This window comes from Mesoplodon densirostris, chromosome 1 (assembly GCF_025265405.1).
Source record: "Mesoplodon densirostris isolate mMesDen1 chromosome 1, mMesDen1 primary haplotype, whole genome shotgun sequence".
NCBI lineage: Eukaryota > Metazoa > Chordata > Mammalia > Artiodactyla > Ziphiidae > Mesoplodon > Mesoplodon densirostris.
Window position 1 is genome coordinate 63,711,094 of NC_082661.1, and position 72,089 is coordinate 63,783,182.

Genomic DNA, 72,089 nt, shown 5'->3' on the forward strand with positions numbered 1-72,089 from the left:
TGGGAGGTTATCAGGAATAACATGGTGAACAAGGGCAAGGTTTGTTGTGCAGATTTAAGTGAGTGCCTTCTCCACTGATAAGATTCTCTTGTGATTTTGTTTTCAGCTATATTGAGGTATAATTGACAAATTGTAAGGTATGTAAAGTGTACAACCTGATAATTTGATATACCTATACATTGTAAAGGGATTCCCCCTATCCAGTTAATTAACACACAATTACCTCACAAATTTACCTTTTTTTTCCCAGTGAGAACATTTAAGATCCATTCTCTTAGCAAATTTTAATTATTCAATACAGTGTTATCAGCTATAGTCACCTCAGATCATAGTCATCCTAAAACTGAAAATTTGTAATCCTTTACCAACCTCTTCCTGTTTTCCCCTCCCCCCAGCCCCTGGCAACCACTTTTCTGCTTTCTGTTTCTTTTTACAGAGGTACGATTTACCAAGTTAATGTAAGTTATAGATAGCTTAAGGGAAAAGAGAAAAATGCTTCCTTAAATCTGTAAAACAAAACATTAAAGAACCAGCAACATCACCTAGAGGTAGAAAAACACCACGCGTCTATAACATACATATAAAGACAGACACAGAGATATTACAGCTTTCGTTCTAAAATTTTGGTCATGAGACAGGTAGAATGATACAAAAGTCACTGATTTATAAAAGAACAGTTAGATCCAAACTGTGATTCTGGCAGATGGACTATATTAAGTTTACCCACTCAGATGGCCAAAACTTTTAACTAATATTTGTGGCAAAGACCTTGTCAAATAACAAAAATAATACACTTTAGTAAGGAGTTTGATGTCTTTTTATCAAGGGAAGACAATCCATGGATTGGGAGACTGCTGTGCCTCACAAGCTGTGGAGCAATCTTCTCTAAAAATCTTGGGCAAGAGGAAGTTTTATACAATATTAGAAGAGGCAACATGGAAACAGGGCATGATTGCCTAGGAGGTCAGGGATTTCCTTAGACGACTCCAGGTCCCATTTTCTTGGGCAAGGTGACCTAGCTAAGCCAAGCTGGTGGGTTCAACTTTTAAGGTGTTTCATTTGCTTTGTTTCCAAATAGCTCAGGTAGCTGCTTTTGAGGTTGCTTGAGTCCCTGGAGAGCCCCCAATGGAGAAGGGGGGCCAAAGTTCAAGTGACTGTAGGAATTGAGGGGCCGGAGAAGGAAAAGTCTGGGAGGCATGGACAGAAGGATGGAGGAGGCTGTGATTTTTGGTGACCTTGGCCTGTAGCGGCTTGAAGCAGGATCTCAGTTCCCTGACCAGAGAATGAAGCCAGGCCAAAGCAGTGAGGGCACCTAATCCTAACCACTAGACCAAGGGCCAGTGGCCAGCAACAAGGCCCTGGCTCGTCGGCTTTGGAGAAAGGAGTTTCAACAAAGAGACGGAAAGTAGTGAAACAAGTAAAATGTTTATTAGGGGGAAAAAAGTATGTGTGGATAGACACACACGGTCAGGCTCAGAGAGAGAGTTGTTTAAATCACTTATGCGGGGGCAGTTCTTCTGGGTTTCCTCTGGCCAATCATCTTGCTTTGTCTGGCTCTGAGTCCAGTTTTGGTCTGACTCGGGTCCTCCCCCATGGGCACGCACATCTCTTAGCCAAGATGGATTCCAGTGCAAGGGTTTCTGGGAAGTTGACAGAACATATTATGGTCTGACACCCCCCCCCCACTTCTCTGACCTCTGAACCTTTCTGTGCATGCGTAGTTTGGGAGGTCTCCTTGACCTCAAGAGTGAGAAGTATTTGGACTCTTTATCTCTTATCTGGGGAGGACTCAGCTCCTCCTTGCTCCTGCCGTTATCTTCATCTTGGAGTATCTGTCCACAGGGGACAGACTCCAGCTGCTCAGCCGGGGCTCATCTATCTCCTGCCTCACTTGAACAGACCTGTATCAAAGGACTCAAGGGAGCTGGATGGAAGACAGAAGGTGACATGAGGAGGAAGGATGTTTAGAGGAGCCACTCTGGGGAGCACTTACGTTACCCAAAGAGGCCAAGGAAGTTCCAAATTATCCTCAGCAAAATCATACTAACAATGAGATGGGCAAAGTTGACAGAGCATAGAGTCAGCAGGAGTTTGAGAAGGGGTTTCCGACTGAGCAGTTCCAGTGGGAGGAGCAGCATCAAATAAAACAGACAGAACAGAGACCTTTTAAAAATAGCTCCTGTCTTACCCCTAGGTTCTTCATGACATTTGTTTTTTTCTTAAATTCCATATATATGTGTTAGCATACGGTATTTGTCTTTCTCTTTCTGACTTACTTCACTCTGTATGACAGACTCTAGGTCTATCCACCTCATTACAAATAGCTCAATTTCGTTTCTTTTTATTTGAGAATGGACTTGAGGATATGGGGAGGGGAAAGGGTAATCTGTGACAAAGCAAGAGAGAAGCATGGACGTATATACACTACCAAACGTAAGGTAGATAGCTAGGGGGAAGCAGCCGCATAGCACAGGGAGATCAGCTCGGTGCTTTGTGACGACCGTCTGGAGGGGTGGGATAGGGAAGGTGGGAGGGAGGGAGATGCAAGAGGGAAGGGATATGGGAACAGATGTATATGTATAACTGATTCACTTTGTTATAAAGCAGAAACTAATACACCATTGTGAAGCAATTATACTCCAATGAAGTTGTAAAAAAAAAAGACAATAATTGGCAATAAATAAATGTACATTAAAAATTAAAAAAGAAATAGCTCCTATCAGCCTCTGAATGTCAACTTCCAATGTGGCTAACTTCTGACCATAGAGCTATTCTAAAAAATTCTTTCAAATATCTTATTATCAGATTTCAGCTGGAACAAATAGTAAATATTCCTGGTGATATTAAACTCTTCTTTTTTTTTTTAATCCTTTTTCTCTTAAACCAAAGATATAGCTTTTCTCTTCCTGGTACAGAGTGGGAGACACCCTTACAAATGGAGATTTCCTTTATAAATGTAAATTTCCCTTACAAAAGGGTAATTAATCCTCAGTTTTCGAGCTTCTCAAGTGTCTGCGGTTTCTTAATCAGCTCAAAATAATCCTTTGGCCCAAGAGACACAGTTTGGGGTGACATTCTACTCCCCTTCACAGGGTAGGGTGATAAGATTTTGAGGGTGGGGGACAATGAACTTGACCATCCATCAAAGGTGGGGGACTTTGGCTAAACTGACCCAGCGGCATTCTGCTTTAGCAAGATTCTTTGCTAAAACTGGACTGAACAGAGTTCAAGATCAGAGCCCAAGGTCAGGGTCTTGAGAGTTTAGAGGAGCCTGACTAGAATGAGGTCAAGGAGAATCTTTGTCACTGGTCAGATACTTCTCCCAGAGTCTCTGGGCAGGGTCAGCAGGAAGAAATAAGCCATGTGGTTTCACAGGCAAGTTATTCACCATGTGAAGTCAGTCTCACTGCTTGGAGGAAGCTCCTGAAATCGGGGACCTAAAGCTGAGGACATGGGGCTGCTTGGTCTCCTGGAGCCCTGGGAGGGGCTGTGGGGGATGCTGGGACTGTTCTCCCTGGACCCCAGCCTGTCCCTGAGAGTCCACACCAAGAGGGAGCAGACCAGGGCTTCAGGGCAGCACTTGAGCCGCAGTACAGGTTTCTGGAATCTTGCAGCCAGGGTTCACACTAACTGGTCAGTAACAAAAGTCTCAGAACTTCGCCCCTGAAATCAACATGTATGTGGGGATTAATGAGTTAATACGTGTAAAGCAGTTAGAACTCTGTCTGGCACTGAGCCAGCACTCAAATATAAGCTATGTGTAAATAGGAAAAATTTGGAAAAATATCCACTACACTCAGACCAGTTATCTCTAGTGAATGAAATGTGGCAAAGGTACTTTCACTTAATACATTTCTTAATTTTTTGGCAATTAAAGAAATACATTAATTAGAGCCTGCAGATAGAAGTTGATAATGATGAGGATGATACTGGCAAATAGTAACTACATGGGTGATCCAACATAGTTGTTAAGAGTACAAGTTCTAGAGTTACCTCGCTGGGTTTGAGTCCTGGCTCTGTAATTTCCTAGATGTGGTATCTCGCTGACTTATTTTCCTGCTCTACACTCCTGAGTTTTCTCACCTTAAAAAGGGGTAGGGGGGATATTATTAACTATAAATTGCAGTGAGAAGCTCAAATGAGGTACTGCATGGAAAACACTTAGAACTGCTCCAGACACACAGCAAATATGTCATCATTGTTAGCTAATATTGTCCAGTCATTTCTGGTCTTCTAGCTTATTCACAAAACCTTTAGGATATAGGGCTGGGATTTTTATAGCAATATAACTAGAGCTCTTAGGATGGTAATTAATACCCTGCTGGGGTTTTATGTTGTTGTTTCATTTTGTTTTGGTGTGTTGTTTTGTTTGTTTGCTTCTTTTTAGATTTTACTTAGCTTTTCAAACACACAAAAGTAGAGAGACCAGGAATGAACCCCCCTACACCTTTCATCTGACTTAAACAGTTATCAACATGTCACCAATCTATAATACTGGATTTTGTTCCCTTTCAATTAGGACACAGATTTGGTGAGATTACATGACTTGCCCTAATTGGTGAATCAAATAATTTGCTGTGACAGGTAAATTGGTGAGAAGTGCACAATGGTTTCATTTTTTAATTAATTGTTCCCTCTTCAAGAATTCAGAAAGAGCTTAACTGTCCTGAGGGCTCAAATTTGTGGACTTTTGACTCACGTTGTAGTTCATGGCAGGCCATGTGATAATTCTTTCTAGATCAGCACTGTCCAGTAGAAATATAACGTGAGCCATAGATGTAATTTTAATTTTCCAGTAGCCATATTTTTTTAAAAAGCAAAAAGAAACAGGCATAATTAATTTTAATAATATATTTTATTTAACCCAACCAATCCAAAACATCATTTCAACATACAGTGAATATAAGAATTATTAATGTGATTGCTTACATTCTTTTTTCTCTGTACTAAGTTTCTGACATATGGTGTTTATTTTATATTTATAACACATCTCAGTTGGGATGCTCAGTAGACATAAGGGGCTAGTGGCTACCATATTGGACAGCACAGTTCTGAATAGTAGCTCCTTGAGGTTTAAGATCTGTATCTTCTTCATCCTGCTGTCTTTTACAAATAATTAATGAACTTCTCTCTAGTTTTGAGCAGAGATACATATTAAAATTCTTCCACCTGAAGGGGTAGGAATGGATTGCTAACTATTCCTCACTGTCATTTGCTAGAGAAAGCCACATCTGCTACATTTTGGGTTTGTTATAGTTTTAAACAAGGAATCTCCATCATTTTAATGAAATAACTACCTTTATTTTCAAAGGTATCCTTTGCTTTGAAAAATACGAAAGTGACCAGGAAAGGGATGGAGTAGGAAGTCTGCCATGAATTAGGCAGTACTGTAGCAAGAAGGGATTTCGAGGCAGAGGCAAAATTGAAAGGATCCCAGAAAGAATCCCTAAATAAAATCCCTTACCTCAACTGGGAAGTATTTAAATCAAGTGAGAAAGAAACCAACCATAGCAGATAATGCTGGTGCGTGATGCTTACCCCCTTGGACAGTTTCTGGGCACTTGTCCAACTGCGCAGAGGAGGCACCTGCAACTCTTTTGTCTGGGAGCTTTCTCTGACTTCCAATACCTGCTCTATCCACATACAGGGTAGCCTGAAAGTGCCCAGGAATTCACACCCTCCCTGGGAGCAGCCCTCAACCAATGACTGACTGGAATGAAGAATAAAGACCTCAGCTCACATGTGCCTCTGAAGTGTTGCTTCCATGTCTATCACTGTGACTTTTCATGAAGGTTATCGAGGGGGCAGACAGAATGTTTCAGCACTTCTCCCTACTTAATCTACCTAGCTTCACCTCCTTCCACCCCCAATGCCCTGTCACCCCCTTTCAGGAAGGAGCAGATCCTGATGTGATTGCTGGGAGCAAGGAATTCTTGAGGCACTTTTACTCGTGAGCGTGAGCGAGGTGACCATATCGTGAGAGTGAGGTGCTCTGGGGCACATTCACTCAGCTTAGCCAGGGTTGGCCCTAATCAGCAGCCTGACAATCTAGTGGTTAAATAATAATTGCCAGTTTCCAATCTGTGCTTGGGCTTGCCTGTAGCATGTGTGGCAAGTCCACTAGAGGAGAGGGGAGAAGTTCAAACAGTCCTGGGTTCTTGGATATGACACCTCCAACAGTCACTACCTCTCCCAGGACTCCTAATCAAGATAACCAGTAACTATTGCCTGAGGAGTATAAAGGTGTTAAATAAACAAAGTGCAAACATTTAAGACAGACTCAATAAGCTGAGGACATAAACCTTTGTACATATTAGTCTCTATGCCTGGAAATACTTTCAACCCACCTCCTCATGCCCCCACCTCTCATCTGGCTGAATAGCCCTTATCTTTCCCATCTCAACTTAGAGGTCACTTCCTCTAGGAAGCCTTCCTTCCCTGATATTACATCGAGTTAGGTCTCGACTCTGCCATCCCAAAGCACCCTGTGTCTCCATCACACACATAAAAATAGAGAGCAATTCCTAGTTTAATTATCAGGGTCAGGAGAGTCTCCCTCCCTCCCCACCTCTCTCTAACCCTCCTAAATGTTATTAACAGCAGCAGTGGTAAACAAGAACTCCATTCTGATTATAATTCTGTGCAGATCACTGTGTCACACAGAATCCAGTCCAAGCAAGCTTAATGTGTTCTTCCAAGAGATTTTAACTATGTGCCAGCTATTCCCAAATAGCAAGATTTTACAAGCCGCATCTTAGAATTATCACGTCACATTTCTATCACAAACTCATGCAGGTGCAGCTGATACAAGTCAAATTAAACCCTTTCTATTTCTGCACAGGGCAGAAACACACACACTTGGACTGGCTTTTCTACATGCATTTTTCTCAAGTAAATAAATCTTTTGAGTGAAGACTTTGGGTAATTTTGACAGCTACCCTTTAACAGATACATGACAATGGGAATTTGAAAGGATGAAAATAACGTAACAATGAAAATATGATTTTGGGAATCTGCTTCAATCCACATCTTTTGGGGAGAAAAAGAACTATATTCTTAAAATTCTAAGTAAAGCGATTTCATACATACACATTTCTTATTATTGGGACTTAATTTGGGATAGACTCTACCAAGGAAACACAGAAACATAAGGCTATAAGTAATGAATAGTTGTGTTGAAATTAGCATAGTGCAGATCCTGCCACCTGCTTCACTGGTTATTAATGTGGATGTTCAGAACCCTGGCCAGGTCTTAAAAAGACAGCTTCCCAGTCTCAACAATAGTTGAGCCCTGCTCGCCAGTAAAGTGTCTGAGTTTACCCTTTTCTTTGGTGCCACAAGTCTCCTCGTGTAAAGTGTAAAGCTGAGCTCTGTGTTTCAAAAGCCTATAAATGAAGTTCTAGCAATTGCAAAGTCTTCAGTGAAGTTTCGTTTTCATGAGTTCCACTTTCGGGCACTGAGGAATTTTGGAAAGACTAAATAAATGGAAGAATGCCATTCAGGGCTGGTTCAGCTCTGCTTTGGACTGTCCCACATGGAGTGAGACTATGAATTCTTCTCTAAGTGACGCTCTTTATTCACCATATCTATTTAGCACTCTTGCAAACCTCAATTTTCATTATCTCACAGAAGAAGGAGTTGAGAAAGCTGGTTTTCACTTCAGCACAGGTCTGCCTCTACATCTTACTTTTGAAATATTCACTGTTGTATTAGTTTGCTGGGGCTGCCATAACAAAACATGAACTGGGGAGGAACCCAATTTAGTCCGCAACATTTGTGTTCAAGGGGAATTTCAGACATGTAACCGATCAGCCAGCCAAGATGTGATCACTCCCACTTCACATCTCTGAAGATCACCAGAAGAGGGTCACCACATTTTTTGATCAAAGTCCTGTGCCTTCCAAAATATTTGTTAAATCAACCAATATTCAGGAATGTTTTTAGGATTTTTTCTCATTCTTTTTCTTTTTAATTTGCCTCAGGTGCCTCAGAATCCAGGTCCTCCCTCTTTAACATTTCATCTTCGCATCTTTGTGCACGTCCCTCCACTACATTAATACATGCACCATACAGAGTGAGTATCTTAGCAAGGAAATGCTCATAAACATTACACTTTATCTCAAAGGTCTGAAATTCCTTTTCAAATTGGGCTTCTCTTTTGTCCTGTTGCTTCTGAAGTTTTTGAGGGACGTTGACATGGACCAACCTTAGCCAGGGTCGCTGGAGATTTTGGCTTCCTTTCTGTGGGAATCAAAGGTATTTCTGCCTTGAGACTTGCTGAGCTGTCAGTATCATGTCAAAATTAATACAGGGAAACCTCACTAAAATGGAGTCAGGAGGGCTGAAGGGGAATTCTCATGCAGGTACCACTCTAAGTAAATACAGATCCCAAAAGGAAGAGATGTATCTTGCATCTCCCACAGGAAATGACACTACTTTACTACTGTCAGCAGGAGGGAGAAAATTTTTCTCCTTGCCTGGCAACAACTCAGCCAATGAGAGACTGTCACAACTCAGCCAATGAAAAGCCACCATACTTCAAACTCCCAGTTTCCTCCAGTGGACTTTTTGTTTATAACAGCCCGTCTTAACTTCCCCTATTCCTCTATAAAAGAGTTCCCTCTACTTTGCTCTACTGGACTTGCATATGGTTGCCATAGTTGCCTGTCCTGAATTGCAGTTCTTTGCTGCTCCCAGATAAACCCATTTTGCTGGTAAAGTAACTGCATCTTTTATCATTTTAAGTTAACCATCTTCACCATGATAGTTTCTACCATTCCTCTTCAGGTTCTGAAAGTCACTTGTTATCAAGTATGTCGTGCTAGAGGGAAAATGACCAATTTTTAGGGTGGCTACCAAGGAGACCCAGAACAGAACAGAATAGACTAGTACTCAGTTCCTCAACATGCCTGCCCAGTTCTCTCTCTTGTGCTCTGGGGCCTTTCATGTGCATTTCGTTTGTGGTCAAATGCCAATCATTATTCACTCACTCAAGATATGCATTAAGTACCTACTAAGTGCCAGGCTTGGTGCTGGCACTGGATGTCAGTTCATGAAGAAGCAGAGCTGGTATATCACTACTTCTGCTAAGGCTGGCTGCCACCATCCCTGCCCAGGGCAGGAGGAACTCTCAGAGATGCTGGAGTTGTGTGATCTTAGCCATGTAATGAAACTCTCTACTTCTACACTTTCTCCTCACAAAACAGGATACAATAGAACTGATCTCATGGGGCGGTGAGGACTAAAAAGGGCACCTATGAAAGTAGTTGGCACAGTGCCTGCTGCACAGTAATCTCTGGACTTCACTAGAAAGTACTGTATTGGCAGATAGTGTTTAGATAAGTATCAAACATCTCTAGTAGTAATAATGAAAGCACACACCTCAGACTGGCACTCGAAACCAGCCAAAACTCAGATTAGAACTTGAACCCACGGGCTGGGGCTCGAACCCTCTGTCTTTTTTTTTTTTTTTTTTTGTGGTATGCGGGCCTCTCACTGCTGTGGCCTCTCCCGCTGCGGAGCACAGGCTCCGGACGCGCCCGCTCAGCAGCCATGGCTCACGGGCCCAGCCGCTCCGCGGCATGTGGGATCCTCCCAGACCGGGGCACGAACCCGTGTCCCCTGCATCGGCAGGCAGACTCTCAACCACTGCGCCACCAGGGAAGCCCGAACCCTCTGTCTTTTAATTAAAATCACTCACCTGGTATCAGGACTTACTGAAGCTCAGGTTCTTTATGTCTCAACGCAGAAGGAATTCAGCGAGAGACAGAGGGATAGGCAAGAAGTAGATTTATTAATACAGGACCCTTGTGAGAGATACAAGAGGGCAGGCAGGGGGATTCTGCCCCAAGAATTAAGTGGGAAAGCGGGTTTATTTAGGGAGATGCACACTCCATAGACAGAGTGTTGGCCATCTTAGAAGGCGAGAAGCCCTGAAATATGGGGTGGTTAGTTTCTATGGGATGGGCAATTCTATAAGCTAATAAGTGGGAGGCTTATTCCAACTATTTGGGGAAGGGGCAGAGATTTCCAGGAATTGGGCCACAGCCCCCTTTTTGGCCTTTCATGGTTGGCCTCGAAACTGTCATGGCGCTTGTGGGTGTATCATTTAGCATGCTACTGCATTACAATGAGCGTATAATGAGGCTCAAGTTCTACTGGAAGTCGAATCTCCCACCGTCGTGGGCAAAATTGGTTCTAAACAGTTTATGTCATAGCCTCAATGGCTATGTCATTCTTTTAAAAGGTTGTGCCCTGCCCCCTTCCCTCCTGTCTTAATAACAATATTAGCAACTAACACTTACACAGTGCTCACTTATCACGGGCCTGGCACTGTCCTGGGTTCTTTATGCACATGGACCTATTTCATTCTGAGTATTTGTAATCCCTATTTACAACAAGGTGATGCAACTTGGAGACATACAAGATCTGCCCAGAGCCACACAGCTAGCAAGTGATAAAGGCAGAACTGGCCAGACCTATGTCGACTGAAAAAAATGCACAACCTAAAAGTTGAGAATTATGTTTCATTCGCCAGACAAAACTGAGGACTTAAGTCCAGAATACAGCGTCTCAAATAGCTCTGAGGGACTGCTCCAAAGAGGTAAGGGAGGAGCCAGGATACAGAGGAGTTTCTGCAACAAAGACCAGGTAGTGGAACATCAAAAGATGACTGTTAATTTAAAAAATCCAGATATCTTGAGTTAAAGAATTTAACGCTTTTCTGTATATGGGAAGATGCAAGAGTCTGGGTTCACTGAAATCATTCTTTTGATATGCACCTCAGCTATCTGTGGCCAGTATATTGTGCTATCTGGTCCTGAGCCTCCTCAAGGTGCATCATTAGAAGGTGACTGCAGTGGCTGATGGCTTGATGGCTGCAACATCCTTTGTTTACTGATATGGCAGACAATATTTTTCATTCACACCTAACAGAATCTGCTCTTAGCCACAATGTTGGGCTGCAACCCCACTAGGTTTCCTGTAATATTGTTATTTATAATAAGAAATATAGGTTTGGTCTTCATCCCTGCTCCTGGCACAGAGCTCCTAAAAACCTTGGAATTTCCTGAGGAGGGCAGTAAATATTTCTTTGTTATCTTAATGAGTGAAATTTTGGAAAGCCCACAGGTAAGAATGGAGGCTGCTTGTCAGGGGAACCAACCACATGACTAGAGGATTGGAACTTTCAATTTCACCCCCTTGACCTCAGGGGAGGGAAGAAGGGCTGGAGTTTGAGTCCAATCACCAATGGCCAATGATTTAATCAATCATGCCTGTGTAAGGAAGGCTTCATAGAAACCCCAAAGGAGAGCTTCCAGGTTTGTGAATCCACGGAGATGTGGCAGAACTGGGGCTTGCAGAGGGCGTGGAAGCTCTGTGCCCTTTCCCCGTACCTTGTCCTCTGCATCTCTTCCATCTGGCTGTTCCTAAGTTACATACTTTGTATTAAATGGTAATCTAGTGAGTAAACACTAGAGTTATGTGACCTGAGTCATGTGACCCACTTCAGCAAATGAATCAAACACAAAGAGGAGGTCGTAGGAACCTCTGATCTATAGCTGGTCAGTCAGAAGCACAAGTGGCAACCTGTAACGGAGCAGGACACTATGGGGCTTTCCCAGGACAGACCCCACCGCCATATCCTCTGCTGTAGCTCCTCTCTGAAGTAAGTTAACAGTATCTGATGCACATTTCTTGAGTTGTTTTTGCAGATACTAAAACCCCCAGCAAATGGAAGATGTTGACTACTTGATGACTGTAGCCCCCAGACTTCCTGGAGCCTGAGGATTGATAATGTTAGTTATCATTATGACACTGCTCTGTTACCTCACCATCAACCAATCAGAGAATTGTGCACGAGCTGACCATATACCCTGAAACTTCCTTCCCTTACCGGGCCTTTAACACTGCTTTGCTGAACCACATCAGGGAGTTGGGGCTTTTTTGAGCACTAGTTGTTCTGGACTCCTTGTACGGCATCTTACAATACATGCTGCACTTTCCTTTACCACGACCCAGTGTCAGTAGATTGGCTTTACTGTGCATGGACCAGCAGACCCAAGTTTGGTTCAGTAACAAACATGGGCTGACAACTGGCTTGGTGGAGGGGGGAGGGACAGTCTTGTGGGACTGAGCCCTTAACCCGTGGAATCTAACGCTGTCTCCAGGTAGATAGCATCTGAATCAAGCTGAAATGTAGGACACGCGGCTGGTGTCAGAGAATTGCTTGATGTGGGAAAAAACCCACATATCTGGCAACCAGAAGTGTCAGAAGTGAGGTGTTCTGTGTGGCTAGTAAAGGGGAAACCCAGGAGGAGTAGTGAAATGGAGCAGGACACTGTGGGGCCCTCCTGGGTACAAAATCCTTTCTGTGTCCCCGTTTCTTATTTGCAGGAAAAAGGCTTCAGCCTCCTAGACCTTCCCTGAACCAAAGGGCAGATTCCAACAGTTGCTAATCAGGGAAGTGAGAGAATGTATTATAGAAACAAAGGAAAGTCAGTTAAGAAACAATAGTTTGGCAATACAGCAGAGACCTAGTTCCTCCCCAAGGGACATACATGACAATACATCTTTGAGTTCTTCTACAGGAACCCTCCACTTGGGTGGTAACTACACACTGAGACCGAAGACTGGTTGGAACCAGAAGGCTGATGACTGAGATTCTTGGAACACCATCCTGTTATCTCATCACCAACCAATCAGAGGAAGGTCACACACCCAGCATCCCTCACCCCAAATTTTGCCTATAAAACCTATTCCCCCAAACCCATTGAGGAGTCTGGGGTATTTGAGCATGAGTCACCCATTCTCCTTGCTCGGTCCTGCAATAAACCTTTCCCTGCTCCAAACTCCGATGTTTCCTTTCATTTGGCCTCACTGTGCTTCGGACACATGAACTTGCGGTTAACAAGAGTAGTGTAGGATTTTTCTTCATATTCCCCAAACCTGATCATCTTGCTCAATCTTAAATGCAAATGCAGTATTGATTCCTTCACATATCAAATGCTCACTGGGTCATCGTAGTTCAGGGTGAAGCCTTGTGACAGACACAAAGACAATGGATGAAGTCACTGTCCTTCAGAGATACATTAAAAACAAATGCATCTGAAACTGGAACAAAGTGAGGCTTCAAGGAGGAGGTGAGTGAAGGGACCGGATATGAGGGTTTTGTTGAGAATGGGGAACTGAGAATAGGCGGCTGCAGAGCATGGAGGGTCTCTGGGGACACAAGGTGAGGAAGGCAGTTTGGGGGCAAATGGAAAGACCTTGAATGCTCGATTTAAAACTATGGATTTTATTTTGCACTGATGAGTTTGTGACACAGGAGGGAAGGGGGCATGGCACAACCTTTAGAAGAAGGACACAGCCGCTGAGGACACGACATAAACGGGTTAGAACCAACTAGGCCCAAGATGGCAGGAGATTCCAGTGGACCTTGAGCCTCATCATATGCTCATTGTAATGCATTAGCGTCTAAATGACACACCCACAGGTGCCACAACAGTTCTGAGGCTGACCATAAAAGGCCAAAAGTGAGCAGTGGCCCAATTCCTTGAAATCCCTGCCCCTTCTCCAAAATAGTTGGAATAATCCTCCCACTTGTTAGCCTATGAAAATACCCAGCCCATAAACACTAACAGCCCCATATTTCAGGGCCTCTCATCTTCTGAGATGGCCCACACTCTGTCTGTAGAGTGTGTATTTCTGCTTAAAATCTGCTTTGACTCTACTTCAGCTCGCTCTGGAATTCTTTCCTGCATGAAGCCAAGTATCCTCATTTGGCGGCCAGTCCCAGGACTCACTGGAGACCCGGGATGTGACCATCCTCTCGCACCCCATTTTCCTACGACATCTTAAGTAGGGGATCAGATCATTCGGTCAGGACCCTCACTTAGGGTGCTTGCTCTGGCAGCACTGTAGAAGTTAGGTTGGAGAGGAAACAGATCAGGAAATGTTTGAAATTAGCCTGTTAATGTGTAAAAAGCCTAGAACTTGCAGTTGAATGATTCTGCTCTCAGTTGTATTCCTGATATCAAACATAGCTTCATGTGTTCAAAAAACACGAGTATGTGTTTGAATGTATATAGAGAAAAATCTGCTACGTTGCATATAGGATGACAGAGGATATTTATCACCTTCTTCCTTAATTTTTCTGTATCGTTTAAAGTTTTACAAGTGATCAGCTGTCATCAAAAATGTAAAGTTATTTTTATTTTTTAAAAAATAAAACACTTTCTTTTCCACGGAGCTCAAAATGACAGCATCTAATTAACTCACAGGCTGGTGTGCTGTGAGTGACTGTGTAAATCCACCGGTAACCCAGGCAACCCAAAGGCAGTGGACACTGTGTTCTCCAAGCCTGGCCTGAGAGATGCCCTTGGCTGGGGCTTCCATGGGATTAGCCTGAGGAGCCAGCTGACCCTGAGACAAGCTGAATTGGAAGTCAGTAGGGGCCTTTCTCTTCCTTTCTAGGAATCCCAAGTTCTTATGCCACTTGTCATCCTCCCTTCTACTCCCCTCACCCACACTAGAATATATCACATATTTCACATGTTTTATTGAAGTATAGCATAAATACAGAAAAGTATGACATGTGATGCTTTTTTTTTTTTTTTTTTTTTTTTGCAGTATGCAGGCCTCTCACCGCTGTGGCCTCTCCCGTTGCAGAGCACAGGCTCCGGACGCACAGTCTCAGCGGCCATGGCTCACGGGCCCAGCCACTCCGCGGCATGTGGGGTCTTCCCAGACCGGGACACGAACCCATGTCCCCTGCATCGGCAGGCAGACGCTCAACCACTGTGCCACCAGGGAAGCCCGACATGTGATGCTTTTAATCTTCCCTTGTACCATCCCTGACCTCCTTCAACAAAACTTACATTAAAAGAAAATTAAAGAATCACCCACCCTGTGTTTTCTTCTCTGAAACCCAGTTCATTCACATATTCATTCTCTCATTAAAGCCACATGTGGAATGTCCACTTTATCCAGGCAAGGTCAGGCCAGGGAGGAAATGATGAGTAAGTCTTCAAAAAACCACAGTCCCAACGATGACAAGACAGTGAAGATGGACCACCTTAGGGGAATGCACAGGGGCTGAGGCAGCAAAGGAGCAAAGAACAGCTAAGGCTCTGTTGGTAGAGGTACCAGAGGACTCAGGAGGCTGTCGGGGAGGAAGAAATTTTCCTCTATCCTTCTAGGTGCTTCTGGCCTAAGAATTGAATTGACATGAGATGGATAAGCAGGAGAAATAAAAAAGGAGTTTAATAACGTATACATGGGAGAGACCCAGATAAACTGAGTAACTCACCAAAATGACTGAAGCCTTCACCTTAAATACTATCTTCAGCTGAAGATGAAAGAGGACATTGAGGGTAGTGGTTGGGGACTTCAAAGGGTAAAAATGCAATTCACATGAAGATAGTAAAGCAAATGTCTGGTAAATAAATGTTTGCTGGGTCATGCAGAGACAATGGGTCACAGAGTGGACCCATTATCTGATCTCTAAGCCCTGCTGAGTTTCCCCCTCCACACTGAGCCCATATCTTTGCAGGTATCTCTGGTGATAGCTCTATTCTAGGGAACTGGCCCTCTTTCTTAATTCTTTTAGGCAGTTAGGGGGAATTTCAAAGTTTCTTCCTGAGTCTTTTGGGCCTTGGTTATTTTCAGCTCAAGATAATCCACATGCCAAAGAGATATTCTGGGGTGGAAAATTTTGCTCCCCTACAAGGTAATGCTTAAGATGGGCCATAAAATCTGAAAAATGGATGGCAGAGCAGGAAGGGAAATCAGTGCAGAGAGACCAGCACATTCAAGACCCCAAGGAGTGAGAAAGCAGGACACATCTGGGTTATGGAAAGCTAGTTGGTTTGACAGTGCTCAGCTGGGTACAGCCTCTCTAAGATGCTGACACCACTCACAATTCATAGCAGTAGCCACACCAATGAACATTCTACATCATGCCAGTTCTTCTTGGATTTCATTCCTCTACCATCTTTCTTCCCATACTCTGTTTACTTAGCCCATTCTGAGCTTGACCTGGTTCCCAGCCCCATCCACTCCCAGTGTAGCCAGTGTCCTACCACACTGTGGTCCCCAGAGTGTCCTGGCTTGGAGGGAGGAATCCACTCTTCTACCAGGTACCTAAGTGTCTGCTCTATATGGAAGCTGGAAAGCATGACCAGTAGCTTCAGGGAGCAGGGCTAACTGGTGTCCACATCCTGAGTAAGGGCAGGCTAGGAAGTCACAAAAGGTCCAACACATTAGGTCCGAGAATTGCTTCGGAGCAAATCTAGGATCAACAACAGAGAACAATCATTTATTCACAGGGATATTTATTGAGCATTTTTTTATGTGCCATGCACTGGGCCAGGGGCTGAAGATACAATGAAGAGAGTTAATCCCATCCCTGCTGTGGCTGCTACTGGTACCCTCACCATGGCTGGCCAGTTGTTAAAGCTAGTGGCCTTCCTGATTAGGACATTTAGTGTCTGCTCTGATTGGTCAGGCCTGTGCCACAGGGATGGTTATTTTTAATGCTACGTCTGGTCCCTGGCCTTGTTGTTAGTGGGCAGGTACAGATGTTAATCAATATTCATATTAACAAATGTACAATTACAAACTGAAATAAGGAAAAGAACTTTGAATCTGACCTAGAGTGGGAATGGTGGTCAGGGAAAGCTTCATGGAGGAAGAGACCCTTGAGCTGAGATCCAAATGATGAGCAGGAGATAACTGGCAGAGATGTAGGGGGTGGAGCAGAAGGTTAGAGCATTCTGAGCACATAGGGAGAGCCAGATGGCTTTGTGGATAGAGTTTGGTTGAACCCTCTAAGGTGAAGGGGTGGAGTACAAGATGGATGAGCTGTGAAGAGTTCTAAGTTGGCTTGGGCATCAGTGCTTGTTATGGTCTAAATGTTTGTGTTCCTCCCAAAACTCATCCCCAAAATGTTGAAATCCTAATGCCTGAAGTGATGGTTTGGGGAGGTGCTTAAGCCTTGAAGGTGGAGCCCTCATGAATGAGATGAGTGCCTTTAAAAAGAGGCTCCAGAGAGATCCCTATTTCATTCTTCCATGTAAGGACACAGCAAGAATGCTCTGGCTTATGTATCAAAAGGAGGGTCCTCACCAGAACATGACCTTGCTGGTAACTTGATCTTGGACTTCTCAGCCTCCAGAACTGTGAGAAATACATTTCTACTGTTTTTAAGCTACCCAGTCTGTAGTATTTTATTATAGCAGCAACCCAAGTGGACTAAGACAGTATCCTTTTTTGGGGGGGCGGGCAGCAGGGGAGTTGTTGAGATTCATACAAAAAGAGATGGTGGCTCAAACCTCAGCAGCAGAAGTGTAAAGTGATGGACACTCAGCACTTCTGTCCACCACTGCAGGTTAGAAAGAAAGTATACCACAAAGGCACCAGAAACCACAGGACATTGGCAAGCCCAGACAAGCCAGTCCATCCAGCTCTGTCCACATTGGCAAACACTGCCATTTCACATAGGGATGCTCCTCTTCATCAGTGAAAAACCTCATAAGCTCCCAAAATGTGGAGACATGGCTGAGCAAGTCAGTTCTAACCTTAACCTTGGGCTGGGGAGGGCTTCAGTTAGAGTCAGAAGCTTATCAGTTGCAAACAACAGAATCTACTCCAGCCAGTGTAAGCAGAAAGCGCTCATAGAATCTCCAGGAGAGTCAGGGAATGAAACTTCCCGACTATGAAACCTGAAACCACACCCAAATTAACAATGTCCACCCACCCAGCAGGTATTCTGAGCCCAGTGACTGCTGGGCATGGTCACCTCAGCCTGCACCAGTCAAGGCACCAATAACACCTCACTCTTCATGCCTTTCCCCTCTGATCAGGCCAAATCCTTGATGCATCTCCATGTTCACCTCTCTTTCCCCTGAAGGGAAGTCTCCTGCATGAGCACCTGACCAGCGAAGTACAAGTCACATGTCTGCACCCTAGCTTCAAAGAAGACTGGGAAAGCATGCTGCTAGCATCCTTCTTGGGGAAGTTGGACTTAGAAGATAAAAAAAGCCCCCAGGTATATGAAATACTCTGAAGAGGAGCCAACAGGGGTGTTTTCAGCTCCCATTAAGCACTGAAAGCCTGTGATCAAGATTGGGCACAGTCAGAGCCTCCATCACCTATTCTTATATATTAAACAGGGCCACCTTAGACAGAATAAGGCTCCCTTTGTTTTGGAATGCTTTACTTCCACTCAGGACCAGCTACATAATTTACAGGTCCCAGTGAAAAACAAAAATGCTGTGCTCCTCATTCAAAAATTAAAAATTTAAAGACAGAGACAGAAGAACATTAAACCAAGCATGGGCCCCTCTGAGCATGGGTCCCTGTGTAACTGCACAGATCACAACCCTTGAAGCCGGCTCTACCTCCTTTTTCTTCTGATTGGCCAGTAGGATTTATGTCATTTGGACACGTGTCTAATATACTGTTGCTAGACATGGTGGGAAGAGGTGGTAACTCAAGTGATATCCTCAATAATAAGATACATGGTAAGGTCTGGATCCCTCTGGAAAACTATTAGAGCTCATTGGGTATGGGGAGAGGTATAATAAAATTCTGGAACCTACATAAAGAAGAAGAAATGATGAATTCCAAGGCTGAATTGAGAACAAAATTTGCTTTGGCAAGCTTGTTCATCCTGCCTCTCTTTATAATGCTCTACTTCTTGTCATGGCATATGAGTTGTTATGGTGAGTGAACTGGGGCAGCATTGTGAAACATTACAGAGAAGGTTTTCTTTTCTTTCTTTCTTTTTCTTTCTTTCTTTCTCTGTCTTTCCTTCTTTCCTTCTTTCTTTCTTTCCTTCTTTCTTCTATAAACGTTGGTCAAATGTATTCTCTGAAGCTAAGGTAAGACATCCATAACCTGGTATTTCATGACAAAGGATACATGTGTTCAACATTTGTATAGAAAGAAAAAAAAATCCCAAGTTTCAACCATCGATACCAGGCTTCTCCAAAACCCATGGGCCTCAGCTACGAAAAAAAAAAAAAAATCTTGACACTGGTAATACCTCATGCTCATCTGCACACCTGGAAGGATTCTAGCTGTAAGTCTAATGCCCACCTACAATGCTCAGGTGGTCTGAATAGGGATCTGACAATGTCAGCTCTGGGAAGGTGAGATAGAAGGCATGTTACCCTGACAAGTATCCTTAAATGTGCTGAGGTGAGGAGAAGAGATACAGGTGTAGAAAAGATGGGAGTTCAGGGCCTCCCTGGTGGCGCAAGTGGTTGAGAGTCCGCCTGCCGATGCAGGGGATGCGGGTTCGTGCCCCGGTCTGGGAGGATCCCATATGCCGCGGGGCGGCTGGGCCCGTGAGCCATGGCCGCTGAGCCTGCGCGTCCGGAGCCTGTGCTCCGCAACGGGGGAGGCCACAACAGTGAGAGGCCCGCATACCGCAAAAAAAAAAAAAAAAAAAAAAAAAAAAAAAAAAAGAAAAGATGGGAGTTCAGTTTGGGACAAGAGAGACTATTTCTGGTGTCAAAGTGCAAAAGAAAAGCAAAAACATAAATGGTAGGTGGAGTGTGGGGTTGGAGATCTAAGAAGACTGAGGAAATAGAAAGAGGAAGGGGGAAGTGAGTTCAGAGGTTTCTGGAGCAGAATCCAAGTGTTGTTAACATTCCTGGGGCCTTATTTAGTGCAGCAGATGGAAAAGCACCCCAGTGATGGAGTCAGTCCTCCTGGTTGTAACACTTCTCCTCCATTACTAACTGGGTGACCTTGCAGAAGTGATTTAACCTTGTCAAGCCTCAGTTTTCTCATCTGCAAAATTAGGCTAGTAATGAGAATTAAAAGAATGATTAAAAATTGACAACAGGGCTTCCCTGGTGGCGCAGTGGTTGAGAGTCCGCCTGCCGATGCAGGGGACACGGGTTCGTGCCCTGGTCCGGGAAGACCCCACATGCTGCGGAGCGGCTGGGCCCGTGAGCCATGGCCGCTGAGCCTGTGCGTCCGGAGCCTGTGCTCCACAATGGGAGAGGCCACAACAGTGAGAGGCCTGAGTACCGAAAAAAAAAAAAAAAAAAAAAAAAAAATTGACAACAGTGACTGGTTCATGGTAAGAACTCAATAAGTACTAGGCATGGTGATGATGATGGTGATAATGATGGTGGTGATGATGACCGTTAAGATGATGATGGAGATGATGAAGGTGACTGATGGTGATGGTCAAGGGACCTGGCCTCTCCCGAACCCTGGAATGAGCACCATGGCGTGGGGCGGCTGAGTGTGTAGACCCCACAAGAGAGGGGTAGTGATGGGAGATGAGAAGGAACCAAGAGAGAAAGAGATGGGAGGCACAGGGAGCTAGTTGGGAGACCTGTGCAATCATTCCCAGTGAGATTCCCTGCCCAGCGCAGTGTCTGAAGTGATCTCTAAATACACATGAGATTGAATTGTAAATGTGTGTTATATAAAACAATCATCAAGCTGTGAGGATTCCCAGCTTTACAGTGAACACTTGGGCAAGTGGTTACATAAAATGGAGTAGAGGCTCTGTCAGGAGGAAGAAAGAGCTCTGCGGTCAGGGCAGCACGTTTGAGGAATGGCTCTGCCCGCAATGGGCAATCTTTTTCTCTCCAGAGATTTACAGGAAACGACAGGAAGTGAGAGCTCTCACTACCAGCTGCTGGCCCCTGGGGCACCAGAATCTGCGAGTTCTCACGTCTAAACCTCCCACGCTCATTTTAGGTGAAAAAAGGAGTAAGAAGAGGAAATGTCTGTGAGGAGTTTTGGTTTTCTTTTCCTCTTCTGGAAATGTTTTGTGTTGTGTCAAATTACCACACATAGATGATGTATGTGTTTATTTCTCTTTTTCTGATTAGAAAAGTAATGCATGCTCATTAGAGAAAATTTGGAAAACACCAAAAAGTCAAAAGTCAAGAATAGGGATCACTAATAAGAACATTCTCCAGAGATCATTGCTCCACTTTTGGGCTTGTTTCTTTTCCTTTCATTCATTTACAGTATGTGTATAATACAAACATACATCCATAATTTTACATTTGTATTATATTTTAGACAGTTAGATCATATAAACAGTTTTATGTCCTATGTCTTACACTGATCGCTGGCATTTTTCTATGTCACAAAATGTTCTTTGAAAATTTTTAATTTACAAATAGTGAAAGGACTTTATGGCATACAGTTCTGAGTGTTGGCAAATATAGATTCCTGTCACCACCACCATAGCCAGTGATCCAGAACAGTCTTGTCACTCCCCTCAAATTCCCTGAGGCTGCTCCTTTTCAGTTAGCCGCTCCCCCTAGTCTTAACCCTGAAACCAAAAAGTTCTCCATTCCTATAGTTTCACGTTTTCCAGAATGTTCTGTAAACAGAATTATACGGTATGTAGCCTTTTGGTCTGGCTTCTTTCACTTGGCATGCTGCAACTGAGTCTCACCCACACTGCTGCATTTATCCATAGTTAGTTACTTTTTATTGCTGAGTAGTATTCCACTGTATAGATATACCAAGGTTAGTTTATCCATTCACCAAATGAAGGACATTTGGGCTGGTAAACATAACTTTTCCTATTTGAATGATATTCCATCCTACAGATATACCAAAACATATGCAAAGAGTTCCCTATTAGTAGAATGTTTAGTTCCCCCTCATTATAAATAACCCTTAACTGGACATCATTATACATAACTCTTTGCCTACCAAACATGTATGAATACACTTATATAGTATACATGTATTTGAAGCTATCAACAAATATGCAGTGTGCCCTGCTGGTTGTATAAGAAAATATAAAAATATATATATACAGTTCTACCAAAATTTTCTTAAAATGTTTGCTTATATAACAAACAGTCTGAGTCTCAATATGTTGTATCATTATGAAAATAAGAAAATAATAACTAGCTTTACTTCTAATGCAGTAGTTTTTTTTTCCCTGTGCTGCACAATAGGTTCTCATTAGTTATCTATTTTATACATAGTAGTGTATATATGTCAATCAAATTGTTAATGCAGTAGTTTTAACCGGTTAAATAGAACTAGCTTAATTTCTGAAATCCTGACCGTGTATATCATTCAAAACCCATTTCAGGACATTGTTTTCCCAGCAGGAAGCTTCTTTAGGCAATGGAGTCACCTGGTGTACACAGAACAAGAAGGATGACTGGGCAAGGACAGGTTTCAGGACTGCAGGCTGCTTAGGGCAACATAGCTGAGTTTCTAGTTATTACATCTGAGCAACTGAAGCCAAAGCCACTAAGAGAGGAAAGACAAAGCTGGCACTTTGTTCTGCATAAAGGGACAGGGCTTCTCTCTGAGTAGATGTTGCTGCCCTGCAAATTAAAAAGGAAATAGAAAAAATGTCAGTATTGGTGGATGACACCTACTTTCAAAAACATATATGCACACTGTGGAAAATTTAAATAGTACATGGGACTTCCCTGGCAGCGCAGTGGTTAAGAATCTGCCTGCCAGCGCAGGGGACACTGGTTTGATCCCTGGTCCTGGAAGATCCCACATGCTGAGGAGCAACTAAGCCCGTGCACCACAACTACTAAGCCTGTACTCTAGAGCCCATGAGCCACAACTACTGAGCCTGCATGCCACAACTACTGAAGCCCACGCACCTAGAGCCCATGCTCTGCAACAAGAGAAGCCACTGCAGTGAGAAGCCCGCGCACTGCAACAAAGAGTGACCTCGGCTTGCCACAGCTAGAGAAAAGACCACGCGCAGCAATGAAGACCCAATGCAGCCAAAAATAAATAAATAAATATAAATAAATAGTACAGAAAGTTACAAAGTGAAAAGTAAAAGCTCCTTAGCTTCCCTATTCCCACTTTCCATAGAGAATCATCCTTGATAGTTTTGACTTGTCCTTCCAGGAATGCGATACACACTCCCCACACACACACTTGTGTGTGCACACACACTCCCCCCCCCACACACACAGACTCACATATCCTTTTATCTAAGTACAAGTGGAATCTACAACTTGTTTTTTCACCCAACAGCACATCTTGCACATACTTCCATATCGGTACATGTGGAGTTTATTCATTCTTCCTCATGGGTGAATTCTGATTGTATGGATGTACCATAAAGTTCGCCAAGTTCCCTATTGATGGACATTACATCATCACAGTTTAACTGGTGAGGAAAAACCAGTCATGACGTAAAGACACTGAGAGAGGATCTGGCCAAAATAGGGACTCTGGTCATAGCAAATAGGGTCTGACCACCAGATTTTTAAAAACAGAAATTACTGAATTCTTTGAAAACAATTAAAAAACAAACTTTTAAAATTATGAAACAATCTGAGGTTTTTATTCCCTGGAACCTGACTAGTGGCTGGGGTCCTTGAAATTTGCTTACTCCATGAGTGCTGTTTGCCCCTTTTTTGCTAAAGGAATCTCGAGCAGCCCACAAATTTGTACTAGGGCTCCTCCTGCTGGACATTTTCTATAATTGCACTTCTAATTCAGTTAATGTTCCAGACAGTTCTTTCAAAATTGATTAGTGTTTTTGCTGTTAAATAATTAACCAATTAAGACAAAGACAAATTTACTTTTACTTTTTAAGAAAATAAAATAACACAGAACTAAATACAGTAATAATGAGTCTCCCTTCCTCTTTTTCCAGTTCTCACTCCCTTCCCTTGCCATTGGGAGTTTATCTTAGATCTATTTCTATCATTTACATCTATTATCATGCACAAACTGAATATAGTTTTGTTTTCTTTCACTTTAGATGCCTGGGTCCACTTGTCACATTTTAGCTTAAGCTTTTCGTGTCACTGTGAGGCTTTGCTTGAGGGTGGTGTTTATGCAGAGAAAAAGCACATTATTTGCAGTTACTTTGGTCTTAAAAATTAATTCTAACTATTAAATTTATAAATTCAAAAGCTTGACTTTCCCATACACTTTTCTAGTTAATTTGTGAATAGTATTCTTCTAATTAAAAGCCTAGTCAACTCTGATAATAACTTTTAAGGGGGCTTCACAATTATTCCAATTTCCTGAATATTTTAAACTCAAGTTATTTTAGGTTAAATTATTTTAAACTTACATTTTAAAACATTACATTTTCTTTATAAAATATTTTAAATGGCTTTAAGTGAGTAAAACCTTCTCGAATACTTAATTCTAGTAAATCTAATAAATGTATAAAATTTAATCTTAATTCTCTTAAACATTCCAGTACTGATTGAAAACTTAGTAAAATTCTCTTATAACTTTCAACTAAAACTCCTAAGTCTGAAATCATTTTTTTTGTTTTTTTTTTTAAATCAGTTATTTAATAGTTACACTTATATTGGAATCACAGGGCTATTCCAAGAGCTATTCTTAAATGCTAAACTCTCTAAAATGTTGTAAGTAAATTAAAATGATGTAAATAAATTAAATATCAAAAACTACAGATTGTTCCTAAACTTACCAGAAAAATAATGTGAGTTGGATTCTAAACTTTTGCAGATTCAAAGTCTTTTACCCCACTATTCCTAAGCAAGTGAAATTTGCCATCCCACTTCTGTGGCCTAAGGCCAGGGCAGAGTGGGGGAACACATTTTGGAGAGAGAATTCAGGCCAAGATGGGAAATCTGATGTTTTCCCTTGACCCTGACTGACACAGCGAACCCTATGTCAGTAACATGAGTACGTCTGTTTTCTCATATCCTCACCAATCCTGTAGATTATCCATCTACTGAATTTTTGGCCAATATTATAACCTATAAGCATACAAAGTTGTTTTCTACATGTTTTTCACTTTGTAAGAATTTTTCCATGTTGCTGCATGATTATCATGATTACGGTTGTTTCACCTTCACCCCCAGCTTTATGGAGATATAACTCACATAAATCACCTACCATTGTTTTTAATGGCTACATTCTATTCCATGTAGTAAGTATAACCCTTTGATGTAACCATTCCCGTACCCTTGAATATTTAGCTCCAGCTCTCAATGTTTGCACTTCTGATACTGCATTAAAAAGAACTGTTTGTGAACATCTGTGAGCATGTAGATTGAATCTATATTTTGAATCATGTCTTTAGAATAGGGTACCTAAAGTCTGACTTAGGTCAAAGATTATGAATATTTTTATAATTCTTGATACATATTATCAAGTTGTTCTCCCAAAGCATTTTAGCAACTTACAATGCCATCAAGCATTGAATAACATCTTTAAAATATTTTTCTGCTATTTTTTGTTGCGGTATGTCAAAGAAGTTGAGGTGGAAATTGCCCCTTATTGAATGTGTAGTTCATTATTATTAGATCAATAAAATAATGTTTCATATTTGCCACTGGTGGTTCCTCTTCTGTAAAATATCTACCAGTATTCTTTGCTAAATCTTTTTTTTTTTTTTTTTTTTTGCGGTACGCGGGCCTCTCACTACCATGGCCTCTCCCGTTGCGGAGCACAGGCTCCGGACTCGCAGGCCCAGCGGCCATGGCTCATGGGCCCAGCCGCTCCGCGGCATGCGGGATCCTTCCGGACCGGGGCACGAACCCGCATCCCCTGCATCGCCAGGAGGACCCTCAACCACTGCGCCACCAGGGAAGCCCTGCTAAATCATTTTTAAAGGAGATTAGTAAAATTCCTTCCAAAGTAATGAAAGTGGAGAAAACCTCGGCAAAGCGTGAAAGAGGGTTTTATTCTTGACGTTCAATGGACTTGGGAAAGAACTGTCATAAATAAATCTGTTCAACAATCACTGAAAGAATGCCCAAAGAAGGAAAGAAGAACAGGTCAGGAACTATAAACCTCTTACTTCTCTGCTGTGGTGTGAACCCCAGAAACATCTGGAGGCAGTGTGGTTCAGTGGGAAGAGCAAGGACTTTACACACAGACAGACCTGGGCTCCACTTCTGCCTCTAGCCAGTCCTGAGTGACTTTAAGGGGTCACTTAACCTCTCTGAACCTCAGCATCACTAATGGCGATCAGACTGCCCACCTTCCAAGAATGTGGTTGGATGCAATGAGATGATGACTCCAAAGACCAGGTTGACAGGCTATGTGCAAAGTGCTCAGAAAGACCTGAAGACTGGTGAGGAGAGCTGCCCTCATTCACCGTACAGAGCCTGCAGCAGGGGAGGGAAAAGCAGGCACCGGTGCCAGGGTGGCCCCACTTGCCTATTTTGGGAACAGCAGCGTAGGGTGCAACAGGTTTTACAGGAAGGAATTTTACACGATCTGTATCTGCATAAAGTTTACAGTCTGTTTAAGGAGACAGAGTAAAACCAGAAAAACCTAAGTTACACAGTGACAATAAGGACACTTACCTCTCCAGACCTTATGAGGCGCCCTGCTCACTGGAGAGTCTATTCTATTAAATCCCCCCAACAACTTTATTCCCCTTTTTTCCACCTACCTGAGCCACAGCTGGATTCTGTTTCTTACAATCAAAATCTGGAACTTCTACACATGCTGCCCCTGGTCACTTCTTATAGGACAAACTCTCACAGGACCCGTGCCATTCGCTTCAGTTGCCCAGCCCCTTTCAACATCCTTTGTCTCAAATCTATGCCTCCCAGGGTAGAAAAATCAATCATGTGTTCACTCATTCATTCATTCCTCAGTGCCTACCAGGCTGCAGGCTCCCTCCTAGGTTCTTGAGTCACATTCATCAGTGAACAGAACAAGGAAAAGCCCCTGTCCTCCTGGAGTTGATGTTCTAACAGATGGGAAACAGGTAATAAAAAACAAACTTAACAAACAAATAAGTCAGAAGATGATAAACAAACACTATAGAAAAGAAAAGTAGAGCAACATGAGGGGGTCTGCAGAGCCAGAGTTGGCGGTGCAGGCTGCAGCTTTAAACATGGAGGTCAAGGTTGCCTCAGGGAGCTGAGATGTGAGCAAACACAGTGAGTGAGTTGGCCACATGGGGAAGGACTTCCGGGCAGAGAAAACAGCGACCAAGGCCCTGTGGTGGGAATGTGCTGTCAAGTCCCAGGAGGTCACTGCGGCTGAGTCCCAGTGAGGGAAGGGAAGAAGAAAAATGTCGGAGAGAAGTGGGGCTGGGGGTCCTGGGCAGGCTGTTTGGCTCTTACTCTGAGTGATGTGGGACTGACTGCAGGGCTGTGAGCAGATGAGTGACGTGACTGAATTTTCAAAGGACTATTCCTTATACTATGTGCATGTTTGAAATTTCCCTAATAAACAATAAAAATAAAAGGCTAACTCCTTAGTAGCTGGGTTTCAAAGAGGCCCAGTGGCTCAGACCAGGCTGGTCACAGTAGATGATGGGATTTTCCATTAATTTTGTAAGTTGAATCAACAGGATTTTTTGCTGAAGGGTGAAAGAAGGGAAGGCATCAAGAATGGCACTAAGATTTTAGGAACAGGCGTTTGGAGATTTTTGGAAAGGTGGGTGTTACCATCAATTGAGACAGGGATGTATGGGTAAACCAACTGAGGGGTGTATTAGTTTCCCATTGCTGCTGTAATAAACTCAGTGGCTCAAAACACCACAGCTTTATTTATTCTCTTACAGTTCTGGAGGTCAAGAGTCTGAAACCAGTTTCCCGGGTTAGTCAAGGTGTCAGTGGGGCTGGTTCCTTTTGGAAAATCTCCTGAGGGGAGAATCTGTGTCCTTGACCTTTATCTCCCTTCAAAGTATATCATTCTAATCTCTGCTTCCATTACCACACTGCCTTCCCCTCCTCTTGAACCAAATCCCCCTCTGCCTTGCTCTTATAAGGACACTTACGTTACATGCAGGGCCCACCAGGATAGTCCAGAATAATCTCCCCAATAATCTCCTCAAGATCGTTAACTTCATCATATCTGCAAAGCCCCTTGTGTAATATAAAGTAACATCCACTCATTCCAGGAATTAGGACCTGCATATCTTTGGATGCCATGACTCAGCCTACCACCGTGGGTAAATTCAGTCCGGTTTGGGATGTGTTGCATTTGAAATATCTATTAGACATCAGAGTAAACTGCTGAATATACAAGTGTGGTGTTCAGTACAGGACCTGGACTAGAAATACTCATTTTGGAGTCACCAGCACACAGATGAGATTTAAAGCCGTGAGACTGGATTTAAAGCAGAGATTCAATTTTCCAACCTCCCTGGAGTTAGAGCACAAACACGTGCCCCAAACTCTGCCAACCATCTGTACCCACATCTGGGTATAGCTGTGGGCATAGTAGATTAAAACAGCAGATGCCACCGAGGCTTCATTCTAGCTGGGGGTGCCCTGGCACCAGCTCTCCGAGGCAGCCGTGGCAGACATTCTAGAAGGAGCATCCAGGCATGAGCATCCTAGGAACTCTCTTCGGTGTCTGTGCCCAACAGGCTGCAGGAGGATCTCCCCTAGGGCAGTTCTGGGTGGGACTTTGGCATAGCCTCCAGCCCTGCTTTTCTGGCTCTCCCAGGAAGACTCTGAGTGACCCAATATCCTTCAACACATCCCATTTCTGCTGAGCTACCTGGATCTGGTGTGCGATGCTTTGTGATTATGAGTTTTGACCAACGTGCTCCTTACTTGAACTTTAGGAACCTGAAGCCTGCGCCTGGGTCCAGGCTCTGGGGAGTCTTTCTAGTATCCTGTCTAGAAGGGAGGTTGGGCGCCGTCTTCACAACAAACCCATGTGGCAGTTTCCATTATTTCAGTTTTGTAGATGAGAAAAATGTCAAATTCAGGTCATCTGACTCCTACTGCATTGCTCTCACCATGGCCAAAATGGTCAGTGTCCACAGGACTGTGGGCAGGAAAGCACAGGGTGTCTTCAGGGAAGTGGATCCAAGCCTGCAGTGAAAGTTTGCGGTGGGTGGTGTGTTTAGAAGGAGGTTCTTATAACCAGGAAGGCTAGGCCAGAAGTTTAGACTCGGTAGCAGGGAACGTTGAAGGTTTCTGAGCAGAAGGGACAGGAGAGTGGATTTCGTTCCCAGGTGAGGAAAGTGAAGACCCAGGTACACAGACTGTTCTTTACTTCCTGTGAGAGGACTCAAAAACAGGCGTGCCTAATTCACAGAGAGTGAACAGCAGAGAGTGGGAGAGGACTTAACCTCGCCAGCCACCCTGGGACACATGCTGGTGTTGGTGGATCTCTTATCCCAATTTCTAGTCAAAAGAGCCTAACAGTTGCCAGGGTGAATTCTGGAAACCTCATAGACTCGCTTCAGACCCACTCACTGGCTGGGTAGTCTTTTCTTGGGCAAATCCTTCATTAACTTCTCTAAGCCAGAGTTTCTACACCCCTGAAATGAGGGTAACAGAACCTATCCGTACCAGTTCAGATATAGGTTTGGTTGCTGTTGAAATGACCCCAAATCGCAGGGGCTTAGACAAGACAGATGTTTATCTCTCTCTCCGTAACTGTGCAGGCTGATACTGTGTTTCCATGGTAGGGGGCACCCAGCCTCCGTCTATGGCATGCTCTGCCATGCCCAGCAAAGGTGGCTCATCACCACACCTTCTAGGTCCATACACCAGCCAACAAAGGGGGAGGGAATGAATGTTCTTTCCTTTCAAGTCACCCACATCACTCGGCCACAGAGGAAAGAGAGGCTGGGAAGTACGATTGTTATTCTTGGCAACCATGAGGCCAACTAACATTCAAGGGTTCTATTACTAAATGAAGATTGGAAGAAGAGCTATATGGGGATGATGAGCAGTCTCTCTGCCTATCTGTCTTTCGCTCCCCTCTCTGTGTCTATCTAATGGACGAGTTAGAAGGATGAACAGAATGTTCTATGCAATGCACACAGCACAGCCCCTGGCATACAGTTGATGTCCAGCCCAGATTAGTCTTCTTCTCCTTCTAGATGGAAAAATGGATCCTACAGACATTTATGGAGCACCTACTCTGTGCAATTGTGATGAGACACACAAAGAGGAAGTTCATGCAATCTCTAAGTCGAGTGTTGGAGACAGATGGTGAGGAATGAATTACAACATGACTGGAAAGAGGGAAGCGCTGTAGTTGGGTTGTGCACAAAGTCAATGGAGCACAGAGAAGGGAGTTCTTACATCCACCTGCAGAATCAGGAAAGCCTTACAGACAAAGGGACATTTGGAGTTGGGTCCTTAAAGGTACATACAATTTTAGCAGATAGGAAAGGAAGGGAAGAGAACTCAGGTGTTGGCATCAGAAATCTTCCTGCCAACACAAATCAAAACAACAATAAAGGGCTTCCCTGGTGGCGCAGTGGTTGAGAGTCCACCTGCCGATGCAGGGGACATGGGTTCGTGCCCCGGTCCAGGAGGATCCCACATGCTGCGGAGCGGCTGGGCCCGTGAGCCATGGCCACTGAGCCTGCGCGTCTGGAGCCTGTGCTCCGCAATAGGAGAGGCCACAATAGTGAGAGGCCCGCGTACCGCAAAAAAAAAAAAAAAAAAAAAAAAAAAAAACAATAAAGCATCATGTTTTATCCAGAAGACTGACTAAAATTAGGTATAGATACAGGTACAAGTACAGATAATACCCAGGGTTAGTGAAGAAGGGGAGAAAGGGGCACCTGCCACATACTGTTGGTGGGAGCGCACACTGGGGCAGCTTTGTTGAAACATATCAAAATTCAAACTACAAATACATCCTTTGACCCAGCAACTCCCTTTCTGGTAATCTTTCCTACACAGACACTTGAACAAGAGCTCAAGGTATGCAATCAAGGATTATATTTCAGCATTGTTTATAATAATAAACAACTACAACCACAACCTACAACTAAGTCAGCCTATGACTGAAAAATGGTTAAATAAATGGCGAGTGGCCATCCTACAGAATACTCCACAGCCACTAAAAGACGAGTCAGAAAGTACGCACAGACAGAAAAGGATGACGTCCTTATATCGTTAAGTGAAAAAGGGCCACAGCAGAACAGTCTGTCCAGCATGACTGCTTTTTGTACAAAAACAGAGGCAAGTAAATAAATGAAAATAAGACCAAACCAAAAACAAATAGCTGAACAAACTTACATCTCTGCCTGGTAACATATGTGTATGTGTGTGTACTGGGATGCATGGGAGGAGGTGGACCAAAATGTTGAAAGAAATTACTTTGAGGAAATGGAAGTAGAGGGAAAAGTCTTCATCTTATTCACTGTTGATGATAGCTAAATACTGGAAACAATCTAAATGTTCACCTATGGGCAATGAGTTAAATAAATCATGATGTGCACACACAACAGAACACTACAGATAGGAAAACAACACAAAGACACTCTTATATGAAAAAAGTGCATTGCAGAATCCTATGTATACTATCACTTATACTAATAGTATAGGGCTTCCCTGGTGGCACAGTGGTTAAGAATCCACCTGCCAATGTAGGGGACACGGGTTCGATCCCTGGCCTGGGAAGACCCCACATGCTGCGGAGCAACTAAGCCCATACGCCACAACTACTGAGCCTGCGCTCTAGAGCCCGTGCTCTAGAGCCCATGCTCTGCAACAAGAGAAGCCACGACAATGAGAAGCCCGCGCACCACAACGAAAAGTAGCCCCCGCTTGCCTCAACTAGGAAAAGCTCATGCACAGCAACGAAGACCCAACACAGCCAAAAATAAAAACAAATAAATTAATTAATTTAAAAAAATGTATACATTAGGATTGAGAAATGTAAACCTTACCACTTAAATGGAGTCAGGAGGTCAGAAGGGGGAGCTCTCATGCAGTGCCACTCACATCAATTACAGGAAGAATTACAGAATTACAGACCCCAACAGAATCATCCACAGGAACAATCATCAATCATCAACAGGCCACAGCAGGAGAGATGTACACTGCATCTTCTGTAAGAAATCGACTACCCCAGCAACTCAGCCAATGAGAAACTGTCATCACCTTGAATTCTCACTTTTCTCTGACGGACTTTCATTCAAAACACCCCCTCCCAACTTCCTCCTTTTTCTCTATAAAATAAAGTTCCTCTCCTTCGTTTATTGGACTTGTCTATGGTTTTGCTATAGCCTGCTTGTCCCGAACTGCTATTCCCAAATAAACCCATTTTGCTCATAACATAACTGTCATCTCTAAGGGCAACAGAAATAAGTTTTAATAGGTCCTCCTGCCACCCCATTCCCAGCCTTTGTGCTGAAGCTGAGGCATCAGGGCAGCCTCTGCTCTGTGGTACATGGCAGGGGTTCATTCAGCTCAGCTGCACAGATGTTCAGCAAACCTGCACCAACCCAGCAGTTCAGAGATGCAGAGAAGTGCAGTGCAGAAGTACCAGTCTTACTCTGCAGCCAGACGTTTTAGGGGGTGGGTGTAAAATGAGATTGCAATCCACCAGCGTTCTATAAATAGTATGGACTGATTATTTTGGGGAAGCAAGGAAGTTGGGTTAAGGCATTCACTTACGAATTTAAGGCACAGTCAGGATGAGTGCTGTGTTGCACACACATTAAGAGCTTCACTGGTCTATAAAATGAAAAGAAGTAATATTTAAGGGATTATTTAAATGACTTGCATTCATCATACAGTTATGGGGGGGCCTGCAAGGTACTGGAGATACAAAGTCTTTGACCTCGAAGAACATAGTTTCTTTTTAAAAATATTAGCCAGCATTTATTGAGCACTTACTATGTACCAAGAAATCTGATTACATATTTTACATAGATTATGTCATTTAATCCTCACAACAGCCAAACAAAGCAGGTACTATTATCATCTCCAATCTACAGTTGAGAAAGCTGTCCAGAGGCACTTGCTCAAGTTCTCACAGTAGCAAGCTGTGGAGCTGAACTTGAACCTCCACTCCAGAGCCTGAGCATGGAACCACTTCTGTAAGGATGTACGATTTTGCTTGGAAAAACCTCTTGATAAGAATTTTGGGCAGGTTGGACTCGAAGCACACAGGTGATGTCTGGTGCCCAGGCTTCAGCGAAGAAAGTTAAATTGCTCTGTACAGTAGAGGTAGAAGATGTGGGGTCCAGGCAGCCAGGAGGGAAGGGAAAGCAGCAGTGAAGACAGGAGCCAGGTAACAGTGGGAGGAAGGCCAAAGGAGGATCTCTGGGTAGGGGGACCAGAAGGGACTCTGGAAGAACAGGAAACACGTTCGGTCTATGGCACGCTATGTGACCCCTCCGTAGGACTCCCTACTTCTCAGTCTACACTATTCAGATATTTTTTACAAGAGTAGTTTGTTATTGCTATGTTATGCCCCCCAGAAAAGATGCATTGAGTTTCACTGAGTCTGGACAATACAGCGCTAAGCAGAAAACAATCAAGAGAAAAGAGAGGCTTTGGGGAAAGACATCGCCAAAATTTGCAGGGATCCTGGGGAGAACTTTCAACTGCCACAGGACAGAGGTCAATGTCACCTGAATTTTGAGAGGCATCTGGCTTGAGTTTGATTTGTTAACCTTGTTCGCTGTCCCATGTTAAGCCTGTTGTTATCGCCTCTGGGCTCCCAGGAGCAATAAAAACCCTACCTTAACACAAAGAGAGCCCACGAGCAGTACAAAAATGGGAGCTGGGAGGCTGAGCCAGGCAAGGGAGGAGCCCTGAAACCAGCTTTGGTGGGGGAAACTCGAGCCAGTAAAAGCAGGCTGAGACCCTGAGGCTCACAGCCTGTTAGTCAGGCATGAGACCCTGGCTGGGCTCCCACATTTGACCTGATGACTTATAAAAAGACAGCCTCCTCAGGGGAGGTCCTGGACCAAAGCAAAGGGGTCGTAACTGTGGAATTTTTAGCCATGGTTTTCTCTACCATTGAGCTGTTTTAGAGTAAGAATTATCTTTTATTTAATTTACTAAAATCTGATGCCTTGATTAAGAATTAGAGTTCTATAGTAGAAAGAAAAGAGGAATCTTCAGGGCCACTCAATGCTGGATTCAAATTTCAGCTCTGTCACTGAGTGGTGACCTTTGGGAACTTGCTCAACCTCTCTTAACACTTAATTTACCCATCCATGAAAAGCAGATATTTATATAAACCTTAAAAACAGACAAAACTAGGGCTTCCCTGGTGGCGCAGTGGTTAAGAATCCACCTGCCAATGCAGGGGACACGGGTTCAAGCCCTGGTCTGGGAAGATCCCACATGCTGCGGAGCAGCTAAGCCCGTGAGCCACAACTACTGAAGCCCGCATGCCTAGAGCCTGTGCTCCACAACAAGAGAAGCCACCCCAGTGAGAAGCCTGCACACCGCAACAAAGAATAGCTCCCGCTTGCCTCAACTAGAGGAAGCCTGCGCATAGCAATGAAGACCCAACAGAGTCAAAAATAAATAAAATTTAAAATTAAAAAAAAGAAAACAGACAAAACTAACCTATGCTCTTACAAGTCTAGAGAGTGGTTACTACTGTGGGCAGGCAGGGAGCCTGAAAGGGAAGCCAAGGGGAGACTAGGGGTGCTGGTTGTGCTCTGTTTCTTGATCTACATGCTGGGTACATGTGTATGTTGAACTTGTGAAAATTCATCCACCTGTATACTTATGGTTTCTGCATTTTGTCTGTACACAGATTATATTTCCAAAAAAGAGTATGTGCTTCGCTTTGTTTTCAAAAGAGGGTGATAACAACACCTAACTTGAGAGATTCCTGAGAGCATTAGCAATAATAGATGAGTAAAATGGTACAGCTTCAAGCTGTGGAAAAAGAACAGCTTTGAGGGGCTTGTTCTCCTGGGGAGTCCAGAGTACGGGGAGACCCACACTTCCAGGGGCTTTGCTCAGGTGGGACGGTTACCTGATCCATGGAACTTTTGAGACAGCAGAGGGCAACAGGGCCACCTGGACGGTCATGGGCACTGGCAAAGACTGCGGATGTAACGTGCACCCTGCCCTACCCACAAACGTTTGGGAAAGCCACTAAATCCCTGCAGTGTTGGACTCCAGCCCCTAAGGAGACAAACAGGCCTGTAGACTCAGGTGCCGACACAGAGAGAAGAAGGAAGCAGCAAGGTGAGTAATTCCCAGTCCAGGGGAGGGCTTTCAACTGCTGCAGGGATTGAGCCAAATTTACCTACATTTCCAAGTATCAGGAATGCCCTGAAACGATCTCTGATTATAAGTATATAAAGTGCCTGTCCCATAACGTGCTCAATAAATGGTAGCTATGATGATTTTCCTGTTGGTCCACAGTCACCATGCACCTCTCTGTAAGTATCTCAAACTCCACCTTAGCACATGTCATGCACAGTGTGGCATCCAGAGATGCAGGGACCACAGTCCCTGTTCTCAGGTGACGCACATGCAGTAATCAAGTGAAGAGAAAACTAGATATACACAAATGACAAAGGGCTGCTGTCTGTCCTTTAGCGTCATTAAAAAGGACTCTGGACAGAAGTGGGCGGGAGCCAGGTGGAACCCTGGCCAGAAGGCACTCCCAGTCCCCACACCCAGTGACAACCCAGAAGGCACAGTTCCGTGGGCTTTGAAGCTGATCTCTGAAAAACCTTTTCGGCAACCCTCTGCTCCTCCTTTGAATATATACACTGACTATAATTTGCCACCTACTTGTAGTCATCGATACAGCTATACTGGAAACCCATTTTCTCCAGTCTCTCTTCCAGGATTTTCACACTGCCTTCTCCACAGGATTCCCTGAAACACAAAAACATAAAAACTATCAAAAAAGAAGGAGAAGAGGATGGGGGGAGCTGTTTCTGTGTTAATCAAAAAATATTTTGACCGTGTGCTCCCTAGATGCTCTCCTCTCTGGAGAAATACGTGGCAAATTCTCTGGACCCAAAAAGGCTGCCAGCGGTCAAGCCGCGGGTGCCCAGGACGGGGTGCTCTGAGCTTTCAAACCTGCCCGAAGTTTTGCAAGTCACAGGCCTTCGGAGGGCTTCTGCCGGCGCATGCGCTGTGCTCCACAGGGCTCATCACAGCCCCGCCCGCCAACGCAGCGCTGTGCTTGTGCGCCGAGCCTGACCAAAGGTGAGTGCCAGCCTGTTCAACCCAGAGTGTATTAAGTTAAGCTTCAAATGGAAACAAAAACATACATGTCAAAAATATGAGAAAACGTAGATAAACAAAAGGGAAAAAAACCCAAATCTCACATCAGTAGAGATAACTGCTGCTAACATTTTGGTGTACATCATTCTAGACTTACAGTATATTTATTCCCACAAGACTTTAAAAATATTACAATGTGATTCTGCTGCCCAACGCATTCTGTAATATGCGTTTGCCCATGTCTGTGTATATACATATATACCTCTCTGCCATTATTTTTAATTCCTGCCTGGTCTACCTTACATAATCAGAACACAATTCATAAAAGCAGTCGCCTCTTATTAAAGACCAAGGTTTATTCCTATATTTCAATGTCATTGACACTACAAAAAAACCTTGTTGAAGTTTCATTCTCATGCACATGCTTAATTATTTGCTTCCTTAGCATACATTCCTGAAAGTAGGTTTCCTGTCACCGAGGTTTTGAATGCTTTTTAAGGCTTTTGATGGCACTGCCACACTGAACCCCATGTTGACCACCCCAACAGAGTATAAGATGTCTATGTCCCCACGTTCTCAGCAACAAGGATTCTTGCCCTCCCGACGGTCAGAGTTAAGCAGGGGGATTGATAAAGGCAGAGGTGGGTACAACACTGCCAGCTGTGATGAGTAGGTATGTTATTCACGTTCCAGACAGGATCTGGCCTCAGTTTACCTGGAGTGGGAAGGTGAACAGCCTCCCCACTATAAAATTAACAGAGAGAGGGTGTACAGGGAGGAAATGAGCCATTGGAGGAAGTTTTCACAGAAGTGGAATTCTAGGCATTACGGGAATGAAGAGGGTAAGGTGTTGAGTGACATCATGTTTTAGAACCTTGCCAAAATCTGAGACTATGTCCTTCTCTGGGCCAAGTTCACTACTTAGGATTTTTTGGTAAGCAATGACATGGAGGTTTCAGGACACCTAGACACAGAGCTCAGTCAATAGGTTATTTAATTTTTTTTTTTAAATAAAAGAAATCAAAGCAGTGCTAAACACAATTAGCTATCAGCCATGTGATTTTTCACTTTCTATGATTTTTTTCCCCTAAAACCTGAGCAGTTTGGGACCCCCATTTTCTTAGCTCATGACCTGCACCTCCATCCTGTGGCACAGATGTGGACAACCAGGTGTTCTTACCCCTTTATCATCTCTCCTGACACAGAAATAATGGGCTGAGATGACAATGAATTGCAATTTCCTTATCTCATTAAAAACAGATTCAAAGAAAACAAAAATAAACAAATGTGACCTAATGAAACTTAAAAGCTTTTTGCACAGCAAAGGAAACCATAAGCAAGACAAAAAGACAACCCTCAGAATGGGAGAAAATATTTGCAAATGAAGCAACTACAAAGGATTAATCTCCAAAATATACAAGCAGCTCATGCAGCTCAATATCAAAAAAACAAAAAACCCAATCCAAAAATGGGCAGAAGATCTAAATAGACATTTCTCCAAAGAAGATATACAGATTGCCAACAAACACATGAAAGGATGCTCAACATCACTAATCATTAGAGAAATGCAAATCAAAACTACAATGACACTTTGTTATAAAGCAGAAACTAACACACCATTGTAAAGCAATTATACTCCAATAAAGATGTAAAAAAATAAAAAACTACAATGAGATATCATCTCACATTGGTCAGAATGGCCATCATTAAAATATCTACAAACAATAAATGCTGGAGTGGGTGTGGAGAAAACCTCTTGAACCCTCTTGCACTGTTGGTGGGAATGTAAATTGATACAGCCACTATGGAGACCAGTATGGAGGTTCCTTAAAAAGTTAAAAATAGAACTACCACATGACCCAGCAATCCCACCACTGGGCATATACCCTGAGAAAACCATAATTCAAAAAGAGTCATGTACCACAATGTTCATTGCAGTACTATTTACAATAGCCAGGACATGGAAGCAACCTAAGTGTCCATCAACAGATGAATAGATAAAGAAGACGTGGCACATATATACAATGGAATATTACTCAGCCATAAAAAGAAATGAAATTGAGTTATTTATAGTGAAGTGGATGGACCTAGAGTCTGTCATACAGAGTGAGTAAGTCAGAAAGAGAAAAACAAGTACTGTATGCAAACATGTATATATGGAACCTAAAAAAAAAAAAAATGGTTCTGAAGAACCTAGGGGCAGGACAGGAATAAAGACGCAGACGTAGAGAATGGACTTGAGGACATGGGGAGAGGGAAGGATAAGCTGCGAAGAAGTGAGAGAGTGGTATTGACATATGTACACTACCAAATGTCAAATAGATAGCTAGTGGGAAGCAGCCACATAGCAGAGGGAGATCAGCTCCATGCTTTGTGACCACCTAAGGGGGTGGAATAGAGAGGGTGGGAGGGAGATGCAAGAGGGAGGGGATATGGGGATATATGTACATGCAAAGCTGATTCACTTTGTTATACAGCAGAAACTAACACAACAGTGTAAAGCAATTATACTCCAATAAAGATGTTTTAAAAAAAAAGATTCAAAGGACTATCTTTCTCTGATAGATACATTAAAACAACAAGCAAGCATAACATCTAGACAAAAAGCAACTTCTCACAGAAACAAGAAAAACAATACATATTGTTTTTCATGCAACAATAAGTATAAGTTGTTTTCTGGGAAGAGAAGAGCAGATTCTGGTATGACTATGTAATAAGTCATTTGCAAATTTAATCTACTGCCCAAGAGAAAAAATAATCACTCATTATATAGTGAGTCTTAGGGGGTCCTGGCGGCCTGAAATGGGGAATTTGCTAAGATACTTCCAGAACATTCTTTCAATAACACGTCCACTCAATGCTTTCCCCAATGTAGCTTCAATGCCCTGAAGGACAGGGCCCCAGCTGCTTCTGAAGCACCATCACGTCTGCACAGCTTTTACCAGGCTTGGCCTTATTGGCTTGTCTCTGAGCCAACTGGATTTACGTTTTTTATCTTTAGTTTTGCCAGCAGTGCCCTTTGTTGATGAGAAGGATGAGTTCAAGTTTGCACTGATATCTGAGCTGATATAACCACTTGAGTTAGTGGCTTCCCAGAAAAATATGGATCATAAAAGTTTCCTTAGCCAGTTGTCTGAGACCCAGCTGTGAAACTGGTTGTTCTCGGAGAAGAACGTCTTCATTGCATGGTCCATGAGTCCATTCTGTGAACTCCCAGTGAGGCTTTTGAGCTTTAAATGACCAGGGAGAAAAACTGGCTTTGACCTACACAAATGATCTACTCAGAAAGGCTGAGAGGAGTATCTGGATAGAGGAGGTTTTCTCTCTGGGCTCAGGACTGACTCATGGCATTTCCAGAAAGTCAAGCCTTTGCCTTTCTCTGCCCACCACATTAGAAACAGAGAAGACTGTTGATTCCCCAGAAATGTATATGTAAATCAGACTGGATCATATCACATCCAAGAAAAGCATGTTTGCACAAAGATCATTACCAGTAGCACCATAACTTACACATTGGATCCCCCGATTTCATGCATAACCCAGATCTCAATGCGTGTGATTTTATCCTTCTGTAAGTGGGGAATTTCAAAATCTGCAAAAAACCTGAGAAACAGGAAAGACATTTCTTAAAGTCCTAAAGCAATATGATACTGTTCCCATATCAATGTTAGTTGACTTACACATTACTTTTGTTTTAAAGCTTTGAGGGGGGGCACTTTTTAGCTTTAATTTTTAGGTTACTTATTTCATTCAGGCATTCATCAGCTGTTAGTGGTATAAATGTATGGACATAGTTCTGATCTCCAGGTCATTCAATTGTTTTTCTCTACCTGATCTTACAGAAGCAAGCATTAGACTGGGGATGTGGATGATTCTCTTAAGCCTCCATAAAGAACAACTAAAAACAGGGCTTCCCTGGTGGCACAGTGGTTCAGAGTCCTCCTGCCGATGCAGGGGACACGGGTTCGTGCCCTCGTCCGGGAAGATCCCACATGCCGCAGAGCGGCTGGGCCCGTGAGCCATGGCCGCTGTGCCTGCGCGTCTGGAACCTGTGCTCCGCAATGGGAGAAGTCGCAACAGTGAGAGGCCCGCCTAATGCAAAAAAACAACAACAACAACAACAAAAAACACATTTTGGCATCTTTGTCTTACATGTTGGTGCTGCATTCTTACCCTTTTACAGGATAGGCTCCTGTTGGCTCTGAACCATTCAGCATGACATAGATCACCCCAGAACTATCCCTTGCATACTGCAAAAAGAAGCAAGCATTTTGAGTAAGCTAAGAGGTCATTTTTAAGCTATGAAATGGTCAACTGTTTTTTAAATTGACAATTTTCAATACTGGCTAGGATGTGATAAATTTGGTATTTCATAGAGCCAGAGGGATGCAAACTGGCATATCTTGGAAAGCAAATTGCTTTGAAATGTCAAAAATGCAGTAGTTCCATGCCTGGGAACCTACCATTATAAAATAATGCAAACTAGTATCAGATTCCAGCATTGTATCAGCTGGTGTACACTAACTTATGCTGGCATTACAAGCAACCTCAAAATCACAGTGGCTTTAAACAAGAAAGATTTATTTCATGCACACACTACATGTTTATCACAAGTGTTTGGATTTGGGGTTTGGGTTTTGCTCCATATGTCCTTGCTCTGGGACCCAAGCTGATGCAGTCTCCACAACTGCAGAGTCACTGGTTATCAGGAAAGGGAGAAGAAAGTGGCAAATCACAGACCAGTTCTTGAAGGCTTCCACCCAGATGTCACACAGTCATTCCTACTCACATCCTATTGGCCAGTGTAAGTCACACGTAAATAACTTCAAGAGACAGAATGAGTGCAAACCACATGCTCAGAAGATGAGCCAGAAATACTCGGTAAACAGCACGAAGGATCACCTGGTGCACGGAGATGTGCACAAAGATGTATATTGCAGCATGGTTTGTAACCAGTCTAAAACAGTCAATGTCAACAACAGGGAAGGATAAGTCAATTATGGCACTTTCATGTCTGAAATATTACCAAGCCATTAATAAAAGTCTACAAAAGATATGCAATAACATAGAAAGTGCTTACATTCAAAGCAAAAAGCGAGACTAGGTGGACAGAGCACGTGCTCCACTCTGTTAAAAATAAATAGGCAGAAGTCCTGGAATATTAGTCAATATTCTCTGGACCTGTCTGTCCCTGAGATTCCCAAGGGACAGATAGGTCCAGAGAAGTTCCCAAATCTCCAGTTGAGAACACTACTGGAGCATATAATTTCCCTGATAAAATGTTTATTCTAGTGTGAAGCCGAGTGGGGGGGGCCGGCAGGGGGTATCCTGCAGTTCTGTGACACATGCCCAGCAGAGCCACGCCGAATGCCAACCGCAACAAAGCAACAAGGTCCTCCGTGCCACGCCTGTCTCAGATTGCTTCCAAGTAGGCTAACAGTCTCAGTTAAATCTGCAAATGTCAAGGTCTGATGACCACTTAGGTAGCATGAATATGGATGATTAGTTTTCTTATTTATACTTTCTATAATTTGTCATTCTCTATCCTGAGCAGTTATTACGTTGATGATAAAAATTTTTTTCATTAAAAAATGCATGCAGATACAGTGAGGCTCTATGAAGTCATGGTCGAAAATTTGGTTTCTGGCTGCTGCACTTAGTAGCTGGGTAATAAGTCTGATCAAGTTTCTTGGCCTCTCTGTGCCTCATTTTTCCTATCTGTAAAACAAGGGTAATAAGAGTCCCTTCCCCATAGGATTGTAAAGATCAAATCACTTAAAATAATACTTAACATTTATTGAATACTTCTTTGCTATAGTTCAGACCCTCTCCTCATCACTATACTATACTACCTCTCCTCATGTTCAGACTATCCAGCATATTCTAAGGGCTCATAAAATGTGGGCATGATTATTGGATTATTAGATTCCCATTCTAGAGTTGAAGGAAGTATAAGATGGTGGCTTCCAGCACACTTTGAAGTTGGGCAGATCTGCTGGGGAGAATTTTTTTTTTTACCATATAATGTTGACATCACCCCCAAGTTGATGTTATGATCCCATGTTCAAGTGATGATGCATCCACAGCTTCCCACTCCTCACTGAGGGTCTCGGGCAGCTCACTGCCAGCTGCCTGGAGCCTGTACTCGAAGCAGAACCTGTGGGGAGTGGGCTTGGACGGAGGGCTCCGACCGGAGCTGGCAGGAGAGCACAGGAATAAGAATGATTCTGTCTGGAGTGGGCCCTCTGCTTAGTTCCAAACTGCAGCTGCGGTGGAGGATTTGACCAAAGTCTCGCTCACCCTGATTAACAGTGGACCCAGTGAACACCTGGTGATCCAGAGCAAGAAGTAGGACCAGAAGAGACACAGAGAGCCCTGAAAGGAGCTTGGTGGCAGTGGGTAGAAGGACCTGACACCCACCAGCCTTCTAGTCAATACAGCTAACAGTTAATTGTTGACTTGCTTTGCTCAATAGTTGAGCTAAGGACTGCACCCTCTTTATTTGGAATCTTTGGTCTAACGCTTGTGACAGAAAATGTAAGCTGTAGTCACTGGCATGTTATAGCTACCGATAGCTATCATCAACTGTGGTGACAATACCCTCTGAGAAACAGACCCACATTTAGGGGACCATTTCTTTGTCTCCATCTTATCCCTGGTCTCCTTTTGCCTCCTCTTCAGTTCATATCAACCTTGTGCACACCTCTGATGCCCACATCTAGATCTTAGGGGTCCCAGGCTCTCCTATAAAGCAGGGGTTACCCCACTTCACACCTCAATCAGAATCACATTGATTTGAACTACTAACAACAACCACAACACCAGAGTAATAACGACTGTTTAATACCTTCTTCTGGAGCTAAAATTCAGAATTTTTTCTCTGTACCAGGCATTGCATTAAGCATTTTAGCTTCTTAAATCCTCACCCCTTTATGGAGCATAGAGCGTGAATCAGAATGTTGCAAAGGTAGAAAATGAGACTCACAGAAGTTTAGTAATGACCCAATGGCCCATCCTCTGAACCCTTCTGTACCCTGTTCACAGATCCCACACCTGCTCAGTCACCCAGCCAGCCATCCCAGGATTACCTGGATGGATGCACTTTTCCAGTAAGAATCCACAGGATTGTTTTCACAATCTTCTGATGTAGGGCAGGATTGGTAGTCGAGTCCTACAGGGAAAACAGACCAACACATTTTATTTCAAAGGTTATATCAAGGAAGAATTAACTGAAAATATTTGCTGGCTCCGCAAAATATACTGAAACTCATTCTACATAATGTGTATGGGCTTAACATTCATAGTTCTGCCCACCCAGTCCACAAGGAGCCTGGTGAAGAAGCACCCAACCCCTGATACAAAGACATTTGTCATTGTGCTCGGCACAAATGTGAGGAAAGCAGAGAACTAAACAGCTGGGTTAATTCTCTACTGGAGCTCTAGCAAGTGATATATACATACATACATACATATATATATATATATATATATATATATATATATATACACAAAAATTATATATAATAATATTATATTATACATTATATCCATATTAAAAATTATGTATTAAAAATTTATATTTAGGGCCTCCCTGGTGGCGCAGTGGTTGAGAGTCCGCCTGCCGATGCAGGGGATACGGGTTCGTGCCCCGGTCTGGGAGGATCCCATATGCCGCGGAGCGGCTGGGCCCGTGAGCCATGGCCGCTGGGCCTGCGCGTCCGGAGCCTGTGCTCCGCAACGGGAGAGGCCACAACAGTGAGAGGCCCACATACCGCAAAAAGGAAAAAAAAAAAAAAAAAAATTTATATTTATTACATATATAACTTTTTTTTTTGCATTGTTGGGAGAAATGCCTTCTCCAGTTAACCCAGTTCTTAGAAGTAAATACAAGAAAAATAGACAAAGAAAGTAACAGTCCTTAACCAGAAAATAGAACTTTTATAACATTTAAAATATTGGGCTTCCCTGGTGGCGCAGTGGTTGAGAGTCCGCCTGCCGAAGCAGGGGACACGGGTTCGTGCCCCAGTCCGGGAGGATCCCGCATGCCGCGGAGAGGCTGGGCCCGTGAGCCATGGCCGCTGAGCCTGCGCGTCCGGAGCCTGTGCTCCGCAACGGGAGAGGCCGCAACAGTGAGAGGCCCACATACCGCAAAGAAAACAAAACAAACAAACAAACAAAAATCTATAGAAAATGTTAAAATGTATTACATTTAAAAGAATTTTAAGGACAAAATTCAGCAGATATATAATGGGATTTGTTCCCCATTTACTCTATAAAAAAAGGAGAAAGTGCTAACTGACAATTCGTTCCAGGGAGAACGAAGCAGGGCAAAATGTGAACTTCTTGAAAGGAAACACATGGAGCTTCCTTGCTCCCTCTGGGTGCACCAGCATCTCGATGTGCTCACCAACTTGGAGGCTCCCCAAACCCCATCAGAGACGGGTTTTTATGGAGATTTCATGAAGTAGACATGATGGATTAAATCACTGGTGATTAACTCAATCTCCAGTCCCCGGCCCTTCCCAGAGGACAGAGGATGGGGCTGAAAGTCCCAACTCTCTAATGATGCCTCTATCTTTTTGGTGACCAGCCTGCATCTGAAGCTATCTAGGGGCTCCCAACCACCAGTCATCCCATTACCATACAAAAGACACTCATCACTCCTCAGGGTCCAAGGGTTTCAGGAGCTGTGCGTCAGGAACCGGGGGGACCAAGACCAAGTATTAATTTGTATTATACCACAGTCTCCCTCCCTTCATGATCTTTTCATCTCACCCCTCCTCCATTCTCCCTCACCCTCTGTAGGATCATCAAACTGAGGCTTCCTGGTCATAGTCCACTGGAAGAATGGCCATGTCCATTTGATCTGCACCCTACCATGCTTCCCATCTCACGCAAGGTGGAAGTCAGCATCCTCACAATGTCCTGTACTGTCTGGCCCTCCTTTATTCCTCTAGCCTCACAGTCTACTACTTGCCTCTTCACTTACTGCCTGCCTTTCTGTTCCTTAAATATGCCATACACACTCCCACCTCAAGGCCTTTGCACGTGCTATTCCCTCTGTCAGGAAATGCTCTTCCTCAAGTCCTTTAGGTCTTTGCTCAAACATCAGCTTCTCAGTGAGGCCTTCCCTGGGCCTGTGTAAAACTGCAATCCTTCCCTCTCCCCTCCTCACCAGCCAGCACTCCCTACCCTCTTTTCCCTGCTTTGTTTTTCTCTGTAACCTTTATAATCTTATGGCGAATTATATGTATATGTTTTTACTTGCCTGTTGATGGTCTTACCTCCACCCCTGCCCCTATAATGTAAGGATAAGGTATTATTTTCCTGGTTTATTCTCTGTTGTGTTCCCAGTGCTTAGAAGAGCAAGGACTGGCACGGAGGAGGCACTCTACAAACTTTATAGATGGATGAATGAATGGAGGAGCAAGAAACAAAACTGAGCTTAGGTTAATTTTTTTTTTTTTTTTTTTTTTTTTTGGCCACACCGCACGGCATGTGGGATCTAAGTGACTCCAATACCCAGGGAGGAAGAACGTCCAGTCTTCACGAAGGGACCACCTCCCGCCAACCACTTTCCTTGCTGGCCTTCGTCCTGCTCAGCCTTCAAGACTCATCCAGATCAAGAGCCGCCAGGAAGCTTCCCGAGGCTCTGGTCTATGCCGGTGTCTCCCTCTGCTACTCCCTAGCTCTGGGTCGTTCCCACCTCAGAGCACACCTCTCTGCACTCACAAAACTACATGTTTCCTGAGGGCAGAGACCGCTGTATCACCAGCTCCTAGCGTGGGAGTTGATGAATGAAGAGCGTTTTCCTTACTATCAGGCCAGCCCCTGTGACTTTAACTTTCACTGTGATTTTGCCAACTACAAAATTGCCACTTGCCATCTACCTCTACAAGGATTAAATCATGAGCCGCTGCAGCCGCTGACCTTCAACACCCCTGAAAGGAGTTCAGGGTGGAGATCAGGAATGAGGCACTCTGTGCTGTGGGAAAAACTGGCAGAACAGGTCTTTAGATAGTTAAATAGTTTCAGGAGAAGATTTTATGAGCCCAAGTCTTGCATCTCCTCCTATTTAGGAAAGTACTAAAATCATTAACGGTGACATCTGTGCCTTGTGACTAGCAGCAGGTCTCTGCCAAAATGTGTGCCTGGGGCTTCCCTGGGCTTCCCTGGTGGCGCAGTGGTTGAGAGTCTGCCTGCCGATGCAGGGGACACGGGTTCGTGCCCCGGTCCAGGAAGATCCCACATGCTGCGGAGAGGCTGGACCCGTGAGCCATGGCAACTGAGCCTGCGTGTCCGGAGCCTGTGCTCCGCGACGGGAGAGGCCACAACAGTGAGAGGCCCATGTACCGCAAAAAAAAAAATGTGTGCCTGACTTCACACATCTCACCCCCTTCACTAAAATCGTACATAACAGTGACCCTTCCCCCCTACCTCTTTGGAGCAGTTTCTCAGAGCTATCTGAAGTGCTGTCTCCTGGGCTATAGTCCTCATTTTGCCCTAAATAAAGCTTAACTCTCAGCTTTCACGTTGTGCACTTTTTTTTAAGTCAACAATTTGAATCTCAAAATATCTGCTGGCGGCCTGGAGCAGCTTCAGAATCAGTGAGAAGAGGGGAGAATCCTGGCCCTAGCTCTTCAAGTCATTTAACCTCCCAAAGCCTCAGTTTGCCCCTCTGGAAAATGAGGATAGTGAGAGTCATGCAGGACTCTGGAGTCAGACTCTGACTTTGCTGTTTACACACCGTGCGATCTTGAGCAAGTTTCTCAGTCTTGCTGTGCCTCACTTTCCTCGTTTGTCAAAATAGAAATCAGGATAGAACCTATCCCATGGGGCTGTTGCAGGGATTAAATGAGTTAATATCCATAAAGTGCTTAGAACAGTACCTAGCAAAAGATAGATTCTCTTTCTCTATTATCATTGTTATTATTTAATTATTATTATGACCACCTTACCTGAGAGAATTTGAGGGGGGCGGAATCCAAAGAGATAAAAAATGCATATGAAAGCACTTAGCACAAATGGCAAATGCATAGTAAATAGGAACCCTGACTTTTCTTGTGATTCGTACAGAAGTCTTACCAGAGGCATTTTTCTGTCGACACCAGCTCAAGAAATCTCCAACCATGCCATACAGAACATTGCACAGTGGCATAAAGCGGCGGCCGTTCTCCGCATAGCTGGTGACAAGGAGGTGGTTGTTTTCCCAGAACAAGGACTAAGGAAAAACCAACACAAAATGAAATCAAAACAGATTTCTTCAGGCACAGTATCATCAAGACAAGTCAGGCCAAGCATTTCTCATTCACCTGGGACTTGCCTCACAACAACTGAACCTTCTTTGTTTTTGTCTTTAGTTACCCATTCAGAGAGTGCTACCAGCTCTCTTTTCTTTATTCCAAGGGTATCATGCAAATGTTAATGAAATATTTTCCCAGAAGAGACAAAATATAGATACATATATACATATATTTTTTTTCTAGTAGTTAAAAAATTATAGATAGATTTTTTTTTTAATCAAGGGACCTGGGTTCAAATTTTGGGTCTGTCATATACTAAATGTGTGATCTTGAGCAAGCCATGTAATCTCCCTGTGCCTCAGTTTCCACATGTGGAAAATGGGGAGTATGAACCCTTTCTCTTCTCCCAGAGCTGTGGTTAGGATGATATGCAATCACAAAATGAATTCCTAAAGGGTAAAGTGCCTCAAAAATACATTACTTTTATATTATACTTTATAGTTTCCACTATGAAGTTACAATGTTTTCACATAATAATAATACAAATAACAATATCCCCCTCATCATGCCATCAGATCCTCAGTATTCCAACCAGCAATCTCTGTCTAGACTGGATGCTTCCCAAGGGCAGAGGCTGTTTTGTTCCCTGTTGCATCTGAAATGCTGAGAACAACACCTGGTACATGGAATTAGCTGAGTATTTACTGAGTTTATCAACCAAAGTCCATGAGAAAGGAGAACAAAAAGAACAGCTCCCCTTTTTACTGACCAAGAGGCTGCAAGGTCCAAAGGCAACATATACTCAAAAATCATGTTTTTAGCCTATTATGCATTTGAACCTCCCAGCTCCATTTACCTGCCTTTACAAATGAAAAAAAATCAATGTTAAGATGTTTTCATTTGTAAACATCAATGTTACATGGCTTTACAATGAAAAAAATCAAGTTAAGAATTTGTGTCAACCTATTTACAATAGCCAGGACATGGAAGCAACCTAAGTGTCCATCAACAGATGAATGGATAAAGAAGATGTGACACATATATACAATGGACTATTACTCAGCCATAAAAAGAAATGAAATTGAATTATTTGTAGTGAGGTGGATCGACCTAGAGTCTGTCATACAGAGTGAAGTCAGAAAGAGAAAAACAAATACCGTACGCTAACACATATATATGGAATCTAAAAAAAAAAAAAAAAGGTTGTGAAGAACCTAGGGGCAGGACAGGAATAAAGATGCAGACGTAGAGAATGGACTTGAGGACACGGGGAGGGGGAAGGGTAAGCTGGGACTAAGTGAGAGAGTGGCATGGACATATATACACTACCAAATGTAAAATAGATAGCTAGTGGGGAGTAGCTACATAACACAGAGACATCAGTTCAGTGCTTTTTGATCACCTAGAGGGGTGGGATAGGGAGGGTGTGAGGGAGACGCAAGAGGGAGGGGATATGGTGATATATGTCTATATATAGCTGATTCACTTTGTTATAAAGCAGAAACTAACACACCATTGTAAAGCAATTATACTTCAATAAAGATGTTCAAAAAAATTTATGTCAAAAATATGTCCTTCATTAAGAAAAAAAGAATTTATGTCAGAGAAATAAAAAATGGTATCTAACTTTCTTTAAACTCAAGGTACTGTTCTAAACAAGCAATTTACATAGATGTTCTCATTTACTTTCACTGTATTAGTGCTTAGAGTGCAGACAGAATACAGACATGTAAACCACATGATTATATGTTAACCAGTTTCTTCAAGAAACTGGTCCTGAATGGATATAATCTTAAGACCTTTTAAGAGGAGGGATTGGTCTCCTGGGAGGATACTGACATAGAGGGTTTTCTGAAGTACTAAAGGTTAAGGCCTTTGGAGCCAGTTAGGATGGAGATTGTTCAGAACTGGCCAGGTGCAGAGGCCCCGTGGGAAAGGGGTGGCGACGCCCTGATGTTTTTGGGTTTCTGCACTGACTTCTTGACTTAGGAAAGTTCCTTCTGCCCAGGACAGGCAGGAGACCCAGGAGCACCGTTGAAGACAGAGCCACTTTCCCACCAGAGAGCCTGGAGCACTTTGTGAGTTGGTTGCTTGGCCTGGACACTGTCTGTCTCTATAGAGACAGAGTAACATTTTACCGAGGTGAAGGTAGAGTTACCTTGTCTCTGGGAATGGAGTGCCTGGAGAGGTTAATAAAAAGATCGTAATCTGAGGGAAGCACAGAACAGGGATCCTTATCCAGCACCAATTTAAAGGCTTCCCAGATGGCTGTGCAGTTCTTGTCCCTGCGGAAAAGTACAAGTTTAAAAAAGAAAAAGAAGAAGAAGAAAAAAAAAAGAGATCACATTCCAGTGTGATATATTTCCGTTTCTCTCTCCAAGTTTTTTACTAGTGATTTTGTCAAATATCAACTCTGCAGAACTGGGCATACAAAAAAGACATGAAATTGTCATAACTCTTGCGTTAACCCCAATTCAGAAGAGGAAGAAAAATAACTTTGGTGATGGATTTGGAAATCTGAAAGTGGCAGTCTTTCAGAGGTGCAACACACATTTCTTAGAACTTAAAACAGGCTCACAGAGACAGCAGAAAATGCACAGAGCTAGAAGGTGACAATTCCAGTAAACCACATGGTCTGCCAGCTTCAGGTGCCCCTTCATTTAGACACAGGTCCATCCTGGGGTTGGGGGCCAGGTGAGATCAGGCAGACATGCAAGACCTTGTAAGGTCAGGAGTGAGCACAGAGTGTGGAAAAAGACTGCTCCACCTCCTGCTAAGGCAGAAAGTATGACATCCAGTGTCTGCTGCAACTCCTTAAGTCCAACCTAGCTTTCCAAAACCATTTCCCACCCCATTTGTAACTTATTTCTTATGCTGGGTGGTAACATGGGTGTTCCCTGTATTATTTTCCATTCTTTTTTATTGGCCTAAAATCTGTCACAATAAAAACAACCGGCACAAGAGAGGGACTTTATGAAAACAGAAAATATGTGTCCAAGGAAGGAACAAAAATTAGTAAGAAGCATAGTGCTGGCAAGAGAGGTTCAAACTTTAAAAGTCCTCTAAATTAGAAGACCTGAAATTTGAATTCCCAAAGTACCTGGACTCGGGGAATTCCAGCTGGAGACCATATTCCTGGGTCTGATGGGTTCTGGTTAACCTTACGCTGGCTGTCGTCCAAACTCACTGCTACATAATCCTCATCCACTCCCCAACATCCGCTTCATTTTTACACACACACACACACACACACACACACACACACACACACACACCCTTCACCTCCAGACCCCACCCAGTGCACCCTCCCCAGTAGGTTCCCCATCCTCCTTCCCCCTCCCCCTCCCCTCCCCCTCCCCTCCCCTCCCCTCCCCCTCCCCTCCCCTCCCCTCCCCTTCCTCTCCCCCTCCCCTCCCCCTCCCCCTCCCCTCCCCCTCCCCCTCCCCTCCCCCTCCCCCTCCCCTTCCTCTCCCCCTCCCCTTCCTCTCCCCCTCCCCTTCCTCTCCCCCTCCCCTTCCTCTCCCCCTCCCCTTCCTCTCCCCCTCCCCCTCCCCTTCCTCTCCCCCTCCCCCCTTCCTCTCCCCCTCCCCCCTTCCTCTCCCCCTCCCTTACTCTCCCCCTCCCTTCCTCTCCCTCTCCGGCTCCCTCCCCAGCCGCCGCGCTCACCGCCTCTCGGGGCTCAGCACCGCAATGTACTCCGCGCAGCGGCCCAGGAAGATACTCTGCAGGTGCGGGACGGTGCCCTGCCCGCTCCAGCGCGCGTCTGCAGCGCCTGTAGCGCCCGTGGCCGGCGGCAGCAGCAGCAGCAGCAGCAGCGCCGGCAGCGGCCGCCCGGACCGCGCGCACCCCCGGGCTTCCATCGCAGGCATTTGGGGGTGCCTCCCGGACTCGCCTCCTCCCGTCGCGCTGAGGTGGCTCCCCGAGCTGCCGCTGGGCAAGATTCTCGCCCTAACGGAACCCGCGCTCACTTGCTGTCTCTCTTTCTACTTCAGCTCCGAGACTGAGTTGGGACATTACCGGGGGCAGGACTATTGCCCCTGGCTAATCTCGGCCAGAGTCCACCCTAGAGGCCCAAAGAGGAAGCAAGGTTGGAGAAGGGGTGAGGCGAGTACAGTCCCCCGAAGGAAGATTTTTCTGGCTTCAAACTATGACAACTTTCACAGACACCCTCTTTCTCACTGGCTAATGATGAGTGGACGGTGTTTGTTTTCAGGAAATAATAACCACAAAAGCTAATATTTATTGAGCTGTTACTATGTGCCAACCACTTTACAAGCATAATTTTCATTTCCTTTTCACAGTATCCCTCCAAGCTAGGTTTATCACTCCCATTTACAGATGAGTGAATTCAGGGAAGTTAAGTAGCTTGTCGGAGGTCACAATCTCCCTTCCAGATAGATGCAAAATTCCAGAGACAATCAGTGTAGAGATCTGAGATTAACAGACTTCACTGGAGGGCCAAGTCCTCTGTTCCTACGGTAATGATAGCTCTGTGCCTGGCAGACGTGATAAATGTGGGAGGCCCGTGAGAGGTAGGGTGGAAGGTTCTGGAATATTTTATTTTAATCTCTCTTTTCTATTTTTAAAGTTTATAACCAAAACTCTCATTGTCCTGTCCAGCCCCTCCCTAACTTGAGTCCACTTTCCAGAAATAAGCATTTTAAATTATTTCAACAGGTTTTTTTGTTTTTGTTTTCCTGGCATTTACTTCCACATTTCCAAATAATATGCCTGTATGCCGTTTCTTGATGTTTCCATTTTGGATAGTATTCTATGACTTCCCACAACATCAAAGGAAATTTTATCTTTAACCCCACATATCCTCAAAAGCCATCCTTCTGTACCCTTCATTGTCCAAGTCTTTTTATCAAAAGCTTTAACTCAGTAATCAGCATTTATGTTATTATGACTTGTGAATATTATTCATGGCTGAGTTGTAGTATTCTATGATTCTGTTTCCTTTCTTGTGAACTTCATGCTTACGCTAGAGATAATAATAGTCTCCCTCCCACCATCCCCAACCGCTGGCTTATTTGTTTGTTTGTGATATTATATGTACACTTATGATTATGGTCAAATTCTCTACAAGACATGTAAATCTTTCAATGCATTTTAAAGCATCAGTCAATATTTCAGGTGGTGTGTGTGATTTCTTTCTCTCTGTCTCTCTTTTCTTTTTGTTTCTTGGAAACACCCTTTTTTGTCCAGCTTACTCTCCCAGTCTGAGATTACTGCTCTCAACTTGCTGCACAGTTGTCTTGCAGTGGCCCAGGAAGATGCCTGTTCTTGTCTCTCCTGGATTGATGCCCTGTTTCCTAGATCCCATGTCTAGAGCACACCTTCCAATAGCTTCTTTTTTTTTTTTTTTTTTTTTTTTTTTTTTGCAGTACGCGGGCCTCTCACTGCTGTGGCCTCTCCCGTTGCTGAGCACAAGCTCCGGATGCGCAGGCTCAGCGGCCATGGCTCATGGGCCTAGCCACTCCACGGCATGTGGGATCTTCCTGGACCAGGGCTCGAACCTGTATCCCCTGCATTCGCAGGCAGATTCTTAACCACTGCGCCACCAGGGAAGCCCTCCAATAGCTTCTTGAGAAGATGCCATAGGGGCTAAATTTTTTGACTTTTGCATAATAATGTAAAATGTCATTATTCTACTCTCATGCTTGATTGAAAGTTTGGTTAGAGAGAATTTTAAGTTGCAAATCATTTTCCCTCAAAATTTTGAAGGCAGTGCTCCACTGTTCTCTGATTTCTGTGTTACTATTGAAAAATCTAGAGCCCTTTCCCTAATCCTGTTTATTTGACCTTCTCTCTGGAAGTTTTTAAGATAAATCTCAAGAGTATGAAATTTCAGAGATGAACTTGAGAGCAAGTAATTTCCATTCATTGTGCTGACAGCTCTAGGAAGGATGTTTCCAAGAAACAAAAAAAAAGAGAGAGGGAGAGACAGAGGAGGGAAAGAAATCACACACACACCACCTGAAGTACTGACTGATGCTTTTGAATGCATTGTGAGATTTATATGCCTTGCAGAGAATTTAACCATAATCATAAATGTATGTAGAATACCAATCAAACAAATAAGCTGAGGGGGAGGGGGAGGGAGACGATTACTACCGCTAGTTAAGCAAGTTTATAAGAAAAAAATATATATAGTCATATAATTCTCTAAGCTCAGCCATGAATAATATTCATAAGTCATAATAAAGTAAATGCTGATTATGAAACAGGAGGGAAGGCGGCAGGGGACAACCTTTGAAACAATGACATAGCCAGAGGAAGTGACATAAACTGATTAGAACCAAATGGGTCCAAGATGACCACTAAGTCAAATTCCATTAGACCCTGAGCCTCAGTATATGCTGACTGTAACACATCAGCAAGCTAAATGACACACCCACAGGTGCCATGACAGTTCCAAGGCCAACCATAAGGATCAAAAAGTGGGCGGTGGCCCAATTCCTGGATATCACCGCCCCTTCCTGAACCAGCTGGAATACTCCTCCCACTCATTAGCCTATGAAATTACCCACCCCTATAACCCCATACTCTGGTGCCTTTCTCACCTTCTGAGATGGCCCACACTCTGTCTGTGGAGTGTGTTTCGTTCTAAATAAATCTGCTTCTTACCTATCACTCTGTTTCTCACTGAATTCTTTCCACACTGAGACACAAAGAACATGAGCCTCAGTAAGTCCAGACACCAGGTGAGTGATTCTAATTAAAACAATGTGAGTTTGAGTCCCAAGCAGGGTTTTGGCCATGTTCAAGTCCCGGCCGCGTGGGTTCAAGTCGCAATCTGAGGTGCACGGTTTCAATTACTGCTTTAACATGTATATCCAGAAAATAGAAAGAATTCAACAACTCAAAAATAAGAAGGGCTTCCCTGGTGGCACACGGGTTGAGAGTCCGCCTGCCGATGCAGGGCACGCGGGTTCGTGCCCCGGTCCGGGAGGATCCCACATGTCACAGAGCAGCTAGCCCCGTGAGCCATGGCCGCTGAGCCTGCACGTCCGGAGCCTGTGCTCTGCAACGGGAGAGGCCACAACAGTGAGAGGTCCGCGTACTGCAAAAAAAATAAATACATAAAATAAGAAAAACAACCCAAATTTTTAAATGGTATCTGCTTTTAAAATTGTTGAGCAGATACCTCGCCAAAAAAGACATTCCACTACTAGGTATTTACCAAAGAGAAAATGAAAATGTCTGCCCAAAGATTTATACATGAAATGTTCATTGCAGCTTAATTCATAGTAACACCTAAACAATGCAAATACCCAACAAGAGAAGAATAAACAAATTGTGATATAGTCTACAATAAAATACTACTAAGCAGTGCAAAGGAATGAACTACTGATACACTGAAGAATGTAAAAAAAAAGTATATGCTAAATGTAAGAAGCTAGATATAAAATAATACACACTTTATTATTCTCCTTACATGAAGTTCTAGAAGGAATAGGATGCTGATATACAGAATTAGGGGAAAAGAGATTTCAGATGGAACCAATTGCCTGAGCAAATACAGGATAATGGAAAGCATGGGGCTTCTCCTGAAAACGGTAAAATTTTATTTTGACTAATAAATAGGGTACAGGTTGAGACTTGACAAAATAAGTTAGGGTCATACCTTTTTTCTTCTTTTTGCCACACCTAGCAGCTTGCAGGATCTTAGTCCCCTGACACGGGATTGAACCCATACCATTGGCAGTGAAAGCACGGAGTCCTACCCAAAGGACCTCCAGGGAATTCCTAGGGTCATATATCTTTTTTTCTTTTTCTTTTTTTTAACATCTTTATTGGAGTATAATTGCTTTACAATGGTGTGTTAGTTTCTGCTTTATAACAAAGTGAATCAGCTATACATAAACATATATCCTCATATCTCCTCCCTCTTCCATTTCCCTCCCACCTTTCCTATCCCACCGCCATATATTATATCCTGAAGACCTTGGACACAATAATAGTTTGAAATTTGTGCCCTTTTTCTTTTTTTTTTTTTGAATTTTATTTTATATATTTTTTTATACAGCAGGTTCTTGTTAGTTATCCATTTTATACATATTAGTGTATACATGTCAATCCCAGTCTTGCAATTCATCACACCACCACACTCTCCCCCTGCCACTTTCCCCCCTTGGTGTCCATACATTGGTTCTCTACATCTGTGTCACTATTTCTGCCCTGAAAACTGGTTCATCTGTACCATTTTTCTAGGTTCCACATATATGTGTTAATATACGATATTTGTTTTTCTCTTTCTGACTTACTTCACTCTGTATGACAGTCTCTGGATCCATCCACATCTCTACAAATGACCCAATTTCGTTCTTTTTATGGCTGAATAATATTCCATTGTATCTATGTACCACATCTTCTTTATTCATTCGTCTGTTGATGGGCATTTAGGTTGCTTCCATGACCTGGCTATTGTAAATACTGCTACAATGAATATTGGGGTGCACGTGTCTTTTTGAATTATGGTTTTCTCTGGGTATATGCCCAGTAGTGGGATTGCTGGGTCATGTGGTAATTCTATTTTTAGTTCTTTAAGGAACCTCCATACTGTTCTCCATAGTGACTGTATCAATTCACATTCCCACCAACAGTGCAAGAAGGTTCCCTTTTCTTCACACCCACTCCAGCATTTGTTGTTTCTAGATTTTCTGATGATGGCCAATCTAACTGGTGTGAGGTGATACCTCATTGTAGTTTTGATTTGCATTTCTCGAATAATTAGTGATGTTGAGAAGCTTTTCATGTGCATCTTGGCCATCTGTATCTCTTCTTTGAAGAAATGTCTATTTAGGTCTTCTGCCCATTTTTTGATTGGGTTGTTTGTTTAATATTGAGCTGCATGAGCTGTTTATATATTTTGGAGATTAATCCTTTGTCCGTTGATTCGTTTGCCAATATTTTCTTGCAGTCGGAGGGTTGCCTTTTCGTCTTGTTTGTAGTTTCTTTTGCTTTGCAAAAGATTTTAAGTTTCATTAGGTCCCATTTGTTTATTTTTGTTTTTATTTCCATTACTCTAGGAGGTGGATCAAAAAAAGATCTTGCTGTGATTTATGTCAGAGTGTGTTCTTCCTATGTTTTCCTCTAGAAGTTTTATAGTGTATAGTCTTACATTTAGGTCTCAAATCCATTTTGAGTTTATTTTTGTGTATGGTGTTAGGGAGTATTCTAATTTCATTCTTTTACATGTAGCTGTCCAGTTTTCCCAGCACAACTTATTGAAGAGGCTGGCTTTTCTCCATTGTATATCCTCGCCTCCCTTGTCATAGCTAAGTTGGCGATAGGTGCGTGGGTTTATTTCTGGGCTTTCTATCCTGTTCCATCAATCTATATTTCTGTTTTTGTGCCAGTACCATATTGTCTCATTCACTGTAGCTTTGTAGTATAGTCTGAAGTCAGGGAGTCTGATTAGTCCAGCTCCGTTTTTTTCCCTCAAGACTACTTTGGCTATTTGGGGTGTTCTGTGTCTCCATAATAATTTTAAGATATTTTGATCTAGTTCTGTAAAAAATGCCATTGGTAATTTGATAGTGATTGCATTGAATCTGTAGATTGCCTTGGGTAGTATAGTCACTTTCACAATATTGATTCTTCCAATCCAAGAACATGGTATATCTCTCCATCTGTTGGTATCATCTTTAATTCCTTTCATCAGTGTCTTATAGTTTTCTGCATACAGGTCATGTGTCTCGTTAGGTAGGTTTATTCCTAGGTATTTTATTCTTTTTGTTGCAGTGGTAAATGGAAGTGTTTCCTTAATTTCTCTTTCAGATTTTTTATCATTAATGTATAGGAATGCAAGACATTTCGGTGCATTAATTTTGTATGCTTCAAATTTACCAAATTCATTGATTAGCTCTGGTAGTTTTCTGGTGGCATCTTTAGGATTCTCTATGTATAGTATCATGTCATCTTCAAACAGTGATAGTTTTACTTCTTCTTTTCCAATTTGTATTCCTTTTATTTCTTTTTCTTCTCTGATTGCCATGGCTATGACTTCCAAAACTATGTTGAATAACAGTGGTGAGAGTGGACATCCTTGTCTTGTTCCTGATCTTAGAGGAAATGCTTTCACTTTTTCACCATTGAGAATGATGTTTTGCTGTGGCTTTGTTATATATGGCCTTTATTATGCTGAGGTAGGTTCCCTCTATGCCAACTTTCTGGAGAGTTTTTATCATAAATGGGTGTTGAATTTTGTCAAAAGCTTTTTCTGCATCTATTGAGATGATCATATGCTTTTTCTTCTTCAGTTTGTTAATATGGTATATCACATGGACTGATTTGCGTATATTGAAGAATCCTTGCATCCCTTGGATAAATCCCACTTGATCATGGTGTATGATCTTTTTAATGTGTTGTTGGATTCTGTTTGTTAGTATTTTGTTGAGGATTTTTTGCATTAATATTCATCAGTGATATTTTTCTGTAATTTTCTCTTTTTTTAATATCTTTTTCTGGTTTTGATATCAGGGTAATGGTGGCCTCGTAGAATGAGTTTGGGAGTGTTCCTCCCTCTGCAAATTTTTGGAAGAGTTTGAGAAGGATGGGTGTTAGCTCTTCTTTAAATGTTTGACAGAATTCACCTGTGAAGACATCTGGTCCTGGACTTTTGTTTGTTGGAAGATTTTTTTTTAATTAATTAATTTATTTTTGGCTGTGTTGGGTCTCCGTTTCTGTGCAAGGGCTTTCTCTAGTTGTGGCGAGCGGGGGCCACTCTTCATTGCGGTGCACGGACCTCTCACTATCGCGGCCTCTGTTTTTGCGGAGCACAGGCTCCAGACGTGCAGGCTCAGTAGTTGTGGCTCACGGGCCTAGTTGCTCCGCGGCATGTGGGATCCTCCCAGACCAGGGCTCAAACCCGTGTCCCCTGCATTAGCAGGCAGATTCTCAACCACTGCGCCACCAGGGAAGCCCCTGTTGGAAGATTTTTAATCACAGTTTCAATTTCATTACTTGTGATTTGTCTGTTCATATTTTCTATTTCTTCCTGGTTCAGTCTTGGAAGGTTATACCTTCCTAAGAATTTGTCCATTTCTTCCAGATTGTCCATTTTATTGGCATAGATTTGCTTGTAGTAGTCTCTTAGAATGCTTTGTATTTCTGCGGTGTCTGTTGTAACTTTTCCTTTTTCATTTCTAATTTTATTGATTTGAGTCCTCTCCCTCTTTTTTTTGATGAGTCTGGCTAATGGTTTATCAATTTTGTTTATCTTCTGAAAGAACCAGCTATTAGTTTTATTGATCTTTGCTATTGTTTTCTTTGTTTCTATTTCATTTATTTCTGCTCTGATCTCTATGATTTCTTTCCTTCCACTAACTTTGGGTTTTGTTTGTTCTTCTTTCTCTAGTTCCTTTAGGTGTAAGGTTAGATTGTTTGTTTGAGATTTTTCTTGTTCCTTGAGGTAGGCTTGTATTGCTATAAAATTCCTTCTTAGAACTGCTTTCACTGCATCCAATAAGTTTTGGGTCATCGTGTTTTCATTGTAATTTGTCTCTTGGCATTTTTTGATTTCCTCTTTGATTTCTTCGGTGATCTCTTGGTTACTTAGTAACGTATTGTTTAGCCTCCATGTGTTTGTGTTTTTAAAGTTTATTTCCCTGTAATTGATTTCTAATCTCATAGCACTGTGGTCAGAAACGATGCTTGATATGATTTCAATTTTCTTACATTTACTGAGCCCTGATTTGTGACCCAGGATGTGATCTATCCTGGAGAATGTTCCATGTGCACTTGAAAAGAAACTGTAATCTGCTGTTTTTGAAAGGAATGTCATATAAATATCAATTAAATCTCTCTGGTCTATTGTGTCATTTAAAGCTTGTGTTTCCTTATTAATTTTCTGTCTGGATGATCTGTCCATTGGTGTAAGTGTGGTGTTAAAGTCCCTCACTATTATTGTGTTATTATTGATTTCCTCTGTTAGCATTTGCCTTATGTATAGAGGTGCTCCTATTTTGGGTGTGTATATATTTATAATTGTTATATCTTCTTCATGGATTGATCCCTTGATCATTATGTAGTTTCCTTCCTTGTCTCTTGTAACATTCTTTATTTTAAAGTCTCCTTTATCTGATAAGAAATTGCTACTCCAGCTTTCTTTTGATTTCCATTTGCATGGAAAATCTTTTTCCATCCCCTCACTTTCAGTCTGTATGTGTCCCTAGGTCTGAAGTGGGTCTCTTGTAGACAGCATGCATATGGATCTTGTTTTTGTATCCATTCAGCGAGACTGTGTCTTTTGGTTGTAGCGTTTAATCCATTCATGTTTAAGGTAATCATTGATATGTATGTTCCTATTACCATTTTCTTAATAGTTTTCAGTTTCTTTTTGTAGGTCCTTTTCTTCTCCTGTGTTTCCCATGTAGAGAAGTTCCTTTAGCATTTGTTGTAGAGTTGGTTTGGTTGTGCTGAATTCTCTTAGCTTTTGCTTGTCTGTAAACCTTTTGATTTCTCTGCCAAATCTGAATGAGATCCTTGCCAGGTAGAGTAATCTTGGTTGTAGGTTCTTCCCTTTCATCACTTTAAGTATATCATGCCACTGCCTTCTGGCTTGTAGAGTTTCTGCTGAGAAATCAGCTGTTAACTGTATGGGAGTTCCCTTGTATGTTATTTGTAGTTTTTCCCTTGCTGCTTTCAGTAATTTTTCTTTGTCTTTAATTTTTTCCGATTTGTTTACTATGTGTCTCGCCATGTTTCTCCTTGGGTTTATCCTGCCTGGGAGTCTCTGCGCTTCCTGGACTTCGGTGGCTAGTTCCTTTCCCATGTTAGGGAAGTTTTTGACTATAATCTCTTCAAATATTTTCTCAGGTCCTTTCTCTCTCCCTTCTCCTTCTGAGACCCCTATAATGTGAATGTTGTTGTGTTTAATGTTGTCCCAGTGGTCTCTTAGGCTGTTTTCATTTCTTTTCATTCTTTTTTCTTTATTCTGTTCCACAGCAGTTAATTCCATCATTCTGTCTTCCAGGTCACTTATGCGTTCTTCTGCCTCAGTTATTCTGCTATTGATTCCTTCTAGTGTATTTTTCATTTCAATTATTGTATTGTTAATCCCTGTTTGTTTGTTATTTAATTCTTCTAGGTGTTTGTTCTTTAATTCTTCTAATGTCTTGTTAAACATTTCTTGCCTCTTCTCGAGCTTTGCCTCCAATCTTTTTTAGAGGTCCTAGATCATCTTCACTATGATTATTCTAATTCTTTTTTCTGGAAGGTCTCCTATCTCCACTTCATTTAGTTATTTTTCTGGGGTTTTATCTTGTTCCTTCATCTGGTACAAAGTCCTCTTCCTTTTCATTTTGTGTATATTTCTGTGAATGTGGTTTTCCTTCCACAGGCTGCAGGATTGTAGTTCTTCTTGCTTCTGCTGTTTGCCCTCTGGTGGATGAGGCTATCTTAGAGGGTTTTGCAAGTTTCCTGATGGGAGGGACTGGTGGTGGGTAGAGCTGGCTGTTGCTGTGGTGAGCAGTGCTCAGTAAAACTTTAATCTGCTTGTCTGCTGATGGGTGGGGCTGGGTTCCCTCCCTGTTGGTTGTTTGGCCTGAGGCGACCCAACACTGGAGCCTACCCGGCTCTTTGGTTGGGCTAATGGCGGTCTCTGGGAGTGCTCACGCCAAAGAGTACTTCCCAGAACTTCTGCTGCCAGTGTCCTTGTACCCACAGTGAGCCACAGCCACCTCCCACCTCTGCAGGAGACCCTCCAATACTAGCAGGTAGTCTAGTTCAGTCTCCTATGGGGTCAGTGCTCCTTCCCCTGGGTCCCGATGCGCACACTACTTTGTGTGTGCCCTCCAAGAATGCAGTGTCTTTTCTCCCAGTCCTGTCAAAAGTCCTGCAATCAAACCCTGCTAGCCTTCAAAGTCTGATTCTCTAGGAATTCCTCCTCCTGTTGCTAGACCTCCAGGTTGGGAAGCCTGACATGGGGCTCAGAACCTTCACTCCAGTGGGTGGACTTCTGTGGTATAAGTGTTGTCCAATTTGTGAGTCACCCATCTAAGAGTTATGGGATTTGATTTTATTGTGATTGCATCCCTCCTACCACCTCTTTGTGGCTTCTCCTTTGTCTTTGGATGTGGGGTATCTTTTTTGGTGAGTTCCAGTGTCTTCCTGTGAATGATTGTTCAGCAGTTAGTTGTGATTTCGGCGCTCTCTGAAATTTGTGCTCTTGAACATCAAGAGCTTTCAATACTTTCTGAACTTCCTTATTTAAAATTTTGTCTTGTTTGTTGGTTGGCATTTTTGGTTGCTTGAGGATGAAACAAGAGATATCATGAATTTGAAGTTTTTAGAACAGTGTTTCATAGTGTCTCTCAATGAATGTTTCAAATACTTATCAAGAGCTTGTTTGTTCCTTGTGTTTATTTTGGGTTGTGGTAAGCTGAGTAATAGCCTCACAAAGATGTCTGTGTCCTAGTCCCCAGAACCTGTGAATACATTACCTTACATAATAAAAGGGACTTTGCAAATGTGATTAATTTAAGGATCTTGAGATGGAGACATTACAATGGATTGTCTGGATGGGTCCAATGTAATCATAAGAGAAGGGCAATCACCCAGAGAGGTGATCATACAGAGAAGGCAATGTGATGATGTAAGCAGAGAGATATTTGAAGGTGATTTGCTGCTTGCTTTGAAGATGTGAGGCAGGGCATGCAGGCAGACTCTAGAAGCTTGAAAAAGTACGGAAACAGATTCTTCCCCAGAGTCTGCAGAAAGAACAAACCCTGCTAACACATTGACTTTAGTCCAATGAGACTATCATCGGACTTCTGACCTCCAAAAGAGAATAAATTTGTGTTGTTTTAAGTCATTAATATTGTGGTAATTTGTTACAGCAGCCGTAGGAAAGGAGTACAGATTTTGGAATCTGAAAGTATCCCTCTTTCTGCCTCCCTTTGTCCTCAGTTCCAAGACTGAGTTTGGGACATCATTAGCACAGGATTATTACTCTTGGCTAGTCTTGGCCAGAGTCTGCAAGGAGGCTGCCCCAAAGAAGAAGCAAGATTTGAGAAGGGGTGAGGTGAGTTCAGTCATCAGAAGAAAGATGTTTTTCTAGCTCCAAACTATGGCAACTCTACTGTAACAAATACTAAAAATATGAAAGTGGTTTGGAAGTGGGTAATGGGTAGAAGTTGCAAGAATTTTGAGGAACATGATGGAAAAGTCCTAGATTGCCTTGAACAGACTGTTAGTAGAAATATGGGTGTTAAAGACTGCTGGTGAGGTCTCAGAGGAAATGAGGAACATGATTTGGGAAACTGGAGGGAAGGGGGTCTGTTATATAATGGTAGAAAGTTTAGAGTGTGTCCTATAATTATACAGAAAACAGAACTTGTAAACAATGAATTTGGGTATTTGGTTGAGATTTCCAAGCAAAATATTGAAGGTGTGACCTGGTTTCTTCTTGGTTGCTTTTAGTAAAATGTGAGAGAGGAGCGGAGAGAACTGTTACAAAAAGGAAGCAGAATTTGATTTGGGAAAATTCTCAGTCTACACGGATTGCAAACAATCCTGAAGTTAAGAGATCCACTGCCAGGAAAGCATGCTCTGGAGAGTTAGCCAATGATGTAGTTGCACAGCTTTTTTTTTTTTTTTTTTGATTAAAAATGTTTTAAATTGTAATAAAATATACATAAAAGTTATCATCTTAACCATTTTTAAGTGTGGATACACTTTTGCTAGTACTTGGAAAGTATAAGAGGTTAGCACATTCAAGTACATAGAGGGCTCTTTGAAGGGGTGTAAGACTCAGAAGCCAAAAACAGATGAAATTATTCAGGAAAGATCTGTGGAGTAGCCTGTTTTTTTAATAAAGTGAATCTCTGTGACCCACAAAGTTTTTGAGAATGCTATACCAACAGAAACATTGTCAAGTTGGACTAAAAGGGACAGAGGACAAAAATGAAAAGACTCTCAAAGTTCTACAGGCAGAAAACATGCTGAGAAAAACTACTCAGTGGCAGACATGTGTTATTCTTCATGAAAAAGGATGATTCCAAGGGTGGAAAGCTCCAAAGAGTGGAGCCAGGGGTCTAGAGGGCAGAGGCATGAGCCGTCTAAGTTATTTCCAGGCTTTGAAATTTAATGGAGTTTGCCTAGGTGGACTTCAAAAGTGATTAACTGACTCTTTTTCTTCATTTTCTCCCTTCTTGAATGAGAATGGATCTGTTGCCCTATGCCTGTCCCACCACTGTATTTCTAGAGCACAAACTTGCTTTCTAGTTTCACAGCTCCACAGGTAGAGGATTTTGCCCCAGGACACATTACATCCAGAACTGCACCCATAATTTAGATGATTAGATATGAGATTTTAGACTTGAGTTGATACTGTAATGGGCTGAGACTTTGGGGGGCCTTGGAATAGGTGAAGGTATTTCTCATGTGGGATGTATGAGTCTTTGCGGACTGGCAGTGGACTCTGATAGGTTGAATAATGGTCCCCCGTAAAGATGGCCAAGTTTTAATCCCTGGAACCTGTGAATATGTTGTACATAGTAAAAGGGATTTTGTAGAATTGACATATACTGACATAAAGACACAAGACCTTTGGGTCAGAGATACAATTTATTACTCATAGCAAAAAAAAAAAAAAAAAGGAGCCAGATCAGCACTGTGGGTTGGTTTCCCATGCCCCAATTCCCACAGGTGTTAGCTCTGCACACAGTGGGGGCTGCTGGTACATCCTCTCACCCTTCCCTACAGGGAGATTACTCATTACTACTGGAATGCATGCAAATGTCTCCAGGGAGGTAGGAAAAGGCTTTATCTTTACTTCCCTGGCATGTTTCTTGGGAAGATGTCTCTAGTTTCACCATTCTGGAATGTCTCCTTACACAAGTGTTCTTAGCTTAAACACAAATACTTTCATTCAGAGGATCCAGACTGTGCAGAAATGTGAGCTATTCATGGAAAATTGTCTTCCAACTGTATTTTAAGCACCAAGAAGGGGGGAAAAATCTATTACCTTTAATAGAATAGAAAATCTGAAAAATCAAATACTTCAATAATGCCAAGAGTGGCTGATGGAAAGGAGCTGCTAACCTATATGATTTTAGAGAAAGACCATGTCCAAAGAAACATCACCCAGTGGGGTCAGGAAATATGTAAAGAGAGGCAGAAGTTGAAATTAGTTTGAGGAAGACATATTAAGCAATTAAATTGCTTAATTTTCAGCAATGATGTGAGTAAGCAACATCAATCAATGCCGTTTGTGGATGCCTATAGAGATTATTTGACAAAATCAGATTTTTAAATGTAAAAATGGCAAAGAAATTTGCCATACATTTAATTATTATTCCTGGGAATATGACCTCATGTTACAGTTATTAGATGTTATTTTTTTTCTCCAGCAAATGTAAATGGAATATTCATTTACTATGTATCATGCAAGATGACACAATCTCTGCTCCTATGGAGCATGCATTTCAAGATGGCAGGTTGACAGAACTAGTAATCACATAAACAAATACAAATATTACAAATTACATACTACCAAGAAAACAAAGAAATAAAAGGAAGAATAAAGAAGGATGTACCCAAACTAAAGTGGTTAGGAGAGACCTCTATAAAGAGGTATCATATGACTCAATCTATTCTCAAAATAAAAGTCAGAGTGAGTTTTTTAAAACCTAATTCACATCATGTCTTTCCTCCACAGAACCCAACTGCTCTCCATTTCACTGACAAAAATCCAGAGCCCCTATAATGGTCTAGAGCCCTTCATGATTTGGTCCCCAAATAGTTCCCTGACCTCCTTTCTTATTACTTTCTATAGCACTTATTATCTTCTAAATATTATAAAGGTTATGTATTATGTTTATTGTCTCTCTCTCTCTCCTTGCCAGAACATAAGCTCCACTAGAGAATGGTCTCTGTTTTCTTCATTTCGTATCCCAAATGTGTCTAGAACGGTACCTGACCTCTAATAGAAGTTCATTAAATTTTTGTTCAATGAACATAAAATTACATTATGATTTTATTAGTATTAAAATATAACAAAAATAAAAACAAAGTTATCACATACACTGCTATATTAACATTTAAATACAACAGATAAAAAGATCACAAAATAAGAACTGCAGAAACAAAAACCAGGTCAGATTTGTTTACACAACATTGTAAAGCAACTATACTCCAATTAAAAAAAAAAAAGATTTATTTAACGTGGTAGGTGTGCTTGCCCATTCATAAGTTCATTCCAGTCTGGAACACAGGAGGATAATGCTACTCGCATATCTGCTGCGCCATTTAATCCGTTCCTTTCCCTTGCTTTTAACTGGGTTAAGACAGAAAACCCTAGTTCACACAAACTAGTTGCTGTGAATGGTAATAATAGCAGGATACTCCTTCGACTTATCAAAGGAAAGTCTTCCTTTATCTTAATCCAAAATGCTGATAAACTTAGTGTTTCATAATCATTCTTCAATGTATATGAAGAACTGAGCTGCAATAATTCATTTTCTTCTTCAGGCACCAAGTTTAACTCAATTATTGATTCTGGGTTTCGAAAAGCAAACGGATCTTTTACCCAACAATTCTGTCTTAATGTTTCAAATTTCTCTTCTGGGAATAAATGGTTAAAGGTTTGACAGAGAGAAGTGAGGTGCAACAATATCTCTAGTTTTATTTCTTCCAAAATGTTTTCATTGACAACATTCTCTTCAATGTGCTGCAAAAACCTTGGAAACATGTAGTAGCTAGGACGGTTGCTTTTAAGCCTCGCTTGCCACAACAGTAACGCCTTCTGGAATCCTTGGATACGTTCGGCCTGTTGGAATATGTCACTGTTTTTCCCCTGTAGTTTTAAACATAGTTCATTAAGGATGCCAAAAATATCAGTTAAATATGCCAGTTTCGTTACCCAAATATCATCCTCAAAAATAGTTGCTAAATGAGACTTCTTTTCAATGAGAAAAACGTGGATCTCATTCCTGAGTTCGTAAACCCGGCTCAGTATTTTCCCTTGAGACAACCAACGAACTTTGGTGTGATACAGTAAGTGGGTATAATTAGCTCCAATCTCCGAACAAAACGTTTCAAGAAGTCTGCTGTTTAATGAGCTTCCTTTAATAAAGTTAACAACTTTCACTGCCTTTTTCAATACTTCCATGAGCTTCTGGGGAATCTCTCTGGATGCTAATGCTTCACGATGTATAAAACAATGATTCCACGCACCACTAGTAACTTCTAGCAATTTTTTAATTACTCTGCTCTGTTTACCACTGATGTTTGCTGTTCCGTCACTTGTAATTCCTTTGCAGTTTTTCCAGTTTAATTTATACTGACCAACAATGCACTTTTCTAATTCTGTGAAAATATCTAATCCACTTAGGTGTGAGGTTAAGTTTAAACAACACAAAAAATCCTCCATAAAATCGCCTTGCCACGCATATCTGACATAGACTAAAAGTGCTGTGCAGCTTCCAGTATCTGTGCTTTCATCAAGCTGGATCGCAAAATCTATTCCTGACTGTAACCGAGTAATAAGCATTGCCTCTAAATGTTCGGCAATCGTACAAATGCGAAGAGATATTGTGTTATCGCTAGGAATCATTTTTAATTTATCAGCAGATTTATCATCAAAAATTGTACGCACCATATCCAAACATGCTGGAAGAATAATTTTTTCAGCAGCTGTGTGAGCCATTTTCTCTTTTGCCACACGATATGCAACTAAATATGATGATAATAAGGTTTTCTCACTAACAGTAGTAGAGCAGCTAAGAAATTGTGTTGATGACTTTACATCTATTTTCTTTCTTTGAAAATATTCAAGAGGCTTATCAATAAGTTCAGCATGCTGTGTTTCTAAGTGCCTTTTTAATTTTGAAGGTTTTAAGCTTTCATTTGCAAGAATATTATTACAAATAACACACTGAGGTCTGTCATTTTCAAAGGGTTTTTCACATTTGATAAAACCATATTTTAAGTAATCTTCATTATAACGCCTGGCAGTTACTTTTTTCTTTTTGAAATGTGTCTCAAACGAAGTTGATGTTTGCAGATTAGAGTCAATAGTTTTCTCAATATTGTCACTATTCATACTTCCAGACCCAGCAGTAGAACTTGAACATGCTTCTGCATATTTTGCTTCATTATTCCTCTTTCTTTTAAAAAAGAAATGATCCATTTTAAAAGCAATTTTGAATAAAATATTATAATTGCCACTAATATATATATATATATGTGGTTTTTTTTTTACAGCCTAGATAACATCTTTCCAAAATTGCAGTTTGCAACTGAATCTCAGTGGAACATCTCAGACTTCATATCCAGTTGCAAGTCATGGTAATATACAACTAGACTGCAGATCAACCTTGTTATTATGAAAACCAAATAAGACATCAGTGGACAAATGACTGAAAAACCATTTCTTAGGCAATCAATGCACATTCTATTCATCATATCCCCTCCATCAAATATCTTTCCACATATTGAAACTGACCTTAGTATTCCTTGCAAGGTGTATAATTCTGGCAAAGGATTCATGCAAAGCACTCTGATATTTTATATTTTATTTTGTTTTTAAAAATGTTCATCATGACTCACAAAATTGATTTCATGACCTATTAAATGGGTCACATGCATAATGTGAAAAACACTGATATAGAGACGTTTTCCTCTTTTGTGTTAGTGCCTTGACTACGTCTGTTTGATGATCAAAGAAACTAGCTGATCTGCTAAACTGCTGGCTGATACAGAAACTTTCTTGAAGTGGTAGGTATATATCATTCCTGATTTTCATTCCTGATACTTTTTGATGGGAAGGGTTTTTAAGAGTGCCAGTATTGTCTGATCTCATGAGGTTCCAATGAGGTTTTCCATGGTTAGGTCAACTATAAGGTTGGAGTTGGTGACATATTTTTAGAACTGTCTTGGAATGCATCCTTGACCTGGGAATAAGACCAGAGATATGACATTAAGCATTACAATACAGAGAAATAGTGTTGCCAGCTATAGGGACCTTTACAGAATCCAAGGTCATGGGTGCTGAAGCAAAAAGCTGGTAGCTCTCAACACAATGTTATATAGGCTTAGGCCTTTTTCTGTAAGGCAAACCACCTCAACCAAGATTGGGAGATAGAAAAAATGATGTAAGACCTGGGAGTCGGCATCAGGAGATGCAAAGTACATTGACAAAGCTAAACACAGCAAACCATGGAGGAGCACAGCTCATTCACTATATATATTTCCTCTTAGCTCAGTTTGGCCATGCTCATCTTGTAAGTACTTCCCGCACTGCTCTCTTTGAACTTAGGATATTTGGGTCTTATCAGCATAATACAGCACTTCCTTACAAACCTCTCCATCAAGTAATGCCACTTTGGGGAGTGGGGGGAGGTAGGGTAAAGTCTTACATTTACTGTAGTGTTTATTAGAAATTAAACATTTTAAGTGTTAACAGTTTTATCAGGATTGTTTGCATTAACTAGATTTTCTTATTTTCTGTAATTCTTGATGCTCTGGCATGTGGGTTCTCACTAATCATAGAGGGAACTAATCCTCCCAGGGTTGGGTAATTCCTAGAGATAGCAAACTTGACTGATAGCTCAACCCAGGAACACAACTTTCATATGCAAACTAAACAGTCCAGAGCCAGCCCTACCCACACTTCCCCACCCTCCCAAATCAGGTTCTTATTCTCCAGATACTCCCCTGCCCTAACTACCCCAGGGCCAGGTAACCATGAACTAGGGACAGCCCCCATGCCCTGAATCCTGGTGAAACTGTTAAGAAAGCCAATCTGAAACCTGCTTACCCTGCTTGGCCAATTCCTTCCTGAGAAAACCACAGTACAGGCTTTTCCACATTTCCCCTTCTACCCCCTCTCCCTCCTGCCCAATCCTGGTGTTTCCCATGTGGCTGCCCTGTATGGCATGGCGTGGCATGCCCTACATCCTGTTTCTAGGGATCTGTATAAACACTACCTACTTCATGACAGCCATTTCTATGTCTGTTTGCCTTATCATACCTGATTAAAACAAATCGTAGGTAAATCATTTTTACTTCGTCTTGGTTCTGGTTACAAAGTTACAAAGTTGCATAGTTTGGCTCTAATCCTATTTTCCACGCAATGTCTGTTATTTTTTAGCATAAATTTTGCATTCCACGAGTTCTTCTAAGTCATAGTGTTAAAGCTGAAACACCCGTATCTCGAGATTACTTTTATTACTTGCGTGGTGAATGGATTCCCCCAATCACTTGAAAGGAAGATTGGAATCCTTCAGTTTGGGGGACACACTAAATATTTGTCATTCTAGCTATCACTCATCCTTCACCTGTGAGTGAAACAGTATCATACAGTACACAAGTAACGTATAGGTTTCAGGAATACCAGGCAGCACTCAAAATATGCTACAAATTGTCTGAATGCCATCGATTTTCATCAGCCTGTCACCACTGTATTTATGTGGTGGCCTAATCTTTTAATAAAGCCAGCTTTGAAAGAGGCATCAGAGCGGATGGTGACCTTGAAACAAGAAAGATGTTGCCAGATGGAGAAGGCCTTAGTAAGATTCTTCCCTGAGACTTCATTACTTATTTTTAACAGTAAACTTGAAGGGGACTTACAGTATGTCATGTATACTGCACTTTTTAAAATTTTAATAAGCTTTATTTTTTTTGAGAGCAACTTTAGGTTCACAGCAAAACTGAGCAAAAGGTAGGGATTTCCCATATATTTCCTGCCCCCACCTATGCACAGTCTTGGCCATCACCAACATCCCCCACCGGAGTGGTACTTGTTACAGCTGATAGACCTACAGTGTCACATCATAATCACCCAAAGTCCACCCTTTACCTAAGGTTCACTCTTCGTGTTGTACATTCTATGGATTTTGACAAATGTATAATGACATGTATCCATCATTATGGTTTCATACAGAGTATTTTCACTGCCCTAAAAATCCTGTGCCTCTGCCTCTCTTCTTTCCTATCCCCACTCCCACTGCCACCAATCTCTAATAGTCACTGAATTTTTTTTTTTTTTTTACCAGCTCAGCTCCACAGTCTTGCCTTTTCCAGAGTGCCATACCGTTGGAATTATATGTATATAGACTTTTCAGATTGGCTTCTTTCACTTAGTAATACGCATTTAAGGTTCCTCCATGTATTTTCATGACTTGATAGCTCATTTCTTTTTAGCACTGAAAAATATTTCATTGTCTGGCTATAACAGTTTATCCATTCACCTACTGAAAGACATCTTAGTTGCTTCCAAATTTTGGCAACTATGAATAAAGCTGCTATAAACATTGGTTGCAGGTTTTTGTGTGGACAAAAGTTTTCAACTCCTTTAGGTAAATACTAAGGAACCTGACTGCTGCATCGTATGCACAAGTACATTTTTAGAGGATCCCAGCAAAAGTTGTGTATCCTTTTGTTGCTGGAGCTTGTCAATACTGTGGAAACAGATTATGCTTTATAGATAAAGCATAGATGTTGCTCAACTTTTTTTTTTTTTGCAGTGGTGCCAGCTTTTGTTAACATAACTCACACACGCTGACAGACTTCAAATAGTGCCAAAGGGACTGCTCTAGGATTTCCTGAGTTGTGATGGCCTACTCTGGTACTGAGTTATTCTACTGATGTCTCTGATATGGAACCAAGTCAGAATTGAGGGGTAAAGGTGGCTGGTGAGATGGGTTACACAATTTAGTATAATTCAGTGAGAAAGAGTGACGTGGGGAGCTGTCAAGATAAGACTATTTGGTCAGTTTGGCATTGGACAAATACTAAATCTTGAATTTAGGAGCAGATATTTTATATGAGACTAAAAGTTTTAAAGGGCATTCTAGAACAATGTTGTTGGAATGCAGCTTCAGCAATGTAGCAGGAAGGTGGCAGCAGGAACCAACTGAGAAAACTTTGCTATAGGGAGTAGGGTTAAGTTGTAATATGCAAGAGATCAAAATGTATAACATTGTCTCTAGGCTAGCAGTCTCTTGGCATAGTTTTCCGTGTTTAGTAATATAAAGCATTGGTGTCAACAGGAAGACCTACAAATAGGGGCAAAAGTCAGGGTTTATTAGGATGGTGGCATTTTTAGATGTTGGTTGCCTTAGGAGGGGCTTGAAAATATCAACTTGATTAGTTGTTATATTATGAATGCTTTAACTAGGACAAGTTGCTAGAGATCTAATGTATATGGTACCTGATTATTACACTTAAAAAAGAGTACATATGGGGGAATTCAGGGCCTGGTCTGAGAAACAGCCAAAGTTTTTCTTGGAGGTCTTATATCCTGTCTGCCAAGGTAGTTAGTAGGACTAAAGAGTTTATGGCAGACGCCTACTGGATGTCACAGCATGGTGGACAGCAACAATATATTAAATCAGGGGCTTCCCTGTGGTGCAGTGGTTGAGAGTCTGCCTGCCGATGCAGGGGACACGGGTTCGTGCCCCGGTCTGGGAAGATCCCACATGCCACGAAGTGGCTGGGCCTGTGAGCCATGGCTGCTGAGCCTGCGCATCCGGAGCCAGTGCTCCGCAATGGGAGAGGCCACAACAGTGAGAGGCCTGCGTACCGCAAAAAAAAAAAAAAAAAAAAAAAAAAAATCTATCTATCTATCTATCTAACTATCTATATATATATAAAATCAGAACTAAACTGCTGAAAAAGCAACTGCATCTAAATCTCTTTGATGAATAAGAAGAGATGAAGAGCAATTCACAACAGCCTTGAAGCAATCTGACTCAGATATATAACTGCCCTTAACAGCTGAAAGAGAACACTTATTGATTCTTCCTGTCATAGTGAAGGATGCTCACTTGTTTTTAATGTTCCTTCTCTCCACATGAATTTCAAAGCACTACAATTTTATCCTGTATGCCACCTCTCCCCAGATATTTTATAGACATTTACCTTACACAGTTAAAGAAAAACAGTGTTAAAACATTCTCCAAAGTCTTTTGTTTGCCCTCTCTTTTCTTTATCTATGTCTCTGAAAGGTGCCTTAATGGCAAGTCACAGGAATTTG

At 42.3% G+C, this 72,089-nt stretch overlaps 2 protein-coding genes across 3 annotated transcripts in view; both read right to left on the bottom strand.

Annotated features, from left to right (window-relative positions):
- Positions 1-16,017: 16,017 nt before the first annotated feature.
- BST1 (bone marrow stromal cell antigen 1) lies at positions 16,018-50,961 on the bottom strand. The gene is given in 9 exon segments (XM_060085133.1): positions 16,018-16,291; positions 32,319-32,378; positions 35,418-35,504; positions 39,369-39,461; positions 40,032-40,108; positions 42,947-43,029; positions 46,944-47,079; positions 49,260-49,386; positions 50,768-50,961. Coding segments are annotated over 9 exon segments (1,131 nt in total).
- A 14,171-nt stretch (positions 50,962-65,132) lies between these two features.
- FAM200B (family with sequence similarity 200 member B) overlaps positions 65,133-72,089 on the bottom strand; it is a 9,527-nt gene continuing 2,570 nt past the window's right edge. The window contains exon 2 of one of the 2 annotated variants that reach the window (XM_060085349.1): positions 65,133-67,218. In XM_060085349.1, coding sequence (XP_059941332.1) covers positions 65,271-67,154 — 1,884 coding nt within the window. In that variant the 5' untranslated portion in view covers positions 67,155-67,218 and the 3' untranslated portion in view covers positions 65,133-65,270. Of the gene's footprint in view, positions 68,005-72,089 lie in introns of both variants that reach the window. The other variant, XM_060085267.1, reaches the window with a different exon arrangement.